The sequence below is a fragment of the Equus quagga genome, chromosome 7, assembly GCF_021613505.1.
Source record: "Equus quagga isolate Etosha38 chromosome 7, UCLA_HA_Equagga_1.0, whole genome shotgun sequence".
NCBI classification, from domain to species: Eukaryota; Metazoa; Chordata; class Mammalia; order Perissodactyla; family Equidae; genus Equus; species Equus quagga.
In genome coordinates this window covers 44,190,934-44,261,459 of record NC_060273.1, presented here as the reverse complement: position 1 = coordinate 44,261,459, position 70,526 = coordinate 44,190,934, and the positions used below count along the sequence as shown (strand labels likewise).

General features: G+C 53.7%; 1 protein-coding gene across 1 annotated transcript; it reads right to left on the bottom strand.

Annotated features, from left to right (window-relative positions):
• Nucleotides 1-19,413: 19,413 nt before the first annotated feature.
• FLT4 (fms related receptor tyrosine kinase 4) lies at nt 19,414-59,489 on the bottom strand. The gene is given in 31 exon segments (XM_046668082.1): nt 19,414-21,242; nt 25,269-25,354; nt 26,479-26,599; nt 27,663-27,811; nt 28,480-28,585; nt 28,906-29,005; nt 30,200-30,311; nt 31,439-31,561; nt 31,937-32,031; nt 32,465-32,615; nt 32,722-32,810; nt 33,015-33,128; nt 33,470-33,574; nt 34,027-34,162; nt 34,464-34,570; nt 34,729-34,860; nt 34,960-35,106; nt 35,412-35,774; nt 36,709-36,817; nt 37,908-38,034; nt 39,490-39,560; nt 39,562-39,653; nt 39,741-39,895; nt 42,932-43,049; nt 43,366-43,534; nt 43,857-43,996; nt 44,192-44,354; nt 44,476-44,588; nt 44,776-45,020; nt 45,661-45,757; nt 59,239-59,489. Coding segments are annotated over 31 exon segments (4,101 nt in total). The 5' UTR covers nt 59,306-59,489; the 3' UTR covers nt 19,414-21,043.
• Nucleotides 59,490-70,526: the final 11,037 nt, after the last annotated feature.

Genomic DNA, 70,526 nt, shown 5'->3' with positions numbered 1-70,526 from the left:
GAAACTGCTCAGAGAAATAAAAATAGAAGGTGATTTAATGATCTTGTCTTCTTTACTAATGCTCATTGGTTGAATTATGAAGGAGTTTTAACAATAGTTTATTGTTCTATTAATTTCCATTTAAGATTATCTTGCAGCAAAAGAAATGCTTGCCAGATATTTAGTAATCAAAAAGCAAAACATGTCAGTGTGATACCCGTGTCCTCAGGGAGAACACATGGCATGTGAATGAACCACAGTTGAAGCTCCAAGAAAAGGAAAAGCTTATTTGTGACCCTCATAGGCAAGTACAGGAATTTATGTTGAAACTTCATAATACAAATCATGAATACTGATTTTTTTCTAACGTGTAAATTTTAACTGGCATTTTGTAAATCAGCTGCAAAAACTACAAGAAAAATTTGAAGAGCACTTGGTGTTGATAAATTTAGAGTTGCTTTTCAAATTATGCAAATACCCCTTTGAATTTGATGTCAATTTAGAGTTGACACAAGAATTAGTACTTGAGTAGAAAAGTTCTTAATTTGGAGAGAAATTAACAAGCTTTTGCTACAAAGTTAATTACATTTATCTTTTTAGATGAAAGATGAAAGAAAAAAATGAATTTTGTTGATGTAGATCCCAAAAGTTTTTTAATGATTTTTGAGGATTTGATCCAGTTATGGGAAAACTTAAGTATACTTGGAATACTCTGGGAATTTGAATCTACTTTTTCAATTACATTTTCTGAAATTGAGTGCAAAAGTCATTAAATTAAAATGTTATACTAGAAAATATTAATGCAAAAATTAGTAAAGGAGGAATAGACAAACAAACAAGACATGACATTGGAAAAAAGGTAAAATGGCAGATGTAAATCCAGTAATAACGTTAAATGTGAATGGATTAAACAATCAAGTCAAAAGATCAGACTCGATAAAAACAATCCAACTATATGCTGTCTAAAAGAGACACTGTAGATTCAAAGATACAAATAGGTTGAAAGAAAGGATGGAAGAAGGTGTCATGTAAACAGAAACAGGAAGAAAGTTTGAGTGGCTTTACTAATAGACAAACTAGGCTTGAAAACAAAAATGTTGCTACAGATATAGAGAGATATTTTATAATGATGAACAACACTAAAAAATGATAAGCAGCCCCAAACTACATGAAGCAAAAACTGACAGAATGGAAGGGAGAAAGAGACAGTTCAAGAGTGATAGCTGGATACTTCAGTACACCACTCTCAATGGACAGAAGAGCTAGGCAGAAGATCAACAAGGAAACAGACTTCAACAACAATATAAACTGGATCTAACAGACATGTACAGAACACTCCACCTAACACTAGAACACACATTCTTCTCAAGTGCACGTGGCACATTTCTCCAACAGACCGTAAGTTATGCCATTAAACAAGCCTCGGTAAGTGTAAAAAAGTTTAAATCATACAAAGTATATTCTCTAATCATAATGAAGTGAAACTAGAAAGAAAGGAAATTTGGAAATATGTGGAAGTTAAACGCATACACCTAAATAACTGTTGGGTCGAAGAAAAAAATCAGAAGAGAAATTAGAAAGTACTTTGAAATAAATGAAGACAGTATGCCAAATTTGTGCGATATAGTGAAAGCAGTGCTAAAAGGAAATTTATAGCTATAAACACCTACATTTAAAAAAATCTCAAATCAATAACCTAACCTTCCACTTGAAGACACTGAAAAATAAAGAGCAAGGCAAATCCAAAACAAGTAAAAAAACGGAAATAGTAAGGATTAGAGCAGAAAATAATGAAATAGAGAATAGAAAAACTAGAGAAATCAACAAAACCAAAAGCTGATTCTTTGCAAAGATCAGCAGAGTTGATGAGCCTTTATACAGAACAGAAAAAAAGAACCCTCAGATTACTAAAATCAGGAAGGAAGGGGGACCTCACTACCAACCTTACAAAATAAAAAGGACTGTTATGGACAATTGTGTGATGATAAATTAGATTACGTAGATGAAATAGACAAATTCATAGAAAGACACAAACTACCAAAACTGACTCAAGAAGAAATATTTGAATGAATTTATAACAAGTAAAGAGATTGAATTAGGAATGGAAAAAACTATATGGAAAGAAAAGCCCAGGCCCAGATGGCTTTACTGGTGAATTCTACCAAATGATTAAGAATAAATATCAGTACTTCACAAACTCTCCCAAAAACTGGAAGAGGGAACACATTAGCTCATTCTATGAGGCCAATATTATCCTGATAGTAAAACCAGACAAAGATGTCACAGGGAAGAAAACTACACACTAATATTGCCTATGAACAGAGATGCAAAAATTCTCAAGAAAATACTAGCAAAACAATCCAGCAATATGGAAAAAAGGATTCTACACCTTGACCAGGCGGGATTTAACCCAGGATGCAAGATGGGCTTAATGTCCTCACTTAATGTAATACACTGTAGCAGTAGCATAAGGGACAAAACCACAGTCATTAGACAAAGAAAAGGCATTTGACAAAATTCTATAACCCTTCATTTAAAAATAACAAAAACACCAAACTAGAAATGGAAGAGAACTTTCCCAACCTGGTAAAGGGCAATTACAAAGAACCCACAGCTAACATCCTACTTAATGGTGAAAGACTGAGGGTTTTCCCTCTAAGATCAGAAAAAAGACAAGATGTCCACTCTTGCCACTTCTGTTCAGCATTGTACTGGAATTTCTAGCCAGGGAAGTTAGGCAAGAAAATGAAATTAAAGGTATCCAGAATGGAGAGGAAGATGTAAAACTACATTTGCAGGTGACATGATCATGTACACAGAAAATCCTAAGGAATCCACACACCAAAAACCCTATTAGGACTAATAAAGTTCTGCAAAGTTACGAGATACAAGATCAATATACAAAAATCAGTTGTATTTCTATTCACCAGCAATGAAGAAACCAAAAACAAAATTAAGAAAATAATTTCATTTACAATAGCATTAAACAGAATAAAATACTTAGGAATAAATTTAAGGAGAGAAATGCCAGGCTTGTACACTGAAAATTATAAAACATTGAAAGAAGACCTAAATAAATGGAAAGACATTTCCATGCTCATGGATTGAAACTTAATACTGTTAAGATGGCAATATTCCCCCAATTATTCCACAGATTCAAAGCAATCCCTATCAAAATCCCAGCAGGCTTTTTCGCTTGTTGCAGAAATTGACAAGCTGATCTTGAAATTCATATGGAAATCCAAGGGACCCCAAATAGCCAAATAATCTTGTAAAAGAACAAAGTCAGAAGACTCAAGCTTCCTGATTTCAAAACCTATCACAAAGCTATGACGATTAAGACAGCGTGGTATTGGTGTAAAGACAGCAGAGAGATCAATGGAATTGAATTGAGAGCTCGGAAATAAACACCTTATGGTCAATGGATTTGTAACAGAGGTGCCAGGACACCTCGATAGGGGAAGGAATATTGTCTTCAACAAATGGTGCTGGACAACTGAATATCCACAAGCAAAAGAATGAATTCAGACCTCTACCTCCCATCATATACAAAAGTTAACTCAAAATGCATAGAAAATCTAAATGGAAGAGCTAAACCATAAAAACCCTTAGAAAAAATCATAGGTGTAAGTCTTCATGACCTTAGATTGGGCAATAGTTTCTTAGCTAAGTCACCTTAAAGCACAAGCAACCAAAGAAAAGAGTAGATTAATTGGACTTCATCAAAATTAAAAACTTCTGGGCTTCAAAGTGTAAAAAAGTGAAGCGACAACCCGTAGCATGGGAGAAAATATTTGCAAATCATATATCTGATGAGTCTAGTCTCCAGAATATATAAAGAACTCTTACAACTCAACAATGGAAAGACAAATAACCCAATCAAAAAGTGGGTAAAGGATTTAAATAGACATTCTCCAAAGAAGAGTGACCTCTAAAGAGTATGGGGTTTCTTTTTGGAGTGACAAAAATGTTCTGAAATTAGATAGTAGTGATGATTGCACAACACTGAAAATTCTTAAAACCTCTGAATTTACTTTCAGGGGATGAGTTTTGTGGTATATGAATTATCTCAAAAAAACACCTAAGTGAAATAATTTTGCATGATTTCTTCTGGGACTTGAATTCTTTGATATGTTTTTGTGATTCATTCATGTTAATGTGTGCAATTGTAAGAACTGTAGTTCATGTATTTTCACTGTAGTGCGATACTGCATTGTATAAATATTCCAAAATATATCCGTTCTTCTCTGCAAGTATCTTTGAGTTGTTCCTAGTTTTCTTCCTTCTTCCCCCAACCCTTACAAACCATTCCGCTCTGCACATTCTGGTAGGTGCCAGACTGCAAGAGCTCCTCTGGAGTATAGACTTGAGGGTTGGAATCGCAGGTGGCAGGGCATGCACAGGGTTGACTTTCCTAGACATGCTTAACTCTGTCCGAAGGGTTTGTTCCCATGTACTCTCCCATCAGCAGTTGGAGATTTTTTCATTGTTCCACCATTTTGCCAATGCTTTTGTCTGACTTTTAATTTTTGGCAGTCTGGGAAGTACAATGGAATTTCGTTGTGGTTTTAATTTGCAATTCTCTTATTAATGAAAGGGGTTTTTGTTGTTGTTTTGCTATTTCAGGTTCCTCTTACGATTTTATGCCTATCGAGGATTTTGTTCTTTTCTGAATGATTCATAATTCTTTACATACTCAGGATATTTACCCTTTATGTGTGGATATTACCAGTTATGTGTGGTGCATATATTATCTCAGTGGTCTTTTATTTTTTTTAACTTTGTATTTTGAATTGTTTCCAACGTATGCTGGAGTGCAGAGAACGATGGAATGACCCTGGTTCACCCATCAGCAGGCTTCGCTTGCCATTCCGTGGCCAGTCCTGTTTCAGCTAGCCCACTGTTATGCACCCCCTGGGTTATCTCCTAGCAAAGTCCAAACATCATAACATTTCATCTGTAAATATTTCAGTGTATATTTCAAAGTAATAAGCATCCTTTTAAAAAAATATTTATCAGTTTTCAGAAAACTGAATTGATTTCCTTGTGTCCTCCAAAGGTTACTATTTTTCCCTGTCTCAAAAACATATGGATTTAAACGTATTTGATGAGTTTTGTCCACTGCACTTTATGATTTCCGATGTTTGAATCACCCCGTCTTTGGCCAGTGGGAGCTTTATTCACACTGGTCCCTTTCTGTTTTTGGCACAGTCCTGACAGTCTTCGGTAGCCTCCTTCTGTTCCGGTAGGAACAGATGGTCCAGGTTCATCTTTTACATTTCCTGCTTCGCACCTGGAACTGGCTATTTCTCCAAAAATTCCTGGCTCCTTTCATGGGAAATGGTATCTAGAGGCCGCAATCCGGATGCAAGGATTCTCATGGCTACTGGATTGGTTGGTTTCTAAATTCTTTCAGAGGACAGAGATAAGAGATTTTTCCCCCTAAAGATAAAAATACATCAGGCAACTATACTTCCAGTTGGAATCTGGAGCTATAAAGTTGTTACCTAACTTTAATGATCTTATGTCAGCATCTCCTTTCAACTTTGCCAGAAATCTCAGGCTTCGATAACACATAATTACTCATTTGACTTATCACAAAATATGCAGAGAATGGCCTAAGTACAGCAATGCCATCAACAAGAAAAGTTTGTTTTTACAGTTCTTCTTGTCCTTGGGGTGTACCCACCCCACCCCACGCCCAGGAAGTAAAGTTAAATTACTGTATTTTCATTTTACTTGTAATACTTCCTCCCTGGTGACTATACCAGCACTGGAAACAAAAGTTAGGATTTTTTTTTAATTTCAATTTTTAGAAATTACTTTTAAAAGATTTATTTAGTCTTTTAGAATTATGTAAAATATTTACATGGTTACAAAGTCAAATTGTTAAAATAAGATACATTTAAAGAAATCTAGGAGCTGGCCTGCAGGTGTAGTGGTTAGTTCGTGTGCTCTGCTTTGGCAGCCCAGGGTTCAAGGGTTGGGATCCAGGGTGTGGACCCACAGACCACTCATCAAGCCATGATGTGGCAGCAACCTACATACAAAATGGAGGAAGATTGGCACAGATCTCAGCAGCAATCTTCCTCAAGCAAAAAGAGGGAGATTGGCAAGGGATGTTAGCTCAGGGCCAGTCTTCCCCACCAAAAAAAAAAAATTTTCCAGGAAGATTAGCCCTGAGCTAACATCTGCCGCCAATTCTCCTCTTTTTGCTGAGGAAGACTGGCCCTGAGCTAACATCCGTGCCCATCCTACTCTACTTTATATGTGGGATGCCTGTCACAGCATGGCTTGCCAAGCAGTGCCATGTCCACACCTGGGATCCGAACCCGCAAACCCCGGGCCACAAAAGCAAAACATGCAAACTTAACCTCTGTGCCACTGGGCCGGCCCCCCAAAATAATTTTTTAAAAAAAGGAAATCTAGCTTTCTCTCCTCGATATTCCCTCTTCTGCCAGGATTAAGGTTGGTCTGTTTTTCCAGGCATCTACAGGAGGAAGGAAGCAGCTATTGCTGCCAGCCTGGGGGCTGCAAATGACGCTCACCGGCTCCCTCGTCTACTAAGCACTGTAATTTCCCCTCCTGAGCTTTCCTGGTGGAAGGTAGTAGGGCCATCTCAGGATGGGATGCTTGGTGTAGCCCCCATCCCCACCGGCGGTTCCCACAAGCCCCTGGAGCACACAGTGTTCTCCCAGAGGGTCCCTCAACATTTCCATCCCTTGGGTCAGCTCAGGAAGTGTGACCAGAGAATCTGCAAAGAGCCTGGACCTGTAATGTTGGGAGCCATCGGCCTGGGGTCAGGTCAGGTCAGGTCGTGTCCCCACTGCCTTCTTCACCAGAGGTGCATAATGACTCATCTCATTACTGGTTCACTTTTGTCCAGACCAGAGCTTTACACAGAGATTCAGAACCCTTGAGAATCTTGGGGGCCATGCGGTGATAAGAGATTTAAATTTAGTCTGGAGCCAGGTGGCCTCCTCTCTGCTCTAGTTTCTGAATTTGTCAAAATGGCCAAAAAACACTTAAATCCCTGAATATTCTTATCAAAATAGGAACAGAAAAAGGTTGGACCCATGTTTTACTATAAAACAGGTGGAAATGGATTCAGTTTGTCCATGGTTTGCTGATAGGCGAGGCAGGGAGAGCCCTTTCCAGAAAACAGGAAGCTCTCTCTTGAGCTGTAATTTATCAACAACAAAGGAGTCTACCGGCAAGTTACCCCTGAGATGGATGTCAACGTCCAGGTTCTGGGCACCTTCCCGCCAACGCCAGGGATCTGTCCGGAAATGGCAGGTCCTCGGGTGGAATAGAAGGGATCACAGCCACTAGATCATTTCAGTGAAAGCAGCGGGACAGCAAACGTGGCACAGATTTCCTGTGGCCCCCAGTCCTGCCCATTCCAGGGAGGAGCTCTAAGTCGGGGGGTGGAGAACAGAAGCTTTCCAATACGAGCAACAACTGGCTTTGTTTGAAGAGTTCTCACCAATCTTCAAAAATTAGATAATTTCCATGCTTCATAAACAATTACAGAGCATAATGGGAAAATTCCCAATTTAGTTTTCATACCCGGTCTGTCTGGGATACTTGCCCCAGGCCTCACCTTTAACCGCTGGCTCTGCCGCCTGCCAAACATCAGTATTCTCTCTTCCACGCACACGCTCACACACACACACACACACACACACGCACACACACACACACACACAATCTGGGGCGCACAGCCCCCCCAAGGTGGAGGGACGATCCCAGCTGAGGCCCATCTTCTGTCAGCACTATGCTCACAGCAGGGGGAGAAACGGGGATTGGCATCAAGGCAGGAAGTCCATGTTTATTGAGAGAATAGGGGAAGGGCAGGGACTGTCAGCGCTGGGTGCAGGTTCCCAGCCTGCAGGTGGCAGCATCTTGTCCCCAGGCAAAGGTACTCTAGCCTCTGCTCAGGCAAGGAGCACCAGGGCCGCTGGAGAGGAGAAGCCAAGCTGAAGTGTGCCCCTCCCATTCACTGCCACTGGGAGAGCAGGGCGAGGCCCAGGGCACTCGAGGGGCCTCGGTGGGGTAGGCAGACGTTGGGGAGGGAGGCACAGCTGCGACTCTGCACAGGGCTCCTGGGCGGGTCATGATGCCTGCAACAGGTGCGTCTTGCACCTTATCACCTCGGGCCCTCCGCATTCCCCCGGTCGTTCAGACATGGTCAACCGGTTCCAAGGACATCGTGCTTATCCTGGGGGCAGGAAACAAGGTGTCCCTGACACGGGCCAGGGCGCCTCTTGCAGGGTTTTGAGGAGTGGAGTGCTTCCACTCTGCAGGGGGCCGGCTGCGGAGGGCTGCCCGCACAGTGGGGGTGCCTGGTGTGCCCATGGTACCGGCAAAGCCTTCATGGCCCCCACAGCCTCAGGGCCCAGCTCGGGCTCCAGAAGGCACTCCACCAGTTGCGCCACGGGGATCCCCAGGCTGGCCAGAATGAACTTCAGGGGGTTGAAGCTGCTGGGAAAAGGGCTGACAGCAGCCCAGCACTGGCCTCCAAGGCAGGGCCAGAGGCAGCCGCAGCTGGGGCCACAGGCGTGGCCATTGAGTCCATGAACAGGGGAGTAGCTGCAAACACAGGTAGAGAAGAGTCATCCCCTGGACCCGGAGCTCCCAAAAGACCTGCTGAGGGCCCATCTCCTCCAGGGGGCCCAGCTGGTCAGGAGAGGTGGCCACGTAAGCAGAGAGTTGTGGCCCAGCAAGGAGCCAGTTGGACAGAGGGACTAGGAGGTGGCCTGAGGGTGGAGGAAGGAGAAGTGAGCTCTGAGTGGGGCTGGGGCAGGCTTCCCAGGGGAGGGGACACCTGGGCTGTGCCTTGAGGGATGAGACAGAGAGCAGAGGGCTGGTCCAGACCATGGCCAGGACTTGCACTAGCCCGAGGCTGGAGAGCCTAGCGGTGGATGCAGAAGAGAAGTCCGGGGCTGGTTGAGATGGGAGAGGAGGCCAAGGGCTCAGACAGGCCAGACCCCAGAGGGCCTTGAAGGCCCCAGGGAGGAGCAGGACTTCTTCCCAGAGGAGCTCTGGAAGCTCTGGAAGCCTGTAAGCAGAGGAGCAGCATGGTCCCTCCAGGCCACTGAGGGGGCAGGACCAGCTGTGATGGGGGCGGACAATGAGCAGAGCCACTGCCAGGGCCCCATCGTGAGGTGCCAGGAGCCAAGGCCCAAGGGTATTCACCAGGAGCCGCTGAGCACGGGCACACAGAGCACCAGGGAGTGGCGGTAAGCTTCATGGTGGAGTGGGGTTCAGTGGATGCTTCCGGGAACAAAGACAAGCTTCCCAGAACCTGGCCCTGAGGGTTTCATATACCCTGTCCTCACCTCTCTCCAGAGTGGGGCCTCACCCCGTCCTCTTGAGAACCTCCCTCTTTGCTCAGCTAATAGCCAGAGCCGTGGCCAACTTCCAGCTCAGGCTAGTGGGCCCGGGGAAGCCCCTGCCCCCCTAGGCCTGCTGGGTCGCAAGGACTTCCTCTTGGCAGGGTCTCCTGGGCCAGAGGGCTGGCTTTGTCTGCACAGGGCCCACCCAGGTCTTCACCTTACAGAGAGACTTCTGGTCTGACCCCACCTGGCTCTCCAGCAGTGCTGTGGGCCTCGGTAAGGAAGGGGCCGGTCTGCGACCCTAGTCCTTATTCCTGCTCCCAGACCACGGAGATGTCCTGGCTCCTTCTGGTCTTGGGGAGGCAGAGATGAAACTCCAGTTAGCCCCCCGCGTGGGCAGGCCGCATTCCTGGCTACCTCCCTGGTGGGGCCACAGGCAGCTACCAATGCCAGCAGAAGGACCCAGGACATTCTTCCAACTTTGAAATCGGTTTCAACGCTGGGGAGTTTCTCTAAAAGTCCGCACACATCTGTCACTTACAGCGTATGATGATGGAGAACAAGCAAAACATATTTAGCCCTGTGAAAGGTTCACCAATGGGGCGATCTGACTTTTCAGGGAGAGTCCTGGAATACCCCACTTGCGTTACAAGTGGGTCTCGACCCTTGTAGCCTGGCAGGTCTCCAGCCGCCCCAGCCCCTGCGGCCACACTCACCTCTGCAGGGGCTTCATGCTCTCGGGCCTGCAGACAGCCTGTGGCTTGTCAATAGCCATGATCAGTGTGTGCACATTCACACATCCACACATTTCTTATACTTTTCCTTGACTGTTTTGTTTGGGGGATTTTTGCACTATAAATGTATGTTTTGTTGGTCATTGTGGAAGTAATTTCCATAGGATATGCATTTTCAACTCGTGTAAATTTACCTTCCCAGGGGTTTTCTGGAAGGAATGCTGCCCACCAGGCAGGGACACGACCCTCTGTTACTGAGGATGCCCGCAGGGTGGGAAAGGCGGCTTGTCTCGGTCCGCACCCATAGTACCCCGAGGCTCGTCCTCTCCAGGGGGCATTCGCCGGATGGACGCTGCTCTGGCCAGCTCCCCTCCTCAAAAGCCTAGCTGAGCAGGTGGGATTGTCTCCCCTGCAGTCAGGGTAACTCTGCCCCCACCACAGGCAGAGGGTGCCGGGGGTGGGGTGGGGAAGGCCCGAGGGTCTTCTCTGTGACCTTTGGGGCTGAGGGCTCCCCGAGGTGGAGGCGGTTTCTGGGTGAGTAGGGACACCAGCACAAGGCGGAAAAGGAAAATGTGGACGCAGCTGGGAGGTTTCTCCCTGTTTCAAACCAAGGAGGTTCTTTCTGTCTCCACCTCCTTCTGCTGCCCCGTGTCACCGTGAGTCTCTGCCGTCTTCTCAGGCCAGCAGGGATGTGCTGTCCCCTGCACTGTGTCCTTTCTGGGATCCCACCTCCACTTGGGGGAACACATGCTTGGAGGAGAAGCTGCTGTGGCAGCTGAAGATTGTCAGTAGTTTCCTAAGTGTGTGGGGTGTGCTGGAGCCAGAATGTTCTCATATGTCCCCTGTCCCTGTGAGACTTGGGGACCTGGGTCTCATGAGGGCCGGCATGGTTTGTTCAAGCTTGGGGTTAGGGAGAAGCGTTAGCAGGTCTCAGGACCGCCCTGACTGCTCAGGCAGCACTGCCAAAGAACCCCAGACCCACTCAGGGCCTGGGCAGTGGGTGTGGGGACCTCTGGCTGGGGGGAGCCAAGTGGGAGGGCTGAGGTGGGACAGCCGCTGGCTGTGGGCACTCGAATCGTGACTTTCTTCAGTTAACGTCTGGTTGTGGGAACCGTGGAGTGGCCTGCATTCCCACTCAGCAAACACCGCATGTGTGGCCCTGCTGGCTTCCCCCAGACCCATCGGCGGCCGGTGGTCAGACAGCAGCCCCGTCTGCTGAGCTTGGACAACACAACTGAGCGCAATCCCAAATCGGATTTGGAACGGGGCAGAACCCTGGCTCAGTGGGTCCTTAGAGTCGATTTACTAACTGACCCATTTCACAGTTCTGGGGCCGCACCTTAGGAGTGTGCCTTGGACACGAAGGAGCCACAGGCCTGTGAGCGACGCAGGGGTCAGGAGGTCCTGACACTCCTGCGCCTGTGGACCACACCCTTAGCATTAGACCCAGTGGGTTTACAGAAGAAAGGAAAAATGGAGATCCCAGGAGAGGATGGCATTCTCGGCCCCGCGCCTTGCCCCGGCCCACTGCTGCCCCCAGCCAGACGGCTCCGACCAGCCAGGTCCAGGCCCCGGACGGTTGATCGGTTGATCGTGGTTCCACTCAGTGGGGGGCCCACTGCTCTTCCCCTTTTGTCCAAGTGGCCGTCATTAGTCCGTGTTCTCTGTCCCCGGGCTCTTCTCTCTCACAGGTACGGGGCCTGCAGTCTGGGCTCTGGGCTCATCCAGCACCTCAGACCTTTGCATCTCAGGACCCAGAGCTCCCTGGGCTTGGGTTCTTCTTTGCCATTGCTCCCTCCGGGGTCCCACAGGGAAGGCTGAGGCAAGGCAGAACTGCTGGGTTCTCGGCCGCACCCCATCTCATAGCACCCCTATCCCAGCATGGGTCCCCGGGGACAGCTGACTGTTCCCAGCGCTGTAGCTGGCCTTCTCAGTCAAGCGCGTGAGTGCTGGGGCCCAACCAGAGCAGGGGTGGAAGAGCTGGCCTGGAATCACAGCCAGGGCGTGTCCAGACCCGCACCTTCGCGACCTTCCTCCCCAGAGCCACAGCACTCTCCTGTGGCCCCAGCTCGGCTCCCGTCCTCGTTCTGGTGCCCATGGTAAGCGCTCCACAAATATTTGTTACATCTGAGATAAGTGGGGCCAGGAAAAGTATTTAATGAGGTGACATTAAAAAAATTTTTTTTCTGATATTAACCGCAAGTGCCTCATGCTTTATTTGCTAAGTTTTGCCTGCTGCTACTGCTTATTCTCACCAAACTCTGCGATGGAACACTTCACCAGGGTCTTCTGTGGGACTCGGATTTTCACAAGACACCCTTGTCAAGTCCTCTGTCCTCCACCTCCACTGGGAGAGGGGGTCCCAGTGGCCACCCTTTCCTGAGACTTCCCTTTGCCTTCTCCAGGGTTGAATGTGTCCTATTTTCTCCTCTAGTTTCCCCAGAGGGCCAAAGACAACCTCAGGCTCCAGCCAGGACGGGGCAGGGGGTCACCTGGCTTTGGGGTGGGGAGGGGACCCAGGGCTTCAGCTGCTCCCCTCATAGAACTGTCGACCAGCCAGTTTCCAGCCCTCGCTCAGTCCCCTTCTCAGAGCCCTGCGTGGGGCAGCCCCGTGCGGGCTGTGCGAGTCCCCTCCTCGGCGCTGCCAATCCCTCCACCCCCACAAAATGATTGTGCTTTTGTTTGTCTAGCAAAGTTTTTAAAAATTATTATTGAGATGAGATTCACACAACATAAAATTAATGTTTTCAAAGTGAACCATTCAGTGCCACAACATTCTGCAGCCACAACTTCTATTTCTAAAACATTTCCATCACCCCAAAAGGAAACCCCACACCCATTAAGCGGTGCCTCCCCAGCCCTGCCTCCTTCCCGGCCCCCGCAACCATCACAATCTGTGGTCTGTCTCTGTGCATCTGCTTCTTCTGGCTATCTCATATACATGGACTCATTCAACATGCCACCGTCTGTGTCTGGCTGCTGTCGAGCAGCATCACGTTTTGGAGGTTCATCCATGCTGTAGCAGGCGTCAGTGCTGCATTTCTTTTTATGGCTGAATAATATTCTATTGTATGGATAGGCCGACATTTGTTTACCCATTTATGCCTGATGGGGGCTGTGTCCACCCTTTGGCTGTTGTGAACAGTGCTGCTGTGAACTTGTGTGCACAAGGGTTTACGTGGGCACCTGTTCTCACTTCTTCAGGTGTATTCCCAGGAGTGGAACTGCTGGCTCACATGGTTATTCTCTGTTCAACGTATTGAGGAACCTCCGTACTGTTTCCCACAGAGCCTGTACTGTTTCATTTTCCTACCTGAAATATAAGAGGATTCCAATTGTCTACTCCTCGTCAACACTTGTTATTTTCTGTTTTTTTAAAAATTATTATTATAGCCATCCTAGTAGATGTGAAATGGTACCTTATTGTAGTTCTGATTTGCATTTCGCTAATGACTGATGACATTGAGCATCTTTTCTTGTCCTTACTGGCCGTTTCCATATCTTCTTTTAAGAAATTTCTATTCAAGTCCTCTGTCTTTCTTTTTTTCCTTTTGGTGAGGAAGACTGTCCCTGAGCTAACATCTGTTGCCAATCTTTTTTTCCTTCTTCTTCTTCTCCCCAAAGCCCCCCAGTGCATAGCTGTATATTCTAGTTGTAGGGCCTTCTGGTTGTGGTGTGTGGGATGCCACGTCAGCATGGCTTAAGAGCGGTGCCATGTCTGCGCCCAGGATCTGAACTGTTGAAACCCTGGGCCACCGACGTGGAGTGTGTGAACTTAACCACTCGGCCATAGGGCCGGCCCCCCAAAGTTTTAATTTTGATGAAGTCCAGTCTATTTTTTCTTTTCTTGCTTGTGCTTTTGATGTTATATCTAAAAATCCATTGCCAAATCCAAGATTTGGTCATGAAATTTACCCTTATATTTTCTTACAAGAGTTTCATGGTTTTTTCTCCTGTATTTGGGTCATAGATCCATCTTGAGTTAATTTTTGCATACAGTGCCCAATGGGGCCCGACTGCGTTCTTTGCATGGGGGCACCCAGTTCACTGAGCGACCTCCACCCACTTTCCATCTTTCAAAAGTGTATTGGTATGTTTTGTCATTGTTGTTTTCTCTCCAGTTTTCTTTGTCCTTGTGGATTTACAACTTGAAACAATTATTATGAAGTCCATTTTTAAATTTCTGGGAGAAAGCAAAGTGAATACATATGTTGAATCTACTGTGCTCAGGGGGAAATCACAAGCTTTAAATCTGAAAAGGTCTCTGGTGTCTTCCCACCAGCTTCCTTCTCCTGTTCTCCTCCCACTGATGGGAGCTTTTCAGTTCCAATGACCATTGTCAAGTCAAGCACAGAGAAAGCAAGACTCATGTTTTCCCAAACAAGTAATGACTAAAAGTATTTTGAATTTTTCAATGTTTTATTGATAGAAGATGAGAGAAGACTTTGGGGGAAAAAATTGCTAGTGTTTACAAAATTCTACAGACAACAGAAAGCCCTCGTGGGATCTGAAAGCCCTCCAGAGTCGAAATTTCTCAAATTCTGATCTCTTTTGTCTCCCTCTGAGTAAATCTAATTCTAGAAATTTGTCCTCTGGACACAACCAGACTGCCAACAAAAATGCCTTAAAAGGATGTCACAACAGTGAGTTATAAGACGAGAGGGGCCTGTGTCTTCTGTGGGCCTGGCCACTGTACCTTTGTGGGTGGGGGTCTTCCTCCATGAAACATTTTTTTTTGGTGAGGAAGGTTGTCCCTAAGCTAACATCTGTACCAATCTTCCTCTATTTTGTATGTGGGACACCGTCTCAGCATGGCTTGATGAGTGGTGTAGGTCTGGACCGGGGATCTGAACCCATGAACCCTGGGCCACCAAAGAGGAGCACGTGAACTTAATCACTATGCCACCGGGCTGGCCCCATAAAACATTCTTAAAAAATATTTGTTATGACTTTGTTCACATAAAGATGAATACAATCCTGGCTGGATCCATTATCATGTATATTCCATACTATTATATTAATTTTTCTTCTGATTTAAAGAGAAGTTAAAATGAAACCTTCCCATGGCCTTAAGGGCATCGCAGCACCTCGTGGAGAAGCTGGCAGCCCTGAGCAGGAATAACCGCAGGCTACCTACTGCCTTGTCACAGAAGTTGCAGGCCCCTTTGTGATGCCACAGCCAAAAACGATGCAGGAAAATGTCGTTAATCTAGACTGGGGTGGGGTTGGGGTCTCCTGTCCCTCTGCACCCCACCCTGGCAGTGATCCTGCCCCAGCACCCCAGCACCCCAGCACTGGCCAAGCACATGCAGCCTGGTCCCCCGCCACTGCACTGTAAGGGCTGGTGCTGGGCCCCGCTCAGGCCCGACTCTGCCACAGATGCTCAGCCAAGCTTTCAGGATTCCTATCAGGTCCACCCCATCTCTGACACAGAGGGGCACTGACTGCAAGAGGGCAGGGTCCCTCTCTCTATCGTGCTGGGAGCTGAGAATGGACGCCTCACCGTGTTTCCTCACCACTGAGGAGGCCAAGGGACATGCCTCAGGTCCCCAAGTGGCGATGGTCAAGGCCAGGGCTCCCTCCAGGCTTGTCGGATCCCTCAGCCCACACTGGCTCTCGGAGCCCCTTGTGAACTATCTGCAGCAGGGCTGGCGGGCGGGGGTCTGGCCTGAACCCAGGGGTGGCCTTTATGTCAGTTTCCTGAGGCTGCTCTAACAACGCCTCCGTACTCGGCTGAAAACAGCACACATTTGCTGACTCCCAGTTCTGGAGGCAGAAGTCCAGCATCACTGGGCCGGAACCAAGGTGTGCGCTCCCTCCACAGCTCGGCGGCCTCTTCCAGCTCCTGGTGGCCGCTGGCATTCCCTGGCTTGTGGCTACATCGCTCCGATCTCTGCCTCCGTGGTCACATGGCCTCCTCCTCTCGTGTGGGTGTGTGCGCACATGTGTGTGTGTGTGTGCATGCATGTGTGTGAAATCTCTCTCCCTCCCTCTTAGATTACATGTGATTGTATGTGGAGTCCTTCTGGGCCAACAGAAGACCTCCTTGTCTCCCGCCCTGAGCTGTCACCACGAGGACAGGGGGGCGTGTCCAGGGCTTTGGATGAGGCCATCCCAGAGGGGCCTGGGGGCTTTCTCTTGTCCCAGTCAGAGTGGCTTGAAGATGAGCAGACTGGTGGCCAGTGACGCCAGGCTGCGGCAAGTGCAGAGCCGCGCGTCTGCCCATAGGTCACACATGAATCTCTGTCAGCACGCCACCTCGGGCTCCTTCTCTTCCTCACAGCTCGGTTCTCTGGGCCCTGGAGCTCTGGGCAGTGCCACGTGTCTGTCCCCATGTCCGTGGCTGCCTTCCCTCGGGTCAGTATTGATCTGGCTGCCTTGAGCACTTCGCTCTGCCCCTTCCCTGCCCGGGGCCTGCCCTCCAGAGCCCTGCCGTGGGAAGGGCGGGCAGGGTCCACTGCTGTCCACGTGGTTTTTGCTGTATAGGCTTGTGACATGGGTGAAACAGATGGAAAAGCCGGCCCACAGGGCTTAAGCAAATACTGAAATTCTGTTTTTTCAGATAGGTGTCCTGCTTGGGGTGACAAGCTGGCAGCCAGCAGTGCCAAACCGCAGACACTGATTCAGGCTCAGGGGGACAAGCTTCTGTCCCCAGGGCCTCCCATAAGCTTTTACTGGGTCCCTCTGCTCTAAGCGGCTGTGCTGACTGCAGCAGCTGTGGCCAAGCCATGTCCTGCAGAATCAGGTCCAGTTTTCCTGCTTCAGCCCTGGCTAGAGTGGGGCCCCAGCACCCCTGGACTGAAGGTGTGCTGGCTTTGGGTCCCTGAGTGGAATGGTGTGGGGGGTGGATATCTTCACCCTCTCGAGTCAGAACAAACACACCTGCCCTAGGTACCCTGGCCAGTTCAGGGTGGATCTGAATGGTCCCCCTGGCCTCTTTCTGTGCCTGGTGGCCCTTGGGACTGGAAGGGCCCCAGTGACCAGCACTCTGTGCTGCCTCCATGCACAGGGGCTAGGAGTAGCCGCCTGCCAGGTAAGGGGTGGGAAGTGGTGGGTCAGAGGCCCGGGGACATCCCAACCCGCATTCCAGATCAGGGCCCTACCACATCAGAGATGTACTTACTGCCATCCCAAAGTGAGGCCTGTTCAAAGCTCATTCAATAGCTTAAAGCTCAAGGATGTACTAACAGTCCCTTCTGTTACTACCATCTCTCAGAGGCCATGCAGGGACCAGGAAACCTGGTCCAAGGCGACAGGCCCTCCCGCCTCAGGAGGGGGAGCTGCCTCCTTCTAGGGGGGCCACACCCAGACGCCCAGCTGCCAAGCTGCCCCGCTGCCCCGCTGCCTCTAAATGGTGTGCCCCAGAGCAGCACAGAGACGTCACCCTGGGAGCCATATTCATCTGGCTAACTGGACCCTGTGGCCCACAGAAGACAGGCTAGGCCTTCAAGGATGCTGCCCCACCAACTTCCAAATGCAAGTTCCCCCCTCAACCCCTCTGTAGTTGTCAGGTTTCCACTAACATCTGGTTTATGGCAAACCTTGCCACCGCCGGCTCCAGCTGGAAAGTACCGGGGTTTCTGTCTCTCCCTGCAGATGCTGCTCTGAAGGGACAGTGGTGCCCTCCACTGCAGTCCAGGATGGGAGCCACTTACCTCCTTGCAGTGGTGGCCGCAGCCAGTTGCTCCTAAATCAAGGAAGAGCAGATCCACCAAGGGTGCTCACTGACTTCCAGAACCCCCAGTCGGATCTCATATGAGGGATGCCCTTTCCCCTATTAACATCATGTTGACCCGAACCCTTCGAAAGGCAGGTTTCCCACCCTCTCCTGCCTGTTTTCCTCACTGAGGGCCCTGCACTACCTGAGAATGCCCCTGTCCCTATCCTCAATGGCTGCAGCCCCAAAAGGTCTCTCTGTGACCCATGAGAGGGGTGTGTGGGTGGGTGGATGAGCCCCTGTTTATTCTGCACAGATGGATGGACGTGTGAATAGGTGTCTGGGTGCACGGGCATCTGAGGGATGCTGGGTGGGTGAGTCAATGGAGGCGACAGGGAGGGCCTGATGCCAGTGCAGACAGTGTCTTTCCCAGTTGGCTTTTAATGTTGCTTTTGAAGGACATGACTTGGTGGGGGCAGGGTTTCTTTCTCGATACGGTCGGTCACTCCTAGTTGCATTTCAACTATTATGTCATCACCAATGTTCTTCAAGGTAGCAACTCCTGGATGAGAAACTGAGGCTCCCAGGAGCAGTACCTGCCTAGGGTCACCCAGCCTCAGGGGGCCACATCCTCTACTCTCAATCCTGAGGAGCCCCCAGAGCCCAGCCTGGCCCAGGCCCAGGGCACCTGCACCTCATTTGGTGGTCCCGAGGGCAGGCCTCCCTCTGGCAATGCTGCGGTCCCCTCCCTGAACCTACACGTGGACATCTGGCGAGCAGCGCCCATGACATGGGCACCAGCCAACATCTTGGACATGCTTGGCTGAGGGTGGCCTCTGGCTGCTGACCTTTGCTGGGCTCCTTTCTGCTCCCCTAGGTGAGGTGCCCACTGGGCTGTGCTGGCACCCCTGCCTGGCCCCCAAGTGCAGGGGTCCAGCCCACACCAGGTCCAGGGGTCATCACTGGCTTCCCCCGTCCCCTCAGCCCCTGGGGCTGCTGCTGGGCCAGCCCCTCCCTGGAAACCTGCTAAGGGCCCATCCAGCTGGTCAGTCTCATGCCTCAATCTGCAGCCACCCTTAGGCCAGCAGTTCACTTGTGAAGGGAAGGGGTACCACCCCCAGGCAGGGCTGGGGAGGGCCTGCCGCATGCCGAACGTCGTACTCCCCCGGCTAGAGCTCATCTCCCTGGGCAGGGACTGAAGTTGGGGCCCCAGCCCAGACCTCTCTGACCTCGAGGTCCAAGCACACACTCAACCAGCCAGGTGATCCGGGGCACCGTGCACCCCTCTGAGCCTGTCCGCCTGTCTGTGATGGGTAAGTGTAGGCACCTGCTTGGCGCCATGCGATGTGGGAACCTGGCGGCAGGGACCCAGCCTGCCTGGGGCAGCATTTGGCTCTAGTGCGCGGTGACAAGCGCCATGTCACTTTGCCCGTAAATTAGACTTCAGGGGACCGCGTTCCCAGCACTCAGAAGCGCTTCCGCCGGGGAACGGAGCCGGCGCCCGGGGCTCCCCCGCGCCCTCTGCTGGTGGCTTTGCGGGGCTCCACAGCCGAAGGGCGGTGGCGAGGGGCGCTGCTGAGCTGCCGGCTGCCCTTTCCTTTGTGCGGCCTGTCCAGCGGCCCTGTGAGGCGGATGATCAGCGGGAGGAAGGCTGGAATCATAGAGAGCTGGGACTTAGCTGAGAAGCCATTCATAGTAACTCAAAGACTGGCGTCAAGTTTATTATTATCTCTTGTTAAATATCTTAGATCTTTTAGGAGCACATGGTCTACAAGGCATGGCAGGTTTTCTTCCCAGTACATTTCTGTGCGTGCAGTTATGTGACGGGAGGGGAGAGGACACAAACAGGTGGTACGCACGTGGGATGGGGCTTGGAGGACAGGGCCCTGCTCCTGCGTCACGAGCACTGCTCCTCAGATTGAGAAGAGCCTCTGGACTTCCACCAGGCAAACCTGAGACCCAAGTCTCACAGACAGGTGACATCAGAGGAGAAGGTCCTCTAGGGACAGTGAGGACGACAGTCTCACGAGCGTTCAACACATCCTAAAGGATCAGTACACAATGGTGGGGGGAGGTCTGCTGGCTGCACAGCTGCCTGTCCTGCAAGTGTCTTGTAGGGTGTGGGGGGGCTGTCAATCTCCGTGGTGCTAACTGGGAGGAGGGTCTTTCTCCTGCCAGGGGTGGGGTGCCTGGGCAGTGAGCTGGGATGGGAGGCCTGGGCCGAACGGTGCCAGCCTCCAGATGGTCCTTGGCTGCTCCCTGGTAAGGGCAGAGGCTTGACCTGCCAGGGCACCCGCGTCAGGCAGAGACCAGGGGGCAGAAGACAGGGTCCCCCCAGGGCCACAAGAATGTCCGCTTATTGCCTCGTGGCACAGAGCAATGCTGGATTGGTCTTCGGGGCCAGCCCCAAAGCCTTCCTTGCTGGAACCACGGTGTCCACCTCTGAGAAGGACGTTCAAGGCTTGGGAGGTGCCTCGGGTGGCAGATCGAGGCCCCGGACGGAAGAACTAGGCGTTTCTCAAAAAGGGCAGCTCTAGACCATCAGCTGGTTCTTCCGACTCTGGGCCAGGAAGTGGGGCTGGGGGCCTTCTCCAGAAAGAGGTGACGATGACTGTGTCTGCTATGACGGCACCTGACTTGGGGTCAGAGGCAAGACTTGTCTAGATTCAGAAAGACCTTCCCTGGGCTCCCTTCGGACTGAGGTTTTGAAATGTAACTTCTTCACACAGCTCAGTCTGTTAAGTTCTAATGGAAAAAATCTATTGACGGATCTCCTTAATCCTCAGAAGAAGGCGGCCGGTTGGCCAGGCTCAAGAGAGGACCCCTCCCCAAATCCCTCATTTGTTGCTTTGTGATGGCAATATGGCCCCTGCCTTAAGCCTTTGAGAGGCAAGTGAAGAAAGCCATTTCCCAGGGAGAGGGAAGGCTGTGTGGAGGGACAGCACTTGGGGCGAGGGCTGGGAGACCACAGCTCCAGTCTGGCTCCACTTCCATCACTGTGTGACTCTCAGACCCTCATATTCCTCATTAGAAATCGGGGTCATGCCACCACCCACCATCAGAGAGGCGTTCCCCGTGGGAGTGCCCAGCCTGGGGCTGCCCCTGTGGACGCTGCGCTAAATGGAATCTGAATCTGGATGGGGAGAAGGCCCGGGCAGGCGTGGTGCTGGAGTCCAGGGAGCCCTGGAGCCCGGGCTCTGCTCTTCCTAGCTAGAGAGGAGGAAACGCCTCCTGGCCTGAACCAAAGGAGATGAATTCTCAGCCCTCTGCTTGCCCCACCAGGCATGGCCCCACCAACTGTGGGAGCGGGTTGCCGGGGCCGTGCCTGGGCCATCTCAGTAGCTGTTGTCTGTGAGGAAGGGTGTGTGGGCGGCCGGGGCACAGTCGCCCTCCTCTCGCGGCCCCGCCAGCTCCCCATACTCGCTGTTGTAGAACACCTGGCCTCCCTGTGCCCCCAGGTCCGGCTGCTGCCTCCCTTGGGGGTCAGGGTGCGCCCTGGTCATGTCCACATTCCGGCCAGGTCCTTTACAGCTGCTGAGACAGGGAAGATGGCGTCAGTGAGAAGAGAAGATAAGAGGGACTAGACCCGAGTTGGAGTCTGACTGGAATCATCAAAGACAACCAGAGCAATAACTGAGCACAAAGCTAAGGGAAGCACACACAGACTTGACTTAAATAGCAAACCAGACTGATGTGACTATTGGCAAACTCTGGAACATTCTCTGTCCCAAAACTGGGTGTGGATCCACGCAAATGCCCAACTTCATCCCCCCAAACCTGCCTCGCTCCCAGTCTTGCCCATCTCAGGACTTAGCACCAACACTGACTCAATGGCTCAAGCACCTGGGTGTCATACTTGCTTCCTCCCTTTCCCTTCCCCCTCATATCCGGTCCAGCCAGAAGTCCTGTCTGTTCTAACTCCAGAATGCATCCATGCCTCTCTCTCCATGCCCTGTCCCTGCCTTAGAGAGAGGGGCCGTCACTGCACACTCTGCACTCTTCCCCAGCACATCTCCCCTCGCCCCCTCCTGTCTGCCTAAAGTCCACTCTTCAGAGATGCTGGAAGTTGGATGATGTCTTTCTCCTGATACATCCTCCAGTGGCTTTCACCTACAGACCTAGATGAAATGCCACACTGCCCAGCATGGGATCTGGCATCCTGAGTGGACACTGAAAGGGCTGGATGGGTGACCTGGAAGTGAGGACAAGTTAATTCCCCATGAGGTGAGTGCTGACCAGTAGCTAACAGGAGACAGGAGAGGACTGGGCATCTGCCCTACAAACTGCTCATTCTGTCCTAGAAAGGCACATTCTATCCTTGCCTGTTTGGAGAATGGCAAAAAGGCTAAGTCACTCACAACGGTTTCCCATCACTCAGAATGAAATCCAACCTTCTCACCGTGGCCTGGGAGGCCCCGCTGGCTCCAGCCCACCTGCCTCGTGGACAGCCCCACGATGCTCCCTCCCTAGCTCTCACTTTCTTTGAGTTTTTTGAAAATGTTGCTTCGTGTTTCGTTGTTGTTTGATTTGCACAGTGCCACTGAAAAGCCTGATGCCAATCTGACTCTTTTTTTCTAAGTGACTTGGTCTTTTTGCCTGAAATCCCAGAATGTTTCTCTTTAAAGTCTAACAGTTCTACTAGGATATGTCTTAGAGTCGACTGCTCTGGGCCAGTCTCCCCAGGTACCCTTCCAATAAGTAGATTCAGGGCTTCTTCTGTTTAAGAGAGTTATCTTGAAGTACAAGTTTCAAATATGAGCTCTGTTCCACTGTGGGCATCTTCTTCCTCAGAGACTCCAACTGTACACATGTTGGATCTTTTCTACTCCACTTCTATATCCGTCTCCTTCTGATCCTTTTACCTCTTTATTTATTTCAGTTTTATTTTCTTGACTCTCTTCCTGTCCATCTTCTGTGTCTTCCTCCTGATCATATATACTGTTTCTTGGGCATCCTGGTCTTCATTTCTGAGAGCATTTGTCTTATATTTCAATTTCTTTCCTGCATTTAGTCAGCTCCTATCTGATATCTTCACACTGTCTCTTTCTCTTCTGAATTTTTGAATTTCTGATTTATGTACAGCTCCTTGATTGATCATATATTTAATGCACGCTGGAGTGTTGTATCAGTTTTCCTCTGCTTCATTTATTTTTTTGTCCTCATGTCTAGTGAAAGTTTTCAGTCTAATTTTCTTTTTTATTCTTATAATAACTCTGTATGGATAGTGCTTATTTTTTCTGTCCATGATGATTCACGCTTGGATTTTTGAGACCAGAAAGAGCTTGTTCCCCTACAGAAGGGGCTAGGGATGTGTGTGACTTCCTAGGTTTCTTCATCCGGGAGTGCTGTATCTGACCCACATCTTTGGTATCACCTGAATTCCTTCAAGTGGATCCTTCTTTCCAACAGCTCCATTCATGTCCTGTATGTATCGCCACCAGGGAGCAACCAGTCACTTAGCTGGGAGTGCTGGGCCCCCTCTTGGCGGCTGCCACGCAGCCATGCTGACCTACCACAAGCCCAGGGTTCCCAGATCTTCTTTTTACCTACTGACTTGGGTGAAACACCAGACCACAAGGCATGGGACCTGGCATCCTGAGCGGACACTGAAAGGGCCGGAGGGAAGACCTGGAAGTGAGGAGGAGTTAACTCCCCATGGGGTGCGTGCTGCCTGGTGGCTAAGAGGAGACAGGAGAGGACTGGGCAGATAAATGAGCTCCTTCTCCCCTGCGGTCCCCTCCAAGACACATTCTATCCTTGCACCTGTCTGGACAGTGTTCCACACGCCAAGTGAATGCATCTGCCAAGTGCCCTGTGGCACCTCTTTGTGGCTCTTCATGATGTGTGTCCAAGGGGACTCGTGCAGAGAACAGCACCCTCTGCTGCTGTCATGAGGTGCGGTTTCTGGAAGGAGCAGTTCTATTGGGTGTGTATCTGCCTTCTGGATTCTTGATGCGATCTCGCCTCCATAGCACTCTCATCTTCCACAACTTTCTTCTTCCTTCACCACCAAGCACCTGAGGGGCGCACTCCCTTCCTGCTCACTGCCCTCTCAGAAGCAGTGCCTTCCCACTGTGCCCTGGGAGCCTGCTCCGCTCCACCAGCTCTCTGCCTCTACTATCTCCCCAGTCTGTGTGGTCACTGTCCCGAGGACCTTGTCACACTGCCCTCTCACGGGGCAGTCCCCATCCTACTGTCCTTCCGCTGTGGTTCAGGCATGGCTTGCTGGTCCGGGTGCCAATTTCCCCACTTGCACACAAACCGGAGTCTCTCTCCTGGTTACGTCACAGGCACAGGCTCTGAGCAGCCTTCCTTTATCTGCTGTTTTTAGGAAGATGTGTGGAGATTTGAATTTAAGTGGCTGTCATCCTCTGGCTCACCCTCTTACTAAATTACTTTTCTTTGAAAGATAAAATACTGTTTGGCAAAGAAACATTAGCCAGAAACTATTTCTGTCAATGCAATTAGCGTTAATTTCCAAAACTAGGTTACTAATAGAGGTCACCTGATGGAATCAATAAAAACGAAAAAAGAGACCAAGATGCACAATACAGATGCAGTCATTATTCCTGGGCATATGGCTCCGCAGCCGCCAGCGCAGCGTTCACAGTGCTGCAGACTCGCCCTTTGTGGGCTGCTGGGAAAATACCCAATAGTCGGTTAAGTTGTGGAGTCATAAAGGCAACTCCCAGAAAGGAGAAAAAGGTACCAACTGCCCCTAATGCGACACAGACGAATACTGTGGTCTAGAGTAAGACATGCAGTGACAGCATCACATCTCGATTCAAAAACAGCGTAGGCAGAAGCCAAGATTTCCTTTGGAAAACTGTGTCAGAGGACCTGAAAAGGGGCTCCTGAGAAAGACACTGATGTCAAAGGTCCAGGTAAATGGTCTGAACACAATGATTTGAAGAAAGCAGAAAAAAGCAATATTTTATAAAATATTATAGGTCCTGTCACTTCAACAGCTATGTGCAAATCAACTAATAAGGTGAACAAGTAGACATTTAACTGTTTTATCTATACCCTAAAAGTTTAAATATTCAGTTTTTTGGGGGGCTATCTTGGACAAATGCAGGTCACCTTCTATCTGGGTCCCCCTCTGTGCAGGTACACATGAGGATTTCTCTGTATCTGATTCTTATCAAAATAGGACATGAGCCAGCTCCAGGTCACATGATCTGTCTGGCCCCTGCGCCCACTGGGCTAAGTGCAGGGGCTGGGCTGGCTGTGGCCTCCCCTGTCTCGGGCGGTGCGTACGTATGGTGGGCACGGTGGATCATACTCGGTTTCACAAAGAGGTGGCATCTGAGCGTCTGTCAAATGGGAGGGGGTGGGGGGCCCAGCACCAGGTGTGCCAGGTCAGGACGGTGACGGTGGAGGGGGCTCCTTGGGGAAGGCCTGGTGGCCGAAGACCTCGAGTCCCAGAGCAGCTTGCCTTGAACCCAGAGAAATGCAACAGAGAGCCAGGAAATGTTCCAGGTCAGAGAGTGAGGGGCACACGCAGGCGCAGCCTCCCTCCCGGGCTGCTCGCAGGGGAGGAGGCTCGAGAGGCCCTACCTGAGCTGGCCTTCTTGTCGGTGCCTGCTCTCCAGCTGCTCCAACTCCTCAGAGGCCAGCACCATCCCACTGTCCGTCTGGTTATCCTGTGTGGAGAGGACAAGTCCAGGCTGCAGGCCCCGCTGAGGCCCGTCTGCAGGCAGCTGCCCCCCAGGCAGGACAGGGCACATGGACCCCCACCTCTGCCGACCTCACACCCGTCCTGTGGGAAGTGAGCATCTGTTTCATCATCGGAGAATGAAGGTGAGGTCACTTGCCCCACCACAGAGGGAGAAACTGAGGCCTGGGGGGCCATCCCTGGCCCATGCTCAGGAGGTGGCAAAGCTGGGACACCCAGTGCTGGGGGACCTCCAAGGTGGCCCCACAAGTGCTCAGGGTACAGGCAGAGCAGGAGCACCAGGAGAAATGGGGAAAGTATTGAAAGACTTGGCAGCTCACAGGATAGATGAATGGTCCTCCTGCAGACACAGCCAGGTCTGGTGGCTCTGCCACCCTCAGGTTGCCGTGATTGGTGCGGTCCCATTTGGCATCACGTGGAGGGGAACTGCACTGTTGTCAGTTTGGGGCCCCCCAGGGTCTTCATCTTGTTCTGGGGACACCACTGCCCATGCTGGCAGCCTCCCCAGCCAACGCTCACTGACCAGTCCTGTCCAGAGGGAGGCTGGGGCTGGAAGGGTCCTGGCTGCGAGCTGCCGGTACTCGGCTGGAGGCTCAGGCTGCGCTTTCACAGAACCGCACACCTGCTTGTCCCTCACAGAGCCGTTAGAGCTGCACCGAGCCTGACCCTCGTCTGAGCAGGCAGGGGGGTCTCCAGTGCCCTGGACCCCAGCCACCTCCTCTGGTGGCTCTGACCCCTTTCTCAGGCCACGTGGCTTGGTGGCCACCAAAGGGGGCCCTGCCTACGGCCGATCCAACAAGGCCCATCCGGAAGGAGGAGCCTACGCTGCTGGGAGAGAGAGGGCTGCCGCTGCCAGGGGGCCCCGGGTGAGTGAGGACCACACAGGTGAGGCGGCTGAGAGGCAGTGGCATCATGGGAGCACCCAGACCCCAATGTGCCAAGGCGCAGCCTGGACTTGACATTTCAAGGGACAGTCGCTCCCTTCCCTGAGCTGGTTTCTGCCCCTTGCCTGAGGAGTTCCTGCCGTCTGCCTCCTGCAGAGAAAGCCCAGAGGCCCTGATCTGGGGTGCACAGGCCCCCCACCCCACTTACCACTGAGGCCTTGTAGGTAGTCGAGGTCATGGGAAATTCTTCAAACGTTTTCATCCTGGAGGGACCCTGGGTCTGAGTCCCTCTGGCCAGGCATCCCGGAAAGGACACACAGTTGTAATATCTGTGGGAATAAAACAGAAGTGCTGAAGAGACGTACCCCAGCACCCCTCCTGAGAGCTTGCTCCACCTCTCCGTCTGCCTCTCTCCTCCCAGGAAGGACCTGGGCCCGGGGTGTGAGGATGAGGCCCGGGTCTGAATGCCAGTCTGCACTCCTCCCCAGGCTTCTGCAGCCATCCCCCACGCGGCCCCCCGACACCGAGCTGTGTCTCCTCTCCTGTGCAAGAGGACTGAACCTCCTGAGGCCACTGCTGGGGAGGGTGTGGCAGGCAGTGGAGCTGGTGAGAGACGGGGTGGGGGGACCTTCACCCTGGGATGGGCCACCCTGTGCAAGGCAGGCAGGCTTGGTGCTGCAAACCACTGCCTGGCCTGTATGTGTGTGGATGCTTGTGTGTGGACATTTGTGTTCACTTGTGTATACATGCACTTGTGTGCACTGGGGGCTTGGTAAAATGAGCCTGGCAAGAACCAACTGGTTGTTCCTGTCCCCCAGGCCTGGCCCTGCGCTACACTGGGGCACATGGGCAGGGGTCTCAGAGCGCCTCTTTCAGCAACGCCAGTGGGAATGTGGACGGCAGGACCTTCCCGGAGAGTAAACCGCCACTGGCAAGACACCTCGGATCCAGAACTTTGGGAACTTAGGCTACATTCTAGTCCTGAATACGGGTTGGTGGCTGGCCTGCCCTGCTCCCAGGGTCTCTGCTGGGGGCCCTTGGGACCCACCCCACCCCTGGCCTGGGCGCTGTGCCCAAGAAGGGTGCTCCCTTGAAGCTGGGGGATCGGCTCTCAGGGGCTAGGAGTGTGGAGAAGCGGAGGAGGCTGGAGGACAGTGAGGACTAAGGAGGCGCAGAGAAAGCAAGGCCACATGGCCCTGGAGGGGTGCTGAGGCTGACAGGAGGGCCTCACCGACACCAGCAATGTCACTTAAAATCACTTTGCTCTTTGCGTTGGCGTACAGCGCTCAGTTCTCAGAGTTTCCTTTCCTGATGACTGAAGAGGATAACATATGCCATGTCCAAACTGCTGTCCTCCCGCCTGGGGACCCACGCACCAGGAGGGCGGCTGACCTGGCGGCCAGGCTGTGCCGGGGCAGGCTCAGTGGGCTGTCCTCTGCATCGGCGTCGGCCTCGGTGACGTGCAGGGCCGTGGTGGACGCCTGCAAGAAGCTGCCCTCTTCCGAGCTCTGAGAGCCACAGGGGGCTATGCAGACCTCCTCCTGGCAGGGAGGCAGAGGTAGCCGGGTCAGAGGCCACCGTGTCCCCCTCAGCTCCTGCCGCTGCACTCAGGACGGCTGGGGCTCCTGACTTGTGAAGTACTGTGCTCTGTGGGCTCTGGGGATTAAATGAGCCCACCTGGCCGATCCTCCCCACTGCCCCCCAGGGGCCCATGTACGGAAGGGCAGGCAGAGCAGGAGCACCCTGGCTCCAGGGCGCTGCCAACTCTGCAGCCTCTAGCAGAAGCAGCACCAGCACTTCCCACCCTTTTCCTGGGGCAGAAACAGGAGCCAAAGTGTCCGTCCCCAGCCCCTGAGGCCCGGACGGCAGGTCGCTCTCGGCTCACTCCTCCTGGTCCCAGTCCTGGTGCACCAGTGAGGCCCTGAGTCCGTCCTGAGCTGGCTTTGTTCCCCACCTATGACGAACACGGTGTGGGAGGGAGACGCAAGTCCAGGGCAGGTGTAGGGGGCAGAGCTGCAGGAGGCGGAGGCGCAGAGAGGGAGTGGAGGCCACACTGCTCCTCAGCCAGAAGGCAGGGGCTCCTCGCAGGCCCCTTGCGGACCAGCCTGGGGCTCCTCGTGGGCAAAAACAGGCTCTGACCATCAGCATGATGGCCCTGGGGTAGGGTCCAGAGGTTGCTGTAGCAGGACAGGGTGGAGAGGGGGCTCACCTGCTGGCCCCCACCCTGGAGCAGGTCTCCCAGGATCTCCACCAGCTCTGAGAACGCAGGCCTCTCTTTGGGGTCCCCGGACCAGCAGCTCAGCATTATGCGACGTCTGCAGGTAAAGCCAGCTGCTGGACGTGGTCTGAGTGGGCCCAGCACCCTGCACCAACAGACCCCAGGCCGCCCCCCGCCCTGCCCTCCTCCAGGGGTGGGAAGGAGAGCTGTTCATTGAGAGATGAGTGGTGGAGTGAGAAGCTGTGCCTGCAGGCCTCCACCCCCTCGCTGTGCCTGCACAAGCTCCCCCCACCTCGTCCCGCCCCACGCCTGCATGCCCCCCTTCCTGAGCCTGCACCCAAAACCCCCTTCCTCACCCCCTGTACTCATCCACCCCTCCAGCCCCCTAGCAGCTGCATGGCGGGCCAGGAGACTCACATGGCAGGAGTGGCCAGGTCTGGGGCCCTCATCCGTGTGCCTTCTTTCAGCCGCTGGCAGAACTCCTCATTGATCTGCACTCCAGGGTACGGGGAGGCCCCTGATGGCAGAAACAGGACAGAAGTGGGGGTGGGTGGGGAGCAGGACGCAAACGGCCTCTGTCCTGGGCCGCCCTAGCAGGGTGCTCATCCTGCTGCTCCCTGCCCAGCGCTAGGGCGCCATCTGGTTAAGAGGGCAATGGCTCCCTCTTGCTAGGGCACTGTGAGCACCAGCACTTTAGAGACACCTTAGCGGAAACACGGTTTCTGGGATCTTTGGGGCTGGGAGAGCCGCGCTGAGCCAGCGGAGCTGCCCTGTCACCATGACCCCTCTTGGGAGAGGCCTTCTCTGGCTGCCCAGTCCAACCCCTCCCTAGGTCCCATGGCTCTGCCTGCAGACAGGCCCTGGACCCAGCGCTCCTTGCCCCAGGGGACCTGGCTCTCCTGACCACAGGAAAAGCACTCAGCAGCAGAGGCCTGGTTTAGACACGAGTCAGACTGCTCTCTCCCTCGCTCAAAGCCCCATAGGGCTCCCCCTGACTGAAATTCCAGATCCTCATCCCACCTGGCGCCGGGCCTGTGGGGCTGCGGGACCAGCTCTCCTCACTTTTGCTGCACCTCTTGGCGCCCACCCTGCCTGCGCCCTGCCCGCCTCCACCACGCGGGGATCGTGGGCCTGGCTGCCCCTCGCTCTGGACTGCCATCCTCCAGGCCCACCTGCCTCTATCCCACCTGCCCCCCAGCCCCTGGCAGACACAGCTGTCCTGTTCCAACCTGTCCGGTCCTTCCTGTGCTCTGTCTGCTCTGACAGTGTTCAGCACACCTGCCATTTGGTGCTTTTGCTTTCCCGCTTGTCCAGTGCTGTCCCTCACCTAGCAGGGGACTTCATCTTGGCCCCAGCGGGGCCCAGTTCCCGTGTGGGGCTCAGGTAAGTAGGTGCAGTCATTAAGTGAGCACCCAGTTCCCTCCGGGCCGCTCCCCAGCCCTTGAAGGCAGAAGCGGCATCCCCAATGGCAGGTGAGGAAGGGGCTCAGCCAGGGAGAGGCAGATTTGGGGGGACCCTTGAGGCCTGTCCCTCTGAGACCTGTGGTGAGCTGGAGGCTCTGCCCCGGCACAGGCTGTTGGTGAAGGGATAGGTAGGGGCTCTCGAACCACCTGCCTCAGAACCACCTGGGCTTCTTGCTCCAGGTGCTTCCTGTGCCAGAGGAGACTGTGATCCCACCTCTCCCCTCCCCTGCACCCTGCCCAGCACTCACCCAGGGAAAAGATCTCCCAGAGCAGTACCCCAAAGGACCACACGTCGCTCTGCGTGGTGTACACCTTGTCAAAGATGCTCTCCGGGGCCATCCACTTCAGGGGCAGCCGGGCCTGTGGCAGGAGGAGGGAAGTGTGTCTGCATGGGGAGGGAAGAAAAGGAGGGGGCCAAAGCCTTGGGCAGCCTCCTCCTGCCTAGTCTACCCAGGACTCTGGGGCCAGGCCCCCAGGAAGGCTTTTGGCCACACCCATCCCTGTGTGTGCTCAGATGGCTCCTGAAACTTGCCCTGCTCTCCCCACCTCTGCTCCACAAGTGCCTGGCACCACCTTGAAGGCTTCTTCCCTTTTGCTGTCCTCCTGGGTTCATCCGGGCCCGTCTCTTCCCTGTGCTCTCCCAGGGAGCACTTGTACCCCTCCTCCAGCTCCAGACCCCTCAGCCCAGCATCCCGAGGAACCCCAGATCCCTGTATGCCCTCACAGCCCTACCTCATCCACTCATGTGGTCCCCACACTGGAAGCCCAGCATCACTCCTCACCCCTCCTCCTGGGGCTCCTGATGTGCCTTCCCCACCGTCTGTCTCTCTTCCTCTTATGGCCTCTACTTGGGAGCCCCGAGGGCCACAGCCCTTCCTGACTGGCCTCTGCCTCCACCGCAGCACCCCCACTCCCCTCTCCTGACAGTCTGTATGGGGGTTTCTGGACTGCACACCTGACTCTCACCTCCGCATGCCCCCACACACCTGCGAGTGAGAATGAAGGACAAAAGCCTTCTGCACGGTAGCCGGCCATAACCTAGACCCATCCCACCCATTGCCCTCCTTCCGGGCCTCTCCCTTCCTCCCCTGGGGCAAAGCCCTTGCCAGCTTTGGGTGCTCATTCAGGTGCGGGCCTGGCCACCTTGGAGAGCACCACTGAGACATACGCTGCACCTAACACCTGTGCATTTTTCTGTGACCGCCCAGGCCTGTCCATCTCTAGGACAGACACCATGTGGGGTCCACCTCTGCGTGCCCAGTCCCCACAGGCCAGGTGTTGGGAGTCAGTGTCCACCTAACAGACCAATGGCCAAAGACAGGCTGCCATCGGAGCACTGTGGGCCCTGCCGGTCGGCTCCCGCCCCCACTCCCTGCCCCAGGTGCCTCAGTGGGGTCACGAGGGTCCCGGCAGATGCAGGCCCTCAGACCTTCCATGTGGGTGGGGGTAAGTCCCCCACCCTCCCTCCCTCCGCGGCCTCTACTCACACTGCCCTTGCGCACGTAGTCAGGGTCTTTGTAGATGTCCCGGGCTAGGCCAAAGTCACAAATCTTCACCACATCACTCTCTGACAGCAAGATGTTCCGGGCAGCCAGGTCTCTGTGGATGCACTGCAGCGCGAGGAGGTGCGCGGGAGTGGTCAGTGCAGGCCCCCGGGGCCGCAACCACGCCTCAACCCTGCTCTTGCAGACACAGATTTCTGTGTACACCCAGGACTTGCCATAGGGAGGGCTCGTGGAACTATGGGGACAGCAAAGGAGCCTGTAGGGTGGGACAGACTCTGATTCCACATCCACCTCTGCTACTGACTAGCCGGAAATCTTAGGAAGTCATTTCCACACTCTGGGCTCAGTTTCCTCCTCCACAAAGTGGGAGAGACCTGCCTCAACCACAGGGTGCTGTGGGGAGAGCGAGGATGGAGCACGCCTTGACATGCTGGTGGGTCTCTATCTTTCTTCCCCTGAAGGGCCTGCTGGGGCAGTCACCTTGCGGGAGGCCAGGAACTCCATTCCTCGGGCCACCTGGAAGCTGTAGCAGACAAGGTCTTCCATGGTCAGTGGGCTCAGCCACAGGTCCTCTGCTGCACCAAGGAGCAAGGTGGGCTCAGACGGGACCCCTTGTTCCATCCCACCCCAAAGAGAGCATTTGTTCACCCAACCCTGGCAGCATCCCTCCTGGCCGGGCTTGAGGTCCCTGGCACTACGTAACAAGTATGTGGGCCCCTTCGGCTGCCCCTCAGCGGTACCCATGAATTACTCCCAGAGCAGTGCTACTTCTGCCTGGACTGCTCCCCCACTTTCTGCAAGGTGAACTCGCATGCATCCAGTGATACCCAAACCAAACGTCAAAAGTCTCTGAAGACTGCCCCTGAGGTGTTCTCCCGTACTAAGGCAGAGCCCATCACATGCTCCCCCATGTAAGCCCCTCCAGAGGGCCCCAGGCTGGCTTATCCTGATCTTGAGGCATCATCGCGCCAGACAGACATCTTGGCCAAGGGGAAGCCAGGCTCTTACCTTCTTGAACCAAAGGGGTCCGCCCTGCCCCACCCTTGCCCATCAAGAGTCGCGTGAAAAGGGCCCTGTCGCTGCTCCCCGGTCTCCTCCGGTCAGCCCTGGCACCCTCCACCATGGCCTGGAAGCGCCTTCGCTGCTCAGGGGATTTCTCCTGCAGATGCACGAAGCGAGTTGGAGGAACAACCTACCACCCACGGCAGAGGCACTGCCCCAGCCCATCTTGGCGCTGCACCAGCTCACCAGCAGCGACCACCTACCGCATAGGGGCTGAAGGCCTCCCGCTTGGCGCGCAAGAAGTTGGAAAGGTTGCCATACTTGCAGAACTCCACGATCACCATGAGGGGGCCTGGGGCAGGGCAGGGCAGGAGCCGGGAGCTGGTGACCGAGGGCATGCTGGAGGGCAAGCGCTGTGCAACACGCCTCCATGCCCCTTCCTGTGCCTCACCCCGCCCCTGCCCCGCCCCCTCCAAGCCCAGCTGACCCTGCCCACCCAAAGAGCCAGTGCGGCCCAGGGCCTCTCCCTCCACCCGGGCCTCGCTCTGCTCCGCACCGTTGGGCTTGGTGCACGCCCCCAGCAGGTTGACCACGTTGAGGTGGTTACCGATGTGGATTAGGATCTTGAGCTCCGACATCAGGGCGCGGTGCTCACTGGCGGTGGCGCCCTCTGGAGGGGATACAGGGGCTTTGCACGGTGCCGGGCCTGCCCTGCCTTGGCCCCAATCCTGGCATGCCCCTGCGCCCAGGTCCCTGGCTTAGCTAAGGCATGCCCAGTGCTCTTGCCGGTGGGGGCGCAGCACGTCCTGCCCGCCCTCTTTGGCAGGGGTTCAGGTGAGATTGAGGAGTATTACTCAGACCTGAGCCTCAGACCCAGCTCTGACTCCCTGTAGAACCCTGAGGGAGACTGGCTCTGAAGCTCAGTTTCCCTTGCTGCACCACAGTCTAACAGCCCAACCGGAGCTGCTGCTCCCACCAGTTCGGCAGCCCCCCGACCTGCTGGCCCCACACCTTTCAGCATCTTCACCGCCACGGTGTCACAGCCGCTGCCCTTGTTGATTCCGAAAGCAGAGGCTTCCACCACCTTCCCAAAGGCCCCGTGGCCAAGAACTCTCCCTGTGGGGGCAGGGAGTGGGTTCCAGGTGAACTGTATGGGAGTAGGGGTGGAGAGGGATGGGCAGCAGGGACAGCCCATGCAGAGGGCAAGGAAGGAAGGCCCAAGAGGGGGAGGAAGATCGAGAGCCCCTCTGCCAAACAGGAAGAGCATGGGGAGTCTGAGCGGGAAGAGAGGGAGAGGGTAGGCAGACAGGAAGGCCTGCATCCTCTCCCAGCAGGTGTGATGGGCCCACCCTGCTCGGAGCAGCAGGAGGTGACCTCGGGGCCTGGGAACTGGGAGCCCTGGCCATGGCTGTGGGGATGCACTCCCAGATGGACAGGTCAGGCCAGGTGCGGGCTAGGCGGGACCTTCTGGCATGCGTTCTGAGAATGGAGGGATTTCAAGGCTCCAGCGGAAGCTGTCTCTGCCAGACAGGACAGGGTGAGTGTGGCAGGCTGGGTGCTGGCCTCACCAAGGTGCAGCCTCTCCCGGGGGAACTCCCACTGGCTGGCATCATAGGACAGGTATTCACACTGCTCCTCCAGAGGCACCTCCCCAGGGTCCATGATGATGGACAGGTAGCCCGTCTTGATGTCTGCGTGAGCTGGCTGGGGGTGGAGGTGAAGCAGGGGCAGTTCATTGATGTGGCCATACCAAAGAGGGTAAAACTTTGCCCAGGACAGATGGGATCTCCTTAGGGACTTTCAATCAAGGTGGGGACAGCCAGCCACCTAGACAACCTCTGGTCACGTAAGAACCCAGTATGGAAGGCTCAGGAAGGCTTCCCAAGAGATGGGGCTTCCAGCTAAGCCAGGACCCGACCTTATTCCTTATCTTAATGGATTGCCAGGTTGGAGAGAGACCCCATGAGGAGCTGGAGAGTGGCTCAGCAGGGGGAGAAGTGCTCACCCTCCTCATGTTACAGAAGATGAGGAGGAGGAGGACCCAGAAGAAGACTGCGATGACCCCGGTGCCGACAAGGATCACGATCTCCATGTTGCCTTTATCCTCGGAGCCTGAATAGGGAGAAAGGGCCTAGTGCGTGCGTGAGGAGGACAGGGTGCACCCTGCGGCAAGCGCCCCTTCTCGTGGGCACAACTTGCCGTGAGGTGGCCACGAGAAGGCGCCAGGTGGGGGCAGGAGGTGGGGGAGGGGCAGGTGGGAGAAGCCGGACCTTCTACGGCCACACTGGCGGAGGAGTTGACGCAGCCCTTGGCATTGCACACGCTGCACAGATAGCGGCCTGCGTCCTCCTCGCGCACGCGCTGGATGCTCAGCTTCTGGTTTGAGTCGGCCAGGTCGATTCCTGCAGGGAGTTGGGGGGACGTTCAAGGTCAGGTGGGTCTGGGGGCCTTCGCCTTGCCAGCCTCCGGACCCCAGCCTTCGCCAGGGTCCATCTGCCTACCAGACTCTTCCTCCAGCAGCCTCTCATCTTTGTACCACACGATGCTGGGCACGTGAGCCCCTGCCACTGGGCACCGCATCTCCAGGGAGTCGCTCACATTCACCAGGAGGTCTGTCAAGTTCTGCGTGAGCCGCGGGGCTTCCAGGGCTGGGGGTGGGGTCGAGAGGGAGCTAAGTGAAGCTGCAGAAAGCGGCAGGTACTCTGGGATGGGCCCTCCAAGGAGTAGGGGGTGGGGACGGATTGCGTGAAGCTGAAGGAAGGGTCGGGGTTTGAGCGCCAGGTGGGGAAGGCTGCGCACCTCCACCGTGAGGGGATCGGGAGAGGGGCCGTTCCTGCAGGCTCGGGCTGTGAATGGACGGCTGGGCGCGCGCTGGGCTGCCCGCCTGGGAAGGCTCCTTGGGAAGCGCCGCCCGCCCCGCCCCGCCCCGCCCCGCCCGCCCTGCCTGCCTCACCCTGCACTGAGAGGTACTTCTTATGACAGTGCTTGTCTTGGCTGCGCCGGTCCTGCACCTCGCACACGTAGTCTCCTTCGTGCTCAGGCGCCACGCGGGGGATGGTCAGGCTGAGCGTGGCGTGGCGCGACCCGGGCGCCGCCTCCTCCAGGCTGGCGGCCAGCGGCGTGGCGAACAGATGCACATTCTTGCAGTCGAGTAGCAGCGGGTTCCCGTGCGCATCGTGCAGCGTGGACAGGTTGAGGCGATACCAGCGCAGATGCTCGTAGGTGTAGTTGTCCGCCTGGCAGCTCAGGCGCACTGCCTGGCCCTCCAGGGGATCCTCCGAAGGCTCTGATGCGATGGTGAAGCCGTCTGGGATGGCTGGGGAGGAGGAGGAGCCACTGCGACATTGCGCCAGTGCTCCCTCACCTGCCCAGGTGACGGCCTTCCCTTACCCCTTGACCTTTGGACTCACTCGGCTCTCAACCAAGGTGCACATCTCGTGTATCTGGTCAGAGACACCCCTCTGAGCCCTCTTCTCCCCCTCACCAACCAAAGGGACCAACTCAGGAAGTCAGTCCCTCGGGGTCTGACTCACATTCTTCTCCCTCTCTCCTGGTCAAGCCCCCACCAGGCTGCCGCCCCATCTCTCCCAGGAGCTTGGATCATCACTGAGTTCCTTGTCACCAGACAGGGGTGCCTGAGTCACCGTCCTCCCTTACTCCTGACCAAACCCTACCACTGACCTCTCCTTGAAACAATCTCATTTCATTAGCTTTTGGCAATGCCTTGCTTCCAACTTCCTCTGTCCCTCTGGCCACTCCTTGTCAGGCTCCTGTGGGATCCTCTCCTCATCCCCGAGTGTTCTCTCTGGCTCCCTCTTACAGGTGACCTCATCTACATGCCTGGGCCCAGTGACTGTCCTTTCATGGGCTTCTAAGCTTTCCTGGGGTCACTAACACATGTGAAAATCTGAGGAAACTATGGACCTTCTCCCCACGGCAAAATGCACCCTTGAGCCAGCCACCAGCTGGGATCCAGGGTTTGGGGAGGGGGTGGGAGGCACCTCAAGGGTTGGGACAGAGGGTGCACTTTATCCCAGTGGACCAACACCTCAGTCCGTATGCCGAGGACCTCCAAATCTATTCCTCTCGCCCAAACCCAGGGGCCCAGTGGGCCCTAGATCTCTTGGGTGCCCCACAGTCACCAGAAACTCAATGGCCCCAACCTGGGTCCATCATCCCTTCCCAAGCCTGTTCTCCTCCTGTGCCCTCCTGGCTTCTGACCTCTACCCAGGCCTGCCCAAGTCACTCACTGGTCACATAGAAGTAGATGAGCCGCTCATCCTGGCCCACTTTGTTGAAGACCACACACTTGTACATGGCAGACACGTTGGCATCTTGGATCACCAGCTTGCTCACCGTCTGGGCAGAGCACAGACACTAGGATCCATTTCATGCCCAAGTTCCCCCACCTGGACCCCTTTGTGCATGGAGGTCACTGTGCCCACCAGAGTAATGGGGGAAACTGAGGCTCCAGGCTGGAGATGACCAGAACTCAGAGACGGGGCCAGGAATGATGAGGCAGGGAAGAAAAGGCGAGACCCTTGGGCAGCAGAGAGAGGTGGCTCCCCAGAAAAGTCAAGGGACAGCACTATGGATAGCTGGCATCAGAGATGGCTGAGGTCAAAGGGTGGCATTAGGCAGAGCCAGAGAGACCTCTGGGTATGGATGGAGTCAGTTGGTGGCTATGTTGAGGGGGGGACAGGACCTGGTGGCGCTGGGTCCATCTAAGCCAGGGTTAGGATTCAGGCTGTGGTCACGTCAAGGGTCAGGCTGTGGCCCAAGGCCAGCAGCTGGTCACTGTGAGATTATTGTGATGTGCCCATGTTCGTCCCAGGGCTGCCCATAGCACCTGTCCCAGTACCCTGGTTAGTGGCAAGGGGAGGAACTCTGGCCTGGGGGAGTAGGAAGCTTGTGAAGCAGGGGAGGAGAGAGGGCCATAGGCCCTGCCTACCATCCAAAGACCCCCCCCCCCACTCCCCCCACCCCACCCGAAGCCGGGCACTTCCTGGCCAGGCCTGGAACAGGAAGAGGCTCTGGAGGTGTGTAGGAAAACAGGAAGTGACTGTAGGAAGTGGGTGCCTTTGTTCAGTCCCCTCCCCCGCCTGGCCTCCTCTAGGCATTGCCCCCAGGCTGGGTCGGTTGCTCCGTAGTCTTTGGTGGGGACTTGGCTGGCCCCCAGCCCTGAGCCTGCTGGCCCTGGGGCCTGTGGGCAGCTGGGACCCATGGCCTGGCTAGGCGGCCTTGAATCTCAGCTTCCTTGTCTGGGAAGCAGCTGGAGGTCTGGCCCCCCCATCAACATGCAGGCAGGGGACACTGCAGAAAGGCCACTGACTCATGTGCTGTCCCCAGAACTCTGCAGGCCTGGTAGAAACTGAGAAAAGGACAGAAGAGGCCCCTCCCACCCCCTTCTCCTTCTCCCCGGCCACTCAATGGCACAGCAGGTCCGGACCTTATTCTTCCCCTCCACAAACTCGGTCCAGGTGTCCAGGCTTTCTATGGGGTTCACAGCGTCCTGTGTGGTCACCTCCCTCCAGTCTCGGCACTGTGGCATGTGGTCTCGCTGCTGCCGCCGGCTGCTGGGGACCAGGATGGGCAAGCGCAGGTGAGGGATTTGGGTAGGGAGGGCCTCACTGGGGGCAGGGATGGAGCCTTTGTCATACTCAGGGTCATCTTCTCACACTGTGGTTGGTAAGGCTGGCCCTCGGGCCAGGGTGAGTGAAGGGGACCATGGCTTTGTTTCTGGAACACTGTCTCCCACCCTTTATGCTCAGGGTTCACAACCCATCCTGCATGGGCTGTCAGACACAGCCTTCCCCAGGAGTCCAGGGCTGTGCCCGCAGAGCAGCACACATCCATGGCTCTGTGGTCATCCTCCAGCCTGCTGTGCCACCATCCCCCCCTCACACATGCCCCTTCCTGCAAAGATCTTCATGTCACCAGGGGAAGCCCTCTTGCCCTGTCTCTCTAACCCCAATTCCAGAGCTGCAGGCCCCTCCCACCCCTGCAAGGCAGGCTTGGATCCTGGCACCTTTGGTCTCCCACTGGGATGGGGGTCTTGGGCCCTCAGGGTGTTGTCTGTTGGTACAGAGCAGGATGGTAGAGCATCAGAGGGAAGCAATTTTGGAGGTTCCGGCTGTAGCCTGCAGCCTCGTGGTCTAGAAGAATCTCTCACGAGCCTTGGATGTTGCTGGCTGGCCCAGGCCCACAGGGCACCCTACTGAGCCTCCCCACTGACCACGCCTGGGCCACAGCCCCTCTGCCTGTTCTGTCTCCTGCCTGGGTTCTCGGCTACCATCCCACCCCAGCCTGTGACGCTCCACTCTGCCCACAAAGATCTCCTGCTAAATGGCAAATCCGACCCACCACTCCCCTGCTCAGTGCCCTGCACTGGCTCCCCAGTGCCTTCCAGACCACTGCCCACCTCAGCGCCCTCCTCTCCTAGCCACTCCTTGTCCACATTGTCTCTGCCCTGAGCGTTCTCCCAGCCCGTCTGTCCTCCTGGCACCGGCTCAGGTAGGGGAGTGTAGCCCAGCAGTTGGGCAGGCTCCGCTGCTTACAGCCGTGACCTTGGGAAAGCCACAGCCCTTCTCTGACCTCAGTTTCCTTCTCTCTAAGGGGCCATTGTGAGCGCCGCACCAATGAGCTGACGAGCGTGGCTGCGTGCTGTGTGTGGCTCAGGAAAGTCTCTAAAACTAGCTCTGTTTGCCCACTGGTGGGAGGTGCCCTCCTTCGTGCCCAGAGGCACATCCCACGGTCCTCTTGGGATGATGCAATTATATGTCTGGGGGGCTTTGCTCTCCAGGGAGGTGGGTGGGGGCTGGACCATCTCCAGTGTCCAGCCTGGCCTGACTGATACAAGGGAGGGTCTGAGCCTTGTTCAGTGGGGGTGAGGTCAGGGATTGGCTACAGTTGAATCATGATAGGGTTCAAGTTTAGAGCAGGGCTCTGGAGAGGGGTGCAGGCAGTGAATGGGGGTCACGGCTGAGGCTGGGGCTGGGAAATAGGGGAGGGCAGGCTGGAGCCACACTCACAGGCTGCGCTGGGCGAAGGTCTTGCAGGGTGTCCACGGCCGCCAGTGCCACTGGATGCTGAGTGGGGGGGGGCACCCCGTAGGCAGTACAAGTGAGGGCCTGGCGACTGTGGCGGGAGTAGATGCTGGGGGAGGAGGTCTCCTTCTCGTGGATGTGGGGAGGCACTGGGGGCAGAGGCAGACAGCTGATCAGCCAGCCCCACCACCATACCTGCTGCCCACTCTCCCCTCTCCCATCCTGCCCACCCCTACCGTTCACCACCAGCTCCAGGCTGATGTTGCGCCTCAGGCCAGCCGCGGTGTTCCACAGGGCGAGGGTGTAGATGCCTGCACTGGCCTCCGTTACCTCCTTGAGCACCAGCGCATGGGGACTGTGGCGCCCGGACACTGCCTTTCTGTCCTTGTACCTGGCCCAGGAAGGGAGTTCAGGGGGCCGCGTGGATCCCACCCCAGCCCTATCCTGGCACTCCTTCCCTGACAAACCCCAGTCCCTAGAACTGGAATATACTGTCGGGAGGCAGGAAGAGTCCTTGTGCCAAAACAAGAGGGTCCCCCTGGACCAGACCAGGAGGCTGCTGGGAAGGGCAGCAGAGGAGTAGGGGTGCAGCGACACAGGTCTGGGATGCAGATGGCCTAAAGGGTATAGGAGTGTCTCCAGGCTCTGCCTGCCTGGTCGCACAAGAGAGGCAGGCCCAGGAATGCCTGGAGGTCTGCAGCACACATCTGCCTCCCCTACAGCCCTGTGGTCTTTCCACGAGTAAGGAGTTACTGCACAGTGGGGCTGCCTTCTTTCTGGCCCGCTGGTGGCTGGGGCCAGCCTTCTGTAGCCAGGCTCAGAGGCCCAGCCCAGGGCCTCAGGAGGGTCCTGCCCACCTTCCTGGTCTCTGGCTCCTCCATCCCAGCTGGGCTTTGGCCTCAGACACCCACTGCAGTGCCAGTGGGCCTGGTCTCTTTCTCACAGGCTTCGGGTGGTATGTGCCATGAGGCAGTGGAGGTGTAGTCCCATGGGGCACAGCCTGGACCCTAGCCCCAAGGGGCAGGCCCTGCCTTGCTCTCTGACCCCGGCTCTGCCCTTCCAGGAGCTCTCTAGACATGTGGCTTCCTCACTGTCCCCCAGCCCCACAGGGGGTCTGTGCGCTCACTGTTCCCCCTGCTTGGATACTCGGTCCTCTAGACAGCTGCATGGCTTCCTCGCTCCTACATTCAAACACCCACTCATCAGAGAAGCCTTGTGACCTGCTCCTGGTCCTGGGACCTGTGCCTGCCCATCTGCATGTGGGTTTTCATACACGTCTGCTGACTGTCCATCTCCCCACTCTGAGCTGTGAGCCCCATGAGGGCAGGGACTGTCCCCTACACACAGTGGCACCTAGCATGTGTAGGGGTTCAATGCATGTTTGCTGCATGTGCAAGTAAATGGATGCCTCATACCCCAAAGGGTGGCTCCTCCCCAGTCCTGAGCTGGGAATGTCTCAGGCAGCTCCCTTGGCAACCTGAGCTCTGGAGTGCCTGGAAACGGTCCTCCCGGAGGCAGGCGCCTTTCCTGGGCCAGAGAGGTGCCAAGAGGTGCACCGTCCTCGGGCAGAGGCCAACAGTGAGGGGATGCAGGGGTGTGGCTCTCCACCTTGACACCACAGCCGCCCCAGGACCGGGAGGGATGTGGCCTGCCTAGGGTCGCAAGCAGGGCAGGGCACACACGAGGCTGTGCAGACTGCTGGGCTTTGGTGCAGGATCCTGAGCCTGCAGCACCTGTGATCTCAGGCAAACCTGGTCACCACCCCAAGCCCCGGTGTCCTCCTCCAAAAACAAGGGGCACAAAACACACCATCTCAGAGGGGTTTTGAGGTCTAACCAAGATGCGGCATTTGGTGTCAGCACTGTGCTGGACACACTGAGGGTGCTGTGCAGCTCAGGACCAGCTCACCTGTCTGTCCACTAGATCTCCATCCATTCACTTACTCATAATCCTCACATGATGACCCAGAAGAGAGGGCCCCCGTGGGGCTGTGGTGACCACTAGTGCCCTGGGGCAGGTGTCTTGGGTAGACAGTGGGGCCAGCTGAGCACTTTTTGGAGGCAGGTGTTGGCCAAGTGAGAAGAGAAAGGCCAGGTGGGATGGGAACAGTGAGAAGTAGCCAGCTGCCTAAGGATCTAGCCTGCGCTGGACCCCAGCTACAGCAGAGCTGGCCAGCTGCCCAGAGCAGGGTCAGTCTTGCCGGCCTCGGAGGGCAGGGACAGGACCCCAGGTGTCTCCAGGAGGCCACACCTGTGAGGAAGGCTCCAGGCTGCATCAGCGCCCTTCAGGACCCTGCCCCAATGGCCCTGGTCCCACATCAGGTGCCCCAATGGACCCCAAAGTCTGTAGCCTCAGAGGTTAGCATCATACCAGGACCAGGACCAGGGCATCCTGGGACCTTCCCAGGAGAAGCCTGCTTCCAGCCTACTGCCAGTGCGTTGGGGTCCCAGCTAAGAACGTGTGGGGCCTCTGCTTGGCCAGCATCAGGCTTTCAGAAATGTCAGCTTGACTGGAGAGAGATGGCTCAGGCTGGGAAGGGTGAGGCTCCTCTGGCCAGCTGGGAAAGGATGGAGCAAGGCCCCTCCCAGGCGGCTTGGGGCTCAGATGGGAATGCCCTTCCTCTTTCCTGGCCTGTTTCCTCATCTGTACCATGGGGGTCAGGCTACAGTGTGAAGTCCCAGGGTTGGGCCACATGGACCACTCAGATGGCCTGAGGGTGTGTGGTGGGTGCTATGTCTTCCTGAGCTCTTGGGGAGCACCCAGCAAGGGCGGAGCCACCACTGAGGGACCCCTCACTGACCCTCAGCACCACAGTAGAGGCCTTACTCTCAGGTCACAGACCAGCCCACAAGCCTCCTGGGAGCGCTCGCTCACTGCCACACAGCTCAGGCCCAGGCAGGGCCTGGCTCCTTGACGGTTTGTGGAACCCCTGTGGCATGTCTGAATTTCTGGTTAGGAGAGTCCTGGGGGTGGCAGCTTGTTAGGTGGGAGGCCTAGGAAACCTGGCCATTGCTGTGGGGCAGGCCAGACCTCCCTGACACCTTCCAGCTGGCAGGGCCCTCAGAGATGGTGAGCAGATGCAGGAAGCAGTTAGATAAAGCCCACCACACCCACACATGAGCAGAGGCCCGGTTTACACCCTTTCACAGTTTAGTAGCATCCCAGGCCAACTCTCCCCCTGGCTGAAATGATGCATGATATGCACATTCCTTAGTGTCTTCAGAGGGGCTCCCTACCCGGGATCTTGGGGAGGAGGCCCAGATGCAGGAACTGGTCCCCACGGGGTCGGGGTGCAGGTCCTGACTGGGGGGGATGGGTCCCCATGGGATCTCGGGGCACAGGCCTGATGAGGAAGATGCTGCCCTCCCCTCCCTGTGGGCTGTCCTGCTGAGCCTGGGTAGTGGAGGGGCAGGAGCCAGGGAGGTACCACTGGAATTCCGGCGGGGGGTACGCTGCCAGCTTCACGGGCAGCTTCACCAGCTCGTCTCCTGCTGTGGCCTCCAGGACAGGACCCTTGAGCCACTCGACGCTGATGAAGGGCTTTTCTGCCAGATGGGAGGCATCAGTGTAAAGCCAAGGCAGGTGTCACTGACACACCACCACCCAGGGATTCCTCGCCACCTCCAGCAGCCAGATTTCTGCACACTAGGGCCTGTCCTGCCCTCTGGGGTGTGGGAACAGGGCAGGCCATCCACTCATGGCCCTCCCTTCCCTCTGGCTGGACTCCACACTGCTCGGGTGTACCATAACCTCTGACCCCGGGGCTCCTGCTGCATAAGGACCCTTATTCCCCAGGCTGGATGACTGATGCTGACCCAGCCCAGGCCATGCTGGACACGACCACCTGACCTCAGGCCGTACCGTGCACAATGACCTCGGTGCTCTCCCGGAATCGCTGGATGCCGTTGTTGGCCTCACACACGTACGGGCCCAGGTCGTGCTGGCTGACGTTGTGGATGGTCAGGATGCTGGAGAGCTCTGTGTGAGTCTGCTGGGAGCGCCGCTCTGGCACCCACTTACCCCGCTCTGCCTGCCCGCGCCCAGAGGAAGCCCAGGGTCAGAGCAGGTGGGCTCTGGCAGAACTGACCACCAAATGCACACACCCCAGCCCAGCCAGTAGTGGCTCCAGAAGCCTCGGACCCAGACCCAGAGTTTTCCTTTGGGTAGGAAAATTCCCCCATCAGACTGGGGCTCCTGGGGCTGCTGGGTCTGCACGTTCTCTACACAGAGGCCAGTGTGTGCCCAGCCAGGGCGGGCATGGACAGTGAGTATGGACACAGGACAGGTGTGGGCAGTGATGGGGACTCCTGGGGACAGTGCGAGCCCAGCCCCTGGCAGGGCTGCTGACTTACCTGCTTTCCTGGATAGTCCCAGTCGAAGGTAACGCCGGAGTTGAACTCGGCCCACACGGTGCAGTTCAGGACCAGCTTCTCCCCAACCAGTAGCTCCAGCGACTTCTTGGGGAACAGCTGGATGTCATAGAGCTCGTTGCCTGGTGACATATGCACAGTGACCCCCACGCCCCTCACAGGATGGTGCACACAGAGTGCAGGGCACAGGACGCCCACTGAGACCAGCCGTGGCACCTATGTGGCACCTACTGCCCCATTCCTGGGAACTGGGGTCCCCATCCTCTTCCTGCAGTCCTCCTCCCAGAACCTCCTCCCTCGCCCTGGGCGGCCCCTACCTGTGATGTGCACGAGGAAGGGATTGGAAAGGAAGGCCTGGCCGCCCCAGGTGGTCTCACACTGCAGGTACAGGGCGTCACGCAGCAGTGGCGTCGGGACCCTCATGCCCCGGCGGTCATCCCACACCACATCCTGCCCATCAGGCCGCAGAGCTGAGCTTTGCTGCAGGACAGGTAGCTGTCAGGGCCTGGCAACTCCCTTCCTCCTGGCCACACCAGTGGCGCCTTTCCAGGGTGGGGAGAGGAGGGCCCAATCCCGGGGTGGGGTGGGGATATGGTTGTACCGAGCGCAGTGTGACGTTGAGGCCGGGGATGGACACCAGGCAGGGCACCCACATGGAGTCCTTCCTATTGACCAGGAGCGTGTCTGGCTTGTTGATGAACGGCTGCTCCAAGTCTGAGAGGAGGGGGAAAGTTGTGCCAGAAGAAGGCAGGGATCAGGGGGCCTCTGCCCAGGTTGGGTGGCAGGGTGGCCCCACGGGGTCAGCAGGCCAGGAGTGGGGGTACAGGTGCCAGCCGTTCCTCTGGGAGCCCAGGCCCTGTGCTTGCTTCCTGGCAGCTGTGGGAGTGGGTGGGGCCCTCACCTCTCACGAACACGTAGGTGCTGGCCGCAGTGGTGCCCTCGATGCGGGCCTTGATGTACTTGTAGTAGCAGCGGTAGCAGCCCGTGTTGTTGGCACGGGCCTCACGCAGCAGCAGCACTTTGCAGTAGGGCCTGGCGTCCGTGCCCTCGCAGTCTCGCACGACCCCCGTGTCCTCGCTGTCCTTATCCTCTGTGGCTGGTGCGTCCTGAGCCCCTGGCCAGGCCCACTCGAGGGGGTGCTGCCCCCTGGCACAGGACATGGGAGGTCAAGAGGGGCCCCAGCTGCAACCCCAGAGCCTCCCTTGGGGGCCAAGCCTTGCCCAGAGCTTGTCTCATCTGGAGGTCAAGACAGCCCAGCATTTGTGCACACACTGTGGACCCAGCCCAGAGGGAGCGCTCCCTGAGCCCCTGGGCCTCTGCCTGGCTCCTGGGCCTGTGTGTGGCAGGATGGCCTGCAGAGAAGCCCAGGCCTCGGATCACAGCTGGGGCTGCAGGGAGGACACCATCTTGGGGCCCGTGTGGGTGACGTAGGTTCAGTGTGGGGTGACCCAAGGTCTACTGAGTGATCTGGGGTCAGTGCAGATGACCTGGCTAGTGAGGGGTGGCCTGGGGTCAGTGTCGGGTAGCCTAGGGGTGGGTGCAGTGCGACTGATCAGTGGTCCATGTGGAATGACAAGGGGTGGGTGCAGGTGCCTTGTCTGCAGCACAGGGCATGGTCTGCCCTCCAGGCACCCACACCCAGGCTCCCTGGGAGCCCCCCTAAGCCTTGAGGCCTCTGCCCTGGGGAGGGGCTGCTATGTGGGTCCTCGGCCACCATCTCCTGCCTCCTTGGCCTGCCAGATGGGAGGGACCCAGGCCCCTGCTTCCCTGACAGGGGGCCAAGTACCTGCAGGAGATGGACAGGCTGTCACTGGAGTCAATGACGTACGTTTCCTCCGTGATGTTTAGGGCCGGGGGGGTCATGGAGTAGCCACTCGCCAGGCCTGGGGTGGGAGACACGGTTAGCGTGGTGCTGGGCTGTGAGTTCACATGACGATGCTGATCGGCCCTGATGGGCCTTCCCTGCCCATGGGCCTGAGCAGCACCGACAACGCTCCAAGACAACTGGGAACCTCCACCTCATGCTGACCCTTGCCCCCTGCCCCCTGCCTCTGGCTGCAGATCAGCCCCAGGCCCAAGTGAGCCCTGACCCAGGCGTGCACAGAACCCTGACCTCTGGCCCCACATGAGCTGAGCTGCCCACATGAAGGCGATGGGAGACCACAGGGCTCGATCTACACTGGGGTGGCCTGGAGTGCTTCACCTTGGCATGGCGACCCCACATGTCTGCGTAATGGCCCTCCTCCTGACCTGCAGACACGGTCACTACCTGTGAGGCGGGCTTGTGCAGCAAAGACCCTCCCCAGACATCAGAACCGATGGCATCTGTTTACCCCTGAAATTCTGCCCTCTTGTGACCAGAATTGCGAACTTGCCCTCTCCCATGTCTCATGGAGTCCACCTCGGTGTCCTTGGCTCCACCAGCGCCCCCTGGCTGCCCCACCTCCTCCAGGCCCCCCCTTCCTCAACCTCCCCATTCTTCCCACAGGGCTCGTCCCCAAACACAGAAATAACTTTGCCTGGCTTGGTGGAAAACCTTCCTGAGGCCCTCCAGGACCCTGGCCTGCTGCCCACACAGCTCCTTGCCCACCATCCTCCTCCCAGCAGGATGGTGCATGTGTGTGTGTCAATACGTGCACATGTGTATGTGTGTATGTATGCGTGTGTGTGCATGTATGCACGTGTCAATAGGTGTGATCTCCATTGTGAGCGTCTGTATCTGTGGGCTTGGAATCCTGTGTTTGTGGGGCTGGTGTGCGAGTGATGGTGTGTGGCTTTGTGTGTGCATGCCAGTGTATATTTTTGACATGTAAGTGTGTGCGTGCACATGGCCTTGTGCATGTGTGGGACCCTGGTGGGGGTGGGAGCAGACCTCGGGGGAGGTCTGGACCTGGAACTCTGGCAGATGCATCCTGCCAGGACCATCCTGAGACAACAGGAAGAGAGGACTGTGTGGCTGGGGGCCCAGGGCTGCGTCCTGTCCCTCCCCCCAAGTCCCTGTTCTCCTGGGGGGGTACAACCCACTCTCTTGCCCCAGGACCAGCCTCCTCCAGTCCCACAGGTCCGGCTCCTCTGCCCTCCGCAGCCCAGCTCCCTGGGCCCAGAGTCCTGCCCTGGCAGCCAATGGGGAGGCAAAGCCTGGGACCCGTCATCGTCATTGGTTCTACACCACCCTGACCCCAAGCTGCCCTAGGAGATGGCACCTGGGCAGCAAACTCTGCACACCAAGAGCTCATCTTGGCATCAGGAGGACAACACAGCCAGCAGCCAGGATCTGGTCCCCACTCCTGTCTCTCCCTGCTGGCCAAACCCTTCGAGGTACCACACTAACATGGGTCAGAGGTAGAAGACTCTCCCTGAGCATCTAGTCCTATTGTACAGACAGGAAAACTGAGGCCCTCCAGCCAGATTGTGCTGCCACCCTCAGAAGGCAGCCCTCGCCTGGCCAGCTGCTGTGACCGCTGCAAGATCCCTCCTTAGCCTGAACTGGGTGGGCCCCCTCCTAGTACTCAGGCTGGTGGCCCTGCCCTGGCCCCAAGGTGGAAAGGCAGCCCTGGGCTCTGTCCCCAGGGGCCTTCTCCATGTGGGCTCTGCCCGCAGGTCCACTCCTCGCCAGGTGGGTGCCCAGCCCTCCAGGCATACCAGCAGGGCCTGGGCACTCTGCAGCCCCCACTGCACACCCTCGGGGTTGCCGGGGAGACAGCTCGGTGCCACAGGAGGAGGCAGCCTCACCAGGGCTGGAGGGAGCTCCCTGGGAGGAGGCTCCCCTTGGGTGGTGGGAGGCCGGAAGGAATCCCTAGGAGGGCACCTCTGAGCTGGACCTTGAGGGAGAAGTAGGATTTTCCAGCAGAGGGAAGTGAATAAACCCACCCAGGCAGACAGCTGGCCTCGAACTACAGAAGAAGGTAGGCTTGGGTTTGGACCTGCGGGAGATGTAAGAACTGGCTTTTGCATGGACCAGTCAGGGGTCAGGCTTGAGATCAGTGAGTGGGCACCAGAGCAGAGGTGTGGTAGCCAGCACCCACCTGCCCTGGGCCTGTGCATGCCTCACGGCGAAGCCTGTGGTGTTGCCCATTGGCCCCCTGGAGGCTGAAAGTCCTCTTCCCTGGGGCGCACATCTGGCACCCTCAGCTATGGAGCTGTGGCAGACATCAGCGCAGCTTCCTTGGGTGGCTCTCCTTTGCTTCCAAGATAAAGCATGGCACACCAGGCCTCTCCCTCTGTCTACTCCCCTTCTCTCCAGCTTCAAATCCTGATGCATCTCTGAGAGGCATGGACCTCTCACCATCATCCCAAAGTGCCAGGCTTTTCACATCTTGAAATCTTTGCCTTCCTTATCTCTTTGCCCAGGACATTTGAACTTCTCTCCTCCCACGGAACTCCCTCTTTAGGGTCTAGTTCATGAGTCCCTTCCCTAGGGAGCAGTCATCATTACTCAGGCAGTGTTAGACTTGGGCTCCTTGGGGCTCCTGGTTAGAACACTTATCATACTGAATTGTGGTTTTCTGGTCATAGCTGAACAGAGGCTGCATTTTATTCATCTTCCTGAGCCCAGTGCAGAGGAGATGAACACCAAAGATTGAGGGGGTGGATTCACGAATGGTAGGATGGATGAGGGGGGATCAGAGGAATAAATGGATGGGTGGGTTGGTGGATAGGTGGAAGGATGAGTGGACGGATGGATGCGTTGGTGGACGTATGAGTGGGTGGGTGGGTGGGTGGATGGGAAATGGAGACTGTAGGAGCTTCCTCTCTAGAGGCTGCCACACCACCACAAGAAGCATCCACATCACTGTACGAAACAGGAGGACCATCCATCATGCTTACTAACCCTTTTACCCTTCTGTGTGAGCCTCTCCTTTGTTGCCACATGTCCTGACTTGCCCCAGTGCCCCCTCTTCCTTTGTTCACTTCCACTGGGCAGCAGACTTCACTGTAGACCTCACTGTCCTCCTCCCTTCTTCCTGTTGGAACTGAAACCTGGCCTTCTGGGGACACCACTGCCCCTGGGGCAGTTACTGCTCTCCACCGAACATGCCAGGCATTGGACAACTCCTCGTGGCCAGCTCCCCTTCTCTGAGGGCACTACCCACTAAAGCTACCATCAGCTGCTGTCCTGGTCACTTCCCTCATTCTCTGCTCCGGGCTCTCCAACCTCTTCCACCCCAACTCAGGCCGTTCTCCATGACTGCAACATCCACATGGAGGACTCGCCAGCACCCTGGCCTTTGCAGTCCTCGTCTCTACTGTCCTCCCCCGTCGCCCCTCAGCCCCTCACTTCCTGGGAACACCCTGGACCTGGTCCTCACCAGCAGCTGCACCATCACTCACTGCCTATCTTCTTGCACTTCTCTGTCCCCATCTCCTCTGCCTCTTGCTAGGTGCCCTTATCCCATCACTGCTAAGTCCTTCAGCTTCATCAAAATTCAGTCCAGGGACCGCCCCCCGCCCCCAATCCCTGCCCTCACCCCTGACCTGGCACAGTGTGGCCTGCAGCTCATGGCCCATCATCCTGATTGTTCCTTTGCCTCTCACCTGCCATCCCCACCCCTGCAGTGCCACCATGTCCCTCAGTGGTGCACTGCTACAGACACAGCCCCAGCCCCGCGCTGCTGCCTCCGCTTTTTTTCCTGTTGACAGACATTACATGGGCCCTTGGGCTGCAGTTCAGGGCATTCCCTCCTCCCTCCCAAAGCCATCCAATGGAGACACCTCATCTTCCCACATCCAAACCCCATGCTCCCAGCCTGGGCCCTGGAAACCTCTGACATTCCTGCTCCCAAGGCCAAGCCCTCCATCCTGCCAGGGATCCCAACTCCCTGGACCAGACTCCTGCAGACAATTCCTTTCTTTTTTGATCACTAGTCTTTCTCTATGGAATCATCTCCTATCTTATAAACAAAACCCTCAACTCCTTGACCCCATATCCCCTTCCAGGCACTGTCCCCTTTCCTACTCCACTTCATAGCAAGAGCTCTGCCCACTGTGCTTCTCCTCTACCCACTGAGATGAAGCCCCCTCCTCCGCTTCATGGAGCCGCTGATCAGGGCTTCCCGTGACCTCCATGCTGCAGGACCAATGGGCGCTCAAGGGCAGGGAGCAGAGCTGTTACCTTCTCTGCTGCCTTCTGTGAGCTCTCTCTCCCCCATCTTCCTCCTTCCCCTCTGCCCACCACCAAACATTGTCACTCCTTGCTCTCTCTTCTCCACTGGTCTTTCTCCTAAGTGTCCAGATACCTGCAAAATCTCTACCTCCTGCCCAGACCCCATCTCTCAACTTGGGCCTTAAGTATCCAGCTGCCATTGCGCTTGGCCACCCCACAGACACCAGAGGTCCACATTACCAATGCTGAGCTCCAGTGTTGGATGGATGGATGGATGGATGGATGGAAGGATGGCTAGCTGGATGGACAGACAGATGGATAGAGGGATGGAAGGATGAGTGGATGTATGGTTAGATGGAAGGACAAGTGGACAACAGACAGACAGAGGATGGATGGATGGATGGCTAGATGGAAGGAAGGATAGCTAGATGGAAGGACAGACAGACAGGGAGATGAATAAAACGATGGACAGATGGAGGGATGGATGGAAGGATGGGTGGATGGACGGATGGATGGAGGATGGACAGAAATGGAAGGAAGGAAAGAAAGACGGGTGGATGGGTAAATGGACTGATGGGTGGGTGGATGGCTGACTGGCTGGCTAAAAAGACCTCTGACGTCTTCCTTTGGGTTGGAAGTGTGTCAGATCCTGCCATTCCTTTGAAAAGCTGTTCCCAGTTTCACAGGTCAGGCTCCCTGGTGACGGCGTGTACCCCATGCTGCTCAGAGGCTGGGGCAGATTCAGGCAGGAGGGCTGCCATGCCCAGAGGCTCCATGCTGCCCAGCCCCCACCTGTAGCTCGGAACAAGGCGCATCCTTCCTGCCTGGTTGTTGTCTGTCCCTGCTGTCCTTCCTTTCGCAGCAGGAAGCGCTGTCATCCTGGCCTCTGCCGCACTCCCCCCTGCCTTCCTGTTCCTGGCCCCGGAACTGGCTTCTTCCTTCCCCTGGCCCACAGCCCCGGCCCCCTAGCCTGCAGCAGAGTGTCAGGGCAGGCGCCGGGCTGAGGTCAGCGAGGCCAAAGCACACACCTCCTCTTCTCTCTGTTGTCAGCAGCCTTGGGCCTCAGGGACCCTGGCCTCAGCCTCCGGTGGCTGACTGTGGGAGCAGCACACACGGGGCCCAGTGAGGGGTGGACAGGAGGGGAGGGAAGCCCCACGGGTTAGGCATGGCCTGGTAGTCACTGCCTCAGACTCTCACAACAGCCAGGGAGAGAGGGAGGGATCATGAGCACAGTCAGCAATGAGGAAACTGAGGCTCCAGGTCCCCCAGCAGTGGTGGCTGGGTAGCTGTGCAGGAGCCCAAGTCTGGCCAAGTCCAGGCCTGACCCTGTCTGGGGCCCAGACCTCACATCCCTCCATCCCTTTCTTTCCCATTGTCACCTGGACTGCTGGCCTCCCCGCCTCCCTGCTACCCAACAGCCTCTTTCCTGGCCTCCAATCTGTCCTCAGCCCAGAGGGGCATTGTGGCCTGAGGACACCTTCACTGGCTCCAATTGTCCATCTGGAGTGGTGCATGCCATTGGCCTGGCCTCCAGGGTGGTGCCCCCCACAGGCCCCGCCCTCCTGGCCAGCTTCACTCGCAAGGCTCCTGCCACAGCTAGTGTCCACCTGCTGAGCACACCAAGCCATCACCCACCTCCCTGCCCAGGCTCAGACTTGTCCTTTGTCCTTCCCTGCTTTCCATGCTGGTGAACTGTTGCTCCTGCTCAGGCCTGTGCAGCCTGCTCAAGCCCTGAGGCTGAGGGTATCGCTTCACCCTGGCCCTGACCCACCGCAAGGGGAGTGTTTGTGTCATCAGCTGGCTCCTGGGGGCCAGGATGTCATTGGCTTATTGCTCTGTCCCCAGGTCCAGCACAGTCGACCCAGGGATGACGTCCTGATGGTTGGGGAGTTCAGGGGTGCCCCTCCATGCTCTGGCAGAGTGTAGCAAGAGAGCCCCTGCACTTGACAAGTCCTTCCTGTAGGCTCTGTTGTGGTCACCCTGAGGCAACAGGGCTGTGTGGCAGTCCTGCCAGTCTGACCCACACTCTCCTTAGCACCTGTGCTCAGGAGGACAGAGGCAGCAGAGGCCAGGCCTGTGGCTGCAGACTGGGGCCAAGCTGAGTGGAAAGCATGTGGGGCAGCAGCCAGGTGAGGCTGGGCTTGGGGTCTTGGTGGCCCTGTCCCAGGGCTGTAGAGTAGGGGAGACTTGCTCCAGGGCCTTCTCCCTTCACTCTTGGGGCCAGGCCTATGCAGAGACGTGGCGGGAGGTGCAGGGGTGTTCTGTCCTAGAGTCCCCCACAACTTCCCTGGCAGCCTCTATGCCCCCAGAGGTCAAGGGCCGGTCAAGAGGCCGTCAGTCCCCCACCCCCTACCCTGCAGGAATGACACGGCTGGGGTGGGAGGGGCTCTTCTGGGTGTGCCTGGAGCCCCCTGAGGCCGGCTGCAAGTCCCACAATGCCACTCTCTGGCTGTATGACCTTGGGCAAGTCCCTTCCTCCCTCTGAGCCCCAGTCTTCCCACTTGTGAAATGACAACTGTCCCCAGGATTACCAGGAGCCACACATGACAAATAAAATAATATCACATCAGGAATCATGGTAAAAATAAACTGTTGCTGGCTCATGCACACTGAGCCCTTTGCTGTCACCTGCCTGCTGAGTGCTGTGCGTGTCACAGCTGTTGCCTCTTACTGTGACCCTGTGCCGTGGTCACGGTGTGGAGTGAGAGGTGAGAGCAAGTCTTGCCGGTGGGAAAGGTGTTCACGTGAACTGGAATGGGCTTTGCAGACTGAGCGGGAGGGAGCTTACTGGCCCAGGAGAAAGGCACGAAGGGCAAAGGAACTTGTGCAAAGACCAGAGTGCAGGTGCACTTGGGCCATCAGGTAGATGGAACAGATGGAAAGTGGTGTGGGGCAAACCGGTACTCCCAGTAATAAAAGACGCTCATATGCTTTGACCCCCAAATTCTGCTTACCCCAATACATCCTGTTATGCCAATAATAGCAAACACATATTTAGCACTTTCCGTGTATGAGCACAGCCCACACACTTGTACATACCACACTCCTCTATGCCCATGAGGAGGTACAATTCTTGTCATTTGGCAGAAGAGAAAATTAAGGCTCAGAGGTTAATTTGCTAGTCAGAGATTACCTTTGGGAAACAAGATTATGGGAAGCCGCTGTTTCCTCTATACATGTCTACATTATTTGTATCTTGCAGTTTACCAAATATAAAGCTCTGTAAACACTGCTCTCCCTCCTGCTAGGTTCGCCATCCTAGTGGCAGTCACCTACCTCCATTCACTCCCCATGGCCAGCTCCTCACCGAGTCCTGTCCACCCTCAGAGCCAGCACCAGAGGCAGGGCCAGGTGCTCGTCTCCCTGCCGCCCTGGCCCAGCACTGTCCACGCACAGCGCTGAGACACCTCACAGGGGACCCCTCAGGCCAGAGCCACTGCGAGACAGGCCGGGGCTGCCCCTCCCCAGGTCCCTCCACTCCACCTCGCTCTCTGGCTAGCCTCAACGTCCTCCCACTGGCTCACCACACCAGGGCCTCCCCACTGGCCCAGCCCTCACTCACTGCTCAGATATCTTTCTAGAACACAAGTCCCTCTCTGGCCTAAAACCCTTCCTGGCCTCTCTGCTTCAGGGAGGTGGAATTCGAGTTCCTCACATGACCCCCCCAGCCAGCCTCATCTCCCACCTCCCTGCCACCTGCCTGGTGCCTGCTTCAGCTGCAGAGTCGCAGACTGAGGCCCCCTCCTCGGGGGCCCCCACACGTTTCCGCAGCTCCAGCTCCATGCAGTGGGTGGCTCGTTGCACTGGATGGGTCCTCAATGCAAGGACGCAGGCTTACGCTCACCTTTTCATGGGGGCATAGCCAGTGTGGGAGTTGGTCTGTGATTGCCCCTGCCTGGCTCTGAGGATTCAGGGAACAGAGGGACATCACTCAGTGCGTGGCAGGTGTGGAGGTGAGGGACGGAGGCACGCATGTCCTTCACTGAGGGAGGCACACCAGCCAGGGGTGGACCTGGGGGAGGCGGCGAGTGTGTGGGGCACGCTGCTTTTGAAAGGTCTCGGGGACGGCAAGGTAAAAATGTCCACGAGGTGGTCAGGAATTTAGGAGCCCAAATGCCCACCTCTCCAGAGCTTTCCCTGGGGAATGCCGTGCCTGCCCCTTCTTACCCCGTTGGCCCCATGCCGTCTGGGACCAGGCACCAGATACCTGTCACCTCCCTCAAAGCTGCTCGAGCACCTAGTGAGCCATTCACCCTCTGCATCAACTTCCTAATCTCCAGAACGGGCACAACAGGCTGATGACACAGGGTGAAGCCTTCATGCACCCTAGTGTGAAGCAGTTTGATTAAGCATTTCACATCGAGGTGTGGCTCCTGCGAGGTGCTCCCCATGTGCCAAGTGTGTGTGTGTGTGTGTGTGTGCACGCACGCTGCTTAATACAAACGAGTTTCCATTTGGCAGAATTCAGGGTAGCTTTGAGGATGGTGCTTTAGGTTGGGTGCGGGTAAGAGCTTCCCCCATGCCCCATGAAAGCCTGGACCTCCGCTCCTGGGGACACAGCGGGGGGGTAAGAGGCCCCTCCCACCCTAGGAGACCCCTCCCACTTGGAGCAGCACCACCCTCTGCCTACAGTTCTTGGCAGCCTCCCCAAGGGCAGGGTGAAGGGCAGAGCGTATGTGGAGCAGGAGGAAGGTCATGCACTGAGGCTGGGGTGTGTGGTGGGTGCAGGCTAGGTGGACATGGGGCTAAGGATGCCCTTGGGCCCCCAGCAGGAAGAGCCAGTACCACCAGCCCTAGAAGCAGGTGCTTATCACTGAGGGGCTGCTGAAGGCTCACATCTGTGTTTTAGAGGGGCCCTGCTGGGGCAGCAAGGAGGCAATTTCTGGAAGCAGGGAGCAGTGGTGAGGCTGCATGGGAACCAGGGCTGCCTAATTACCCCCGGGAAAAGGCGGGGGCACCCTGGCAGATGCTGAGCTCCGAGCATAGTGCAGCTTTAGGTGCAGCCAGCTGTGCCAGGCAGCTGCCCTGGCCTGCCTTGGGTCAGGGCTCTGCTCCGTGGCAGGAGGACAGGCGGTGTTATCAGACGGCCCAGCTGGCTCAGAGGTGGCCCCCAGCGCTGCTAAATCTGGGCTGTGGGCTCCTGCCGCAGGAAGAGGGAAACGCAGGCAGGATGTCCTCTCCTGTGGCCGACAAGTCCTTTCCCATGAACCCCTGCTGACCTCGCTGGCCACGTGGCGGGGCTCCCCCGCTCGCCACCCTGACCGGCCTGCCCGTGGGACCACCCACACCCCAGCCTGACCTGGGGGTGGGGGTAGCCTGGGGCGCGGGAGCCAGGTGGGGGCGTGCCCGCTGTCTGCCCCCCAGCCTCAGCCACTAGCAGTGAATGCCCGCACCTTCCTGCTCCCAGACTTCTCCCTTCAGAACGACCGGAAAACTGAGATCCCAGAGGAAGCCAGTGTCTGAAAAGCATCGAAACTCAGGAATCCCTGGCTCCAGCTGGACACGTCGGCCGTGTCTCACTCAGAGGTCAGTGCAGGGAGTGTGAGAGGCTCTCTGGCCCTCTCTCCCTGCCCACCCCCTCTCTGAGGGGCATCTCAGAGGCTGTGGGGCACAGGCTAGGCCCTGGAGGAGAGAAATCTGCCACGTGAAGGAAAACGTCCAAACGACAGCATGAGGGATGTAAGGTAGATGTAGAGAAGAACTTTCCCTTACGTCTAAGACTCCACTCAATTTCCCTGGGTTCCCTGACTGCCCTCCACCCCATCTCACTCAAATGCTCCCAACTTTCCTCCTTCCTTTTTTGGCCTCATTTCACCAACCAGAGCCTCCCAGGCAATCCCACGGGACACCCCACCTGGAAGGGCTGCCTCCCCAGCGCAGCACCTCAGCCTTCCCCACGTCTGCCCCTCCTCCCAGGGTGCCATCTGGTAAACAATATCTCATCATCCAGTCGTTGCTTAAGCCGGAGACAGGCACTAGCCCCTCTCCCTGCCATCCCCGGGCACCGCCGCGTCCTCCCCTGGCGTGTCTCCTGGCTTCACCCACAGCCTCCCTGCTGCAGGCTCCCATCTGGTCTTGCCCCTCTGGCAATGCCTTCAGGGGACCTAACCAGGCGGTTCCCTGCTCAGAATCGGGTGTGCTGCTGGCTCCTGCCACCTCTGCCTGCCTCGTCTCCCCCCAGATTCTAGCCTCATCTGACCACCCACATGTCCCTCACACCTTCTGAACTCTCCTGCCTCCGGGCCTTCGAGAGGCTCTTTGCCTTACCTTGAATTCCCTTCCCTGCAGTCCGCAGACCCCTCCAGGAAGCCCCGAGCTGGAAGCAACACCACCTTCCTGTGCAGCCTGCAGCCACCAGCTGGGCCTCACTGGAGTCACTGAGGACTTTCATCCCTGGGCCACAGATGTCCGATGCCATGTCTGTGTCCCTGCTAGCTTGGCACTTAGGAAGCCCCTGCAGGATGGGGCCCAAATGCCCTCTGAGCCGCCCTGAGCAGGCATCATAGCTTGTGACTTGCACAGGACTGCGGTCCCCTTCCCTGGGTCAGGGTGCCACTGCTTGGGGGTCAGGGTGGGGATGGCACAGCAGGGAGTTGGCTAGACAGTCCCGTTGTTACACCTCTTGGCCAGTCCGGCACCTGGTGGTGTGGGCACTGGGCCCTGGGGAGGCAGAGAGCCCTTCAGTCACAGTGACTCCGTGCCTCTGGCATGGTGGGTGCGTGAACAGCACCTGCATTTGAGTCCCTAGGGCCCTGAGCTGGGCCAGTGGTCTACAGGCACCAAGTAAGGTGGGCCCAACCCCCACACCCTGCCTATACTGGCTTACATCCCTGCCTACCTCTACACCTCTGTCCACACCTGGGCCTGGCTCGGGGTGAGAAGCGGGGACCGCGGAGAGCTGGGATGGCCATGTATGACTCAGCCCATGGCAGGGGCCAGCGTCCTCAGGCCAGGCCAACCCACCTACCCAGCAGTCACCTTCTTCCCCTGCATGTCCCTGAATCTCTTGCGGTTGACCTCTGCCACCTGCCCTCTACAGGGACACTGCCAGGGCAAGGTTTTTGGAAGTGGACTTGGACGTGGAGCCGTGAAGTCCAGGCAAGCACAGCCCCTCAGTGCTTGCCAGCCTGTTGCACTGCTACACAAGGGAAAACTGAGGTGCAAGGAGAGGAAGAGAGGGGCTGGGTAGAACTGGGACAAGAGTCTGGCTCCAGCATAGACAGCACGCCTTCAGGGCCCCAGGCTTCTCTCCTGCCAGTGCCTGGCCTCCCACCCTGGCTGCGCTGACACCTGACTGCACTGAAGTGTTTATGCTCCTGCGCCAGCATCCCCCATCAGGCTGGGGCTTCTCTCGTCCTCCTCAGCCCAGCAGTGGGTGGAGCAAATGCATGGCTCAGAGAGGGTGGCCATAGTCTTCTTTTAGGCATCTGCCATCAGCCATGCCCTGGTCCAGCCAGGGCCACCCCCTCCACAGGCCCCCTCAGCTAACATCCTCTCTCTTCCCCTTCACTGCCCGACTTTGATAAGAATCACCTGCACTCACCAGAAGCCTGGCCACAGCCCCCTTTCCTCCTCTACCTCACACTACGCTCCAACTGGGAGCACCAGGACACCAGCCCCTCCTGGTTCTCCTTACATCCTGCAGAATGTTCCCCATCTCCCTGGAAGCCTCTCCTTCTCTAGCCCACTCCCTGGGTGGGGGGTTCCATCCTGGACCTTTTGCTCTGCTCCCTCTCCAGCTTCCCAGCCCAACCCCCTTCTTGAGCCTCAGACACTACACCCAACTGCCTGCTGGATGTCTCCTCCAACCAGGGCCCCGTTCACTTCTCTCCCCACGCTCATTTAGTCACTTAACAAACACATACTGCACCTGTGAAAGCCTGGCCCTGGGCTGAGTGCAAGGGAGCAAGGAAGGGCCAAGGCGCAGTCCCGTTGCTCAGACCTGCCCCGACTTGGATGCCCCGACAGATGTCCTCCTCCCTCTTTCCCTTAGGTCCATCTACACCTCTCTCACCTCCCCTGTCCTCAGCCCTTCAGCCCGTCAAGGCACAGAGAACAGGGTTCTGTTATCCCAAAGACCTTGGGTTGACCACTTCCCTCACTATTGGCCTCCTGGGGACCTTGGGGAAATTACTTATGTCCTTGGCCTGAGCTTCCTCACCTGTAAAATGGGTCTAACACTCCACTGTGTGGATTAAGAGATGAAGCATGTAAACCAACACTGAATGCACACAGTGTCTCCCAGCACTCCTCCTCAGCCACTGGGGACCCATGACCCTCCCTCCACCCTCTGATTTTTCCAGGAGCGCCAGATCTTGCGTGGACTTCCAGCTCATCCTCACCTAACCCCAGATGCTTTATCCGTGACGTCTCCATCCAACCATACCCCACTGCTCCCTCGGTCATCTCCCACATTCTCTTCTCTCCAACTCCAAAGCAGCGGCAACCTCCAGGCACATGCCCATCAAAAACTGGACCCTGCCTCTCCTGTGCTTAAGACTCTCCGTGGCAGCCCCTGCCTTATGGTCTAGGCTCCTCAGCTCGGCTTTCAAGGCCCCTGCCCCCTCAACTACGGGGAGCGCCAGCCTTCTGCCTCTTTTGCCACGTTGATCACTCACGAGTTGCCGGCTCAAGATTCGCCTCAAGTTCCAACACGCACCTGCGCCCCATCTGCCCAACGGCGCGCGTCTCCCGCGGTCCCCCAGCCCCTGCCTCCTCAGTCCCTGGCCTGGGGCAGGTGGACGCCCGCCCGGAGCGCCCTCTGGGGGACCGACCTCGAGCGCAGACGGGAGGCCTCGGGAAGTGCGCACCAGGTCTGGGCCCTGCGGGTATTGCCGCCTCGGCGCCCGGGACAGCTCCGGTGCGCGCGGCGCCGGGACTCCGCGGGGAAGCGAGTGCGGAAGCGGAGGATCCAGGCTGACGATGCCGCGCGCCAGGCCTGGCTCCAAGGGAGCTGAGCCACAGAGGTGGCGAGGTCGTGGACCCCGAGCACTGTCCCTGCGCTGCGGTGCAGCCCCGTCGCCCCGTCCCCGACCTGGCTGCAGTCCCCGCCGCCCTGGACTCATCCCCGCGGGCCCGGGCCCGACCTGCCGTGCCCAGCCCGGTGTCCGTACCCCTGGCACCCGGTCCTGCCTCCCCTGATGCCCCACGCTCCCGGGGGCCCTGTACCCCGCCCATCCCCAGTCGGCGCGGTCCCACCACTCGCCCCGGGAGTGCGTGCCCCCTCGCGGCCAGCTCCGCCTCGGCGGGCGGCGGGCTCACCTCGCTCGCCGTCGAGCAGTCCGAGGCAGAGCCACAGGCGCAGGCACAGCGCCGCGCCCCGCTGCATCTCCGGCCGCCGCGCGCGGGTCGGACCTCCGCGGCGCGGCTCGGGCTCCGACTGTGGGCGCTCGGCGCGGGCGGGGCGGGGCGGGGCGGGGCCCCGGGGGCGGGGCCAGGTGCCTCGGGCCGCCCCCCGCACCTCTCTGTCCCGCCCCCAGCGGAGGGAGTCCCAGTGCGGAGGACAGCGTGCGGGCTCCGCGCCTCCGCGACGAGGCTGGTCCGTGTCCGCCCCGCGGGTCAGCGGCCGCCCTCGAGCCGCCGTGGCCGCTCCGGGGGGCGGAGAAGGCAGGTACCGCGCCAGGCCTTCTTTGTGCGCTGAGAAGAGAAATGAGCCCCGCGGTCAAGGTTGGACAAAGTATGGCAGCACGAATTTTTGTGTAATTTCCTCGAATCAATAAATACTACAATTAAAGTAAGGAAAACCCCCCCACAAATATAACTTAAAAATTGCACTATGTCATATCTTTGAGAACATTCGGCAAACATTATCTGACCACCTACGTGGTGCGGATGGAGGTTGCACCCTTGAGCCGGGCACCCATATGGCCAACCTCCACCCTGCAGGCAGGGCCTCCTCTTTACATCCCCCCACAAATAGTTTAGCGTTGAGCTCATTCATAAGTCCTTTTATCAGGTGACACTTCACTCCCTGACTTGGCAGTCCTCTCACAGACTTCCTTTCTCTTTTCAGTTCTGTCTCTAGAATTTTCCTATTTAAAAATAAATCCCGTGACGATGACTCTCTTCCTCCCCTGCTCTTATTCTATTTCACTCGCACTTTTCCCATCCCCCAGCCCCCAGAAAGAGTCGATCCACCCTTGCCAAAAACCGTTGTTGATAACGACCATTGCCAACTCTCGAGTGCCGCTGAGAATTGAATATCTTGTTACGTTGGAATCACAAATAGGTGGGGATGGTTCGGATGATTGAATAAATGATGTTGGGGAAGCCAGGCAACCAAATAATAAATGAAGTTAGATTTTTTCTCAACCACCTATTTGTTTTCTTACAATATTTTTGTTTCAAAATTAAAAAAAATTGTATGCAATGGAAAGTTGAAATGGAAAGTATATATCAATGTATTATAAATGTAAAATTTAACTCAAACACCTGTGTTTCCACTCTACCTAGGTCAAGGGGCATAGAATGGCACTAGCTTTCTAGAAGCACCCCCTTTCCCTTCTCGAACCCCTCTGTAACCCCCAAATCCTGGCTTTATCAATTCCCTACTTTTCTTTATCATTTTATTACCCAAGTATATGTTTTGTTTGTTTTTAACCTTTATTTAAATAGATTCATCCCGTATGTATTCTTTTGTGAGATTCATCTGTACTGGCACGGTGACCCGGACTTTGCTCATTTTCGCTGCAGCGTCGTCTTCCACTGTGCGGCTCACCGCGACTCTGCTGTTGATGGCAGCTTGAGTGGTTACCAGTTTCCAACTTTTGCTGCTACGAACACTCCTGTATATGTTTCTTGGTGTACCTGTGCCCTCTTCTCTAGGGTACGTGTGTCTAGGAGTGAAATTGCTAGGTCATAGAATGTATCTTCAACTTTGTAGACAGTGCCCGCAACTTTTTCATTATTTTTTCCTTTTTGCACTCTATAGCAATGTAACTACTTCCCTGTGCGCCACATCTTCACTGACACAGTATTGTCAGTTTTGCTTTTTACATTTACCTATTCTAGTTGGTTTGTAGTGGCATCGCATGGTTTTCATTAGCTTTCTCCTAATTACTGTTGAGGTTGAGCACATTTTTATAATTGGCAGTATGGATTTCAAGTCTTTTGCTCTTTACCCCCCGCCCCGCGTTGTCTTCATATCTGGAAGCATAAGTCCTTCCAACTTATTTTCCAAAAGTGACTTTGCAATTCTTCACAATTTGCATCTCTGTTTAAGTTTTCAACTCATTTTGTGAGTTTCCACACGCACATGATACACTGGGATTTGATTGAGGGTATAATAAAATCTGTGACCAGTTTGGGGGAAACTGACATGGTATAGCTCTCCATTTTGAGTTTTTAAAAAATTTCTATCTATAATTCTTTTTATTAAACAATTTTTTATTAATTAGTTTTATTGTTTTCTGTGTAGAGTTCTTGGACATTTTTTGTTAGATTTATTCATAGATATTTAATATTCTTATGCTATTGTAAAGGTATCATATGTTTATACTTCATTTAATTGTTTATTCATTAATTGTTTATTCGTTGTATATGAAAATAGAATTGATTTTTAAAAATCAGGTGGTTTGTTTTCTTGCTACTGAGTTTTTAGGATTCTTTATATATTCCAGATGCAGGTCCTTTATCAGAAATACGATTTGCAAATATTTTCTCCCAGGCTGTGAGCTGTCTTTTCATTCTCCTAACAGTCTCTTTTGAACAGCCAATCCGTAATTTTGGTGAGGTCCAGTCTGTGACTTTTCCTGCGGTGGACTGCGCTTTGCCTGGTGGCGTCACGGCTGCTGCGGCTGCCTTCTGATTAGCGTTAGCGTGGTGTATCTTTTTACAACCGTTTACTTTTCACCTATTTGTGTTTTTATATTTCAAGTGTCCTTCTTATAGGCTGCATGGAGTTGGGTCTTGCTTTGCTATTCAATTGGACAATTTCTGCCTTTTAATTGAGGTGTTTAGTCCACTTACGTTCAAAGTGATTGTTGACGTGGTCGGGTTTAAACTTGTCATCTTGCTAATTGCATCCTATTTATCCCATCTGTTCTTTGTTCCCTTTTTCTTCTTTCCCTGTCTTTTTCTTTTTTGACTTGAGTATTTTTTATGGTTTCATTTTATCTCCTTTGTTGGCTTATTAGCTATATTTCTTTGTTTTCTGACTTGAGGGTTTATGGTGTACATCTTTAACTCGTAATAGTCTACCTTCAAGCGATAACACACCACTTCACATATCGTATAAAAACTTTGCAGTAGTTTACCTCCGTTTCTCCCTCTGAGCTTTTCTGTCATTGTTGTCATTTATTTTATTCGTCCATATCATAAATCCCATAAATCCCACAATACGTTATCCTTACTTTTGTTTAAGCAGGCACTTATCTTTTAAAGACATTTAAATAATAAGAAAAATGTTGTCTATTTATCACTTTTGATCTCATATTTTCATCAGGTATCATTTTCCTTTGTGTGGAGGACTTCTTTTACTATGTTTTTTTAGTGTGGGTCTGCCAGTGATGAATTTTCCCGGCTTCTATGTATCTGAAAAGTCTTTATTTTTCCTTCTCTCTTCTTTTAGGACTCTGATGACAAGAATATTAGATTACTCAATATTGTCCCATAGTTTTCTGAGACTCTCTTCATTATTTTTAATCTTTTTTTTTTTTTTAAAATTGTGGTAAAATACACATAACAGAAAATTTACCACTGTAACCATTTTTAAGTGTCCGGTTCAGTGGCATTAAGCACATTCACACTGTTGTACAACCATCACCTCCATCCATCTGCAGACCTCCTTTCATCTTGGAAAACTGACACTCTGGACCCATTCAACAATTACTCCCCAACCCTCCCTCCCCTAACTCCTGGCAACTGCCGTTCTGCTTTCTGTCCCTAGGAATTTGACTATTCTAGGTACCTCATGTAATTGGAATCATACAACATTTGTCGTTTTCTAATTGACTTATTTCACCTAGCCTAATGTCTTCAGAGTTCATCCATGTTGTAGCATGTGTCAGAATTTCCTTCCCTTTAAGGCTGAATTTTATATATATATATATATATATATATCTCACACATTTTGTTTAGCCATCCATCTGTCGACATACACTTGGGTTGCTTCTACCTTTTGGCTATTGTGAATAATGCTGCTATGAACATGGATGTGCAGATATCTTTGTATCCCTGACTTTAGTTCCTTTGGGTATGTACCCAAAGGAATTGCTGGATCACATGGTAATTCTATTTTTAATTTTTTAAGAAACTTCCATGCTGTTTGCACAGCAGCTGTACCATTTTTCACTCCCACCAACAGTACACAAGCATTTCCATTTTTCCACATCCTTGCCAACACTTGTTGTTTTCTGTTTTTTTCCTGATAGTAGCCATGCCAATGAGTGTAAGGTACTATATTCTTGTGGCTTTGTTTTGCAGTTCCCTAATGATGAGTGATATCAAACATCTTTTCCTGTGCTTATTGGCCATTTGTACACCTTCTTTGGAGAAATGTCTATTTGAGTACTTTGTCCATTTTAAAAATTGGATTTTTTTTCTTTTAGCCTTTTTTCCTAGTGTGTTTCAGTTGGATAGTTTCTATTCCTATTTTTCAAGTTCCCTGTTTTTCCTTCTGCTAATCTGCTATTAAGCCCTTCCAGTGAATTTTTATTTCTGATATTATAGTTTTTAGCTCCAGGATTCTGTTTGATCTTTTTATATATCTTCCATTTCTATGCTTATTGTGTTTATTTGTTTTCTTTTAAAATTCTTCAACATATTTATAACTGTTTTAAAGTTATTGCCTGCTAATTCCAGCATCTCTCTGCTACATAGGTTTGCTTCTGTTGGCTGTTTTTTCTTTTGGTTTTGTATCACATTTTCCTGCTTCTTTGCATGTCTAGTAGTTTACACTGATGAATGTCTGGGTTTGTTATCTTCCTTCAGAGGGCGCTTGTGTTTGTTCTGGCAGACAGTTGAGTTACTTGCAGATTGGCTGGTTTCTTTTGACACTGTAAGCCTCCTGCTGAGCCTCTCTTCATCGGGGGTTTGTTCCGAGGGCCTTGAGTGTTCTGCAGGTCTCCATTCTGGCTGTTGCTGCCAGTCCTTGTGTGTTCTGGGAGGTGCTCAGCCTGCAGGCCTCGGCCAGCCTCTCGGAGCTTGGCCTTGTGCAATGGCAAACACAGCTTAGCACTCAGCAAAAACGTAAGGGGCCCATTCATAGATTTCTGGAGTGCTTTTTCTGTATAACTCACTCTTGTCCTGTGTCTTATACCACACACTCCAGCTGCATTGGCCTCCCTAATTCTGGGGTCTGTTTTTTCAACTCAGCAGGTCTACCATGCTTTATTTGGGTTTCCTATCCTTATGCCATGATCTAGAAAGTTGAAATTTGTAGGACTTACCTGGCCAGAAAGTTGAAATATTTATAGAACTCACTTAGCTTGTTGTCCAATATTTGAGAAGCATTGTTTCACATCTTTTGACCAGTTTTCTAGTTGTTTATGGTGGGAGGGAAAATTTGTCATGCTGAAAGTTAAAGTCTTCTCATTTTGATTGAATTTGCATTTATATGTGTGTTGGTTAGCTGGATATTCTCTGTTTTGAAGTATCTGTTCAATTCATTTGCCTGTTTTTTATTTGATTGCCTTTTTTTTGTTAATCTGTAGAACTTCATTATATATTCCAGCTACAAATCCTTTGATGGGCATATGCATTGCATAAATCATCTACTCAGTGATTTGCCTTTGCATTGTTTTAATGCTATCTTTGATAAATGGAAGATATTATTTTAAATATAGTACATTTTATAATTTTTTACTTTTTTGCATCATTTTTTGGTGTTCTATTCTAAAAATTTTCTTACTCCAAAGTCATAAAGATATTCTCCTCCACTTTTTTCTAAAGATGTTTGTTTCCCCTTTCATATTTAGATTGGCAATCCATCTAGAATTAATTTCTGTGTATGGTGTAAGGTAGGTTTCAATGTTCATTTTTTCATGTTGCGATTTAATTGACTTAAAGTATAAATTATAAGGTATAATTTATTGAAGTAACCAGCCTTCTCCCACTGCGTTGCAGAGGCACATTTGTCATAAACTGTGTTAGCTTGAATGGATGGATGTGTTTCTGAACTGTGATGTATCATTTGTCTACTTGCCTATTCTTGTCCCATTACTACACAGTTGTAATTACTGTGGTTTTATAATAACTATTTTTTTGTGTGTGTGAGGAAGATTGGCCCTGAGCTTACATCTGTTGCTAATCTTCCTCTTTTTGCTTGGGAAGATTGTCACTGAGCTAACATCTGTGCCAATCTTTCTCTATTTTATGTGGGATGCCACTACAACGTGGCTTGACGAGCGGTGCTAGGCCCGCACCCGGGATATGAACCTGTGAACCCCGGGCCCCTAAGGCAGAGCACACGAAGTTAACCACTAGACTGCCGGGCTGGCCCCAAGTTTTACAATAACTTTCAGTGAGTGGTAGTCTTAGTCCTTGAAATTCTTACTTCTTTTTCCAGAGTGTCTTACTTTTTATTGGCTCTTTGCATTTCCCTATTAATTTTAGAATCAACTTGTCAATTTTCAAAAATGAAAAATCTGCTAGAAGCTTGATCAGAATTACATTGACGGATTTGAAGGAGTTACCATCTTAACAATTTTTATTATGAATATGCTGTCCATCCATTTACCTAGTTTTTTGTTCATTTCTATCTATAACGTTTTGTAGTTTTGATTTGTTATGTTTTATTGTAATTCAGATCATAGAATTTTCTAATTTCCAGTGTAATTTCTTCTTCGAACTATGAGTTATTTAGAAATATATTCTTTAACTTACAAATCTTTGGAGATTTTTGAGTTATGTTTGATTTCTAGTTTAATTTGTCTGTGATCAGAAAATGTATTCTCACTGAGTTCAATCTTATGAAATTTGTTGAAACTTGCTTTTAGGCTCAGCTTGTGGTCTATCTTGGTAAATGTACCCTGTGCCCTTGAAGATAACATACTTGAAAAGGTTGTTTCATGTAGCATGGCACTGTACGTGGCACCTAGATCAAGCTGGTTAATCCTGTCCAAATCTCCATGTCCTTAACTTTTTGTTTGTTTGTGTTCTTGTTCTGCCAATTACTGAAAGAGGTATGATAAAATTCTGATTATAATTTGGGTTTGTTAATTTTTATTTTAGTTTTGTTAATTTTTGCTTTATGTAATCTGAATGTATATTATTATTTATTTATGTATTTGCTTTCTATGGGTTAATAAGTGCTTTTTATTCCTTTTCAGTGGATTAATCAAGTATTTTTTATTGTTACACTTTTTCTTTTTATTAATGTGGTAGGTTGTGTACATAGCCACCATCCCTTACTTCTCTCTGTACTCATGCCCATTACAATGTGACTTGGCAGCTTCTCTCATCAATTTTATATATTTTGAAAGAATATTATTTGGGGCATGAAAATTTAAGATTATTATATCTTCCTGTTGAATTGACCCTTATAGCTGTATGTGATATTTGTAATTTTTATCTCTTGTAATATCTCTTAACTTAAAGTCTACTTGGTCTGACATTGTTATCGCCACACTGTTACCACACAAAGGGCATGATCTGCTCACCGAGAGACAAAAGCCAATTGTTAAGAGGCAACATAGTGGCAGAAAAAGGGCATTTTATTACAACTTGCTAGCAAGAGGAAAATGGCCAACTAGTGTTCAAAAGAACCATCTTAATGGGGCACAGAATCGTGAAGCAGTTGTTGACGAAAATAATCCATAACCAATCTATAAATGAAAATTTGGGAGAGTTTATTCTGAGCTAAAATCTGAGGACCATGGCCCAGGGCCTTTCTTCCCGAAGGAAGAAAGGGTACCGAAGAAGTGGGGTGCACAGAGTGGTTATATACCCCCAGAGAGGATGTTTTACATAGGATTGAAATGTCCCTTTTACAATAGTCACAAGACTGCTCTGTCAGCACAGCGATTGATGGACACAGCAGGTAGTGGGTCTGCTGTCTTGGTGAACACAGGAGGGTGGCAGGTCTGCTGCCTGGAGCTGGGTGGTCACAGGTGAGCACAGCAATCAGTTCCTAGCCTGAGGAAAGACGCTTATCCCTAAGGAAATGCCAATGTGGGGGGAAGTTGCACCTTTATCTTAAGGCCATTTGTTCTTACCATAGGAAATGTTTTAAAGCAGATATACAATGTGTGCTCAATGGCCACAGTCCGGCCCTTTTGGGAAAACAAAGTCAGGCCGAATTAGGTTTGCACCAAGTGGCTTCCTCATATCGTATATCCTATTGCTTGCCATTTGTATTTGTCACAGTTACATAGTCCGGTGGGTTCCAGGGGAGGGTGTTAGAAATGTTGATCCTCTGGTGTTACAGACTGGGAGTCGCCACACCAGATCTTTCAGTTGTCATTGATGATGGCTACCAGCATAGACCCTCTGTTTGTGGGTCATCACATTCCTAAGGAACTCAAAAGAATCAAGTTATCATCTTACCACAGCTGGGAGGTATATGCACAAGCAGGTGTCGTGAAATCTACAGAGCAGGTGGATCTCCTGGATGTTGCAAATCTAGCTGGGTTAGTTAGAGGTCATTCAAAGTTACAAAATGGTCTCTTTTCTACAATATGGCTTCCCTATGTCAATCTTGTGTTAAGCTGGTTTCAACACCAGCTTTCTATTGGTTATTATTTGTGTAGGCCATCTTTTACCATCCTTTTACTTCCATCCCACAGTCAATTCTGCTCTAATTCAATGTATGGGTTGCTAAAAATCATCATACTACACAAAATCCCACAATTAAAACAACAGAGTATAAGGGAAAAATGGGACCAGGGGCAGAATACTCAAAAACTTCATCAAGGACACATAAAAAAAGATAGGAACTTGGTAAAAATAATAGCACAGCTTCTACTTTGTCCTGGCAACATGAGAAGCTCTGTGGACGCTGGTGAAAATTATTTAAAATATCCATTTAGAGTCTCTGGAAATGGTCCTAAGGACATACAGAAAATAAAGAAAGATTTATTCAAGAAAACCTACTGAAACGTGGTAAGAACAGTGAGCGTCTGTGGCAACTGAACCACAGCTTGCTCTCTCCCTCCCCTCCCCCAGCACAGAGTGATGGAAACCCCACTGCAGGCAGATGTAGCCAAGAATGTGGGGCGCCGCCTCCTCCAGCCCCTGTTGGAGGCCCATGGTATCTTCCCAGGAGGGGCAGGGCATCAGCATTTCTCATCTTGCCCCTGGCTACCCATTACAGAGGTTAAGTTTCAGGTGAGTATGGCCAAGAGGTGAGGGCTCCCATCTTCTGTACAGCCCCTAATCATGGGGCAGGAACTCTGCCTTGGGTGTAGTGCACTGAGAATACAGGAGCCCTGATTGCCCATGCCCCAGTTAGTTTGTAAAGTAGATGCCCCACAACAGGAAAGCCGAGAATGCCAGAGGCTGTATCCTCCCCTCCTCTTCCATGGAGCGCCTAGCTCCTAAAGCAGGTGTTTTTCCCAGAGAGAAGCATACCACCAACCCTGCTCCAAGCTCTAGAGCCATGGCTCAGAGATTTTGCCCAGAGGGAGAGGTAGGTGTAAAACAGGGTCCTTTGAAGCTGTTCCAAAGGGAGCTGAGTTCATTTGCAACAGAAAGTAGGAATGTTCAAGCCTGCGGGTATGCTAAAAAACAATAGAGGTTGTTGTAAAAAATAATAAAAGAGGACACTGTTAGATTTGTTAGAGATATAAACTAAACCATGGGGTGCCTAGTTTACCAGAGAGAACCAGGAAATAAGACAACTAAGACGAGCCCTCCTGGGGTCAGAACAAATCTCAAACACTGACTTCAGAATCTATTCCTGTACAGGAGCCCATGTTTAATCTGATCAGTCTGTGCAGCAATGCAAGCCCTAGGGCATTGTTAAACAATATAGCAATCAGTCAGCAGTTAGTGGAGCTGAACATCTGGCAGTGCACAGGGAGAGAGACTATCAAAGAGGCCACAGTCACTGTGTCTCAGAGCGACTGCACATGCTCAAGGTCATGCCCTCCAGGGAGCAGCACAGGCTTCGCACTGCAGGGGAGACATTTGCTTCACTAAAGGGATCTGGTCAGTCACTCACAAATAAGCAACAAAGAACAGCAAGTCCTGGGGAACGGAGCAGTGGAGACCAGTATTCAGAGTTGCTACAATATATTACCTAAAATGCCTAATTTCCAACAAGAAAGGTTACAAGATGTGAAAAACTAGGAAAGTCTGACCCATACATGGAGAAAAAACCAGGCAACAGAAACTTCCTGTGAGAAAGACTGGACATCTGATTTAACAGATGAAAACCTTCCAACTAGCTGTAAATATCTTCAAAGAACCAAACTAAACCATGCTTAAAGTGAAGGAGGTATGATGACAATGCCTCATCAGATAGAGAACATCAATAAGAGATAGAAATTATTAAAAAGAAACAAATGGAAATTCTAGGATGCAAAAGTATAATAACTGAAATAAAAAACTCACCGTAGTAGGCTCAACAGTAGAATCAACCTAGCAGAAGAACGATTGATAAAAATTATATAATCTGAAGAACAGAGAGAAAAAAGAATGAAGAATAATGAACAGAGCCTCGTAGAAATGTGGGACACCATTAAGTGCACCGACATATGTGTAATGAGTGCCAGAAGGATAGGAGTCAGTGAAAGTAGAAAAAATATTTGAAGAAACAATGGCTGAAAATTTCCCAAATTTGAAGAAAAACTGTAATCTACACATTTGAGAAGCTCATGAACTGCAAGTAGGATAAACACAAACAGATCCATAAGCAGACACATTGTTAGTAAAAGTGCTAGAAGCTAAAGAGAAAATCTTTAAAGCAGCTAGAGAAAAATAAATCATCACCTACAAGGTAACCCCAGTAAGATTAACAGCTGACTTCTCAGCAGAAACAATGGATGCCAGAAGGAACTTGGATGACATATTCAAAGTGTTCAAAGAAAAAAATTGTCAACCAAAAATCTTATATCCAGTAAAACTTCTTTTTAAAAAGTGAAGGCATAATAAATACATTCCTAGATAAACAAACACTGAGAGAATTTGTTGCTAGAAAATCCGCCTTACAAGATATTAAAGGAGGTTCTTCAGGATGGAAGCAAGTTATCCCAGACAGTAATTCAATTCCATATGTAAAAACAAAGAACCAATACAAGTAATTGTAAATGACAATATAAATGCACATTTCTTTTCCTTTCTACTCCTAACATATTTAAAAAACAATTGTCTAAAACAATATGTATATAATTGTGTTGTTGGACCTTTAATGTATAGAAATGTAATATATTTGCAATAATAGCACAAAGGAGGATGGTAGGAGCAAAGCTGTATTGGGCTAAGGAAATGACTCCAGATGGTAACTTTAAGCCACAGGAACAAATAAAGAGAACCAGAAATGGTAAATAAGAAGGCAAATAAGACAAAAGCTAAAACTATATGCTTTATCTCCTTTCTGCTCTCAGCTTCTGTAAAGACATAAAATTATGTAAAGTTATAATGATAACAAGGTATTTGTAACATAGATGGAG